The sequence below is a fragment of the Hemitrygon akajei genome, chromosome 11, assembly GCF_048418815.1.
Source record: "Hemitrygon akajei chromosome 11, sHemAka1.3, whole genome shotgun sequence".
Classification (NCBI taxonomy): Eukaryota; Metazoa; Chordata; class Chondrichthyes; order Myliobatiformes; family Dasyatidae; genus Hemitrygon; species Hemitrygon akajei.
This window is the reverse complement of record NC_133134.1, coordinates 88,033,412-88,105,500: the sequence shown is the minus strand read 5'-3', so window position 1 is coordinate 88,105,500 and position 72,089 is coordinate 88,033,412. Positions and strand designations below refer to the sequence as shown.

Below are 72,089 nucleotides of genomic sequence, written 5' to 3'. Positions count from 1 at the left end.
GCGTCTTCGCGTTGTCTCCACAGCCCCCATTCTTTCTGGGCCATGTACCTTATTCACAACGGTTTACATTGGCAGTTGGACTCTGCATAAGGAACCGTTCCAATTCTGATGACAAATTAGAGAGAATTAATTTTCTAGTCTTCCATGTTATTCCATAAGACCATAAGAGATAGGAGCAGAATTAGGCCATTTGGCCCATCCAGCTTGCTCCGCCGATCAAGCATGTCTGATCCTTTCTTCCCCTCCTCACCCCCCAACTCCCAGCCTTCTCCCTGTAACCTTTGATGCCGTGTCCAATCCAGAACCAATTAAACTCAGCCTTAAATACACCCAGCTGTGGTAATGCTGAACAACGAGAAGGTGAACGGAAGGTGAACGATTATTCAAAATTGTTGAGCACCAGGAGCAGTCAAGATTGTTTTCTCTACAGGAGTAAGAGAAGAAATGTAAGAGAAGAGTGGATCAAACCATGTCACAAATAAATATTATTATCACTTTGTTCTGTAGCCTAAGATGATCAAGAAATGTAAACTGCAGCGTTATTAAAGATCTTCACACTCCCTCTCCTTTCTAACACAGAAGGTGAATAACTACTTCAATGGAGTTGAAATATTTGGCACTTGCATATGGGGAGGCGATGGATGCTGGGTAAAGTGATATTATTTTTGAGTACGAACTTATGTTCAGAACATGGTTGAGTTAAAGTGAATAGGATGCAAAGGGCTTGTCACTATTATGACATTAATGGAATGGACGTTACGTAAAGTGAAGGCAAACACCAGCATAAAAACAGCATCTGTGTATTTGATAAGACCGATCGAGAGAGTCTGGCATTTGACGAGGTTACGGAAAATCAGACTGCTTCCCTCAAACCCATACGAAATCACCGCCCCTTTTTGTCAAGAATTCGTCTCTCCGTCTTTGAAACCAAGACTCGTTACCACCATCATTTTTCCCCAGAAGACTTTCACAGCTTTTAGAGAATTTTTTATGTGTTAAGTGAACTAATTGATTATTTCAAACCATGGTCTGACATTCCCGATACTCCACCATCAGGCGACGTCATCGGCCGTACGAATTCTGACCTTGTTTACCATTGAATAAACGAATCCGGACAAAAACACTGACTCTAGTGGGACTCGAACACAAAACCTTTGAATTATTTCATAACACAACATTAGAAGTGCAACACGCTCTCCAATGCACCACATAGGCCACGGCCATCTGCCTTTGGTGCATGTAGATAAACGTTTCTGTACAGGAAATTGATATTGATCAAATTCAAACCATCGTCCACTTTCAATTTTCTTCAACTGAAGAACCGACAAAACCAAACTCAGTGACCCACTATTTAAGTGAGTCAGCATATTCGTATTTCGAGGCTTAGAGTACGGGGACCTGTCATGGGCGGGTCCAGAGTCCTGACATGGCAACGTCCTGGGGTCTGATACGTAGACCGAAGCTCAAAGTGGATCACAAATCCGAAATCAAAACCAGATGGCCAAAGGCCTGTATCTGCTATTTTGCAAGTCCGCTGGGGATGTCGGACGTCTGGTGTCTGTGAGTCCTTAAAACCACTGGAGACTGGAGGCGGCACATGAGGGCAATTCTCATCACACCCTGGTTGTTTTCCTTGCTAAAGCAAACGACGAATTGCACAGCATGTTGTGATGTACGTGTGATAAGTAAATGAAACTGAATTTGAAGGCTACTTACAGCGCCAACGAGCACAGATTCAATTCCTTCGCGCTCTGTATGGAGACTGTACGTTCTCCCTGTGAATGTGTGAGTTTCCTCCGGGTCCTCCGAATTCCTCCCACATTCCAAAGACGCACGGGGGCTGGCGAATAGTAGGTTCATTGGTGAGTCAATGTTTCTTCTAATTGTTTTTACATTGCACGAACCAATGGTGTGGGGGGTGTGGTGCGGGATCGTTGGCCAAAGTTATCTGATACCGTGCTGTACCTCTACAGAACACATTTGCTTCTGCTCAGAGAAACTCGTATGCGTTTCGCATCCGAAAACAAAAGCAGGCTGAAAATCTTCTCCAGAAGCAGCAAAGATCCGCGGAAGAACCGCTGTGGCTGTCCGATTGACAATGACGTGAGCACACTGCCCTTAGATTATTTACCCCTTCCACAAGCATCCGATCCCTCCACCATCAGCGAACAGTTGCAGCGGCGTGTACTAGTTACAAGATGCACTGCAACAACGTAGCGAGGTTCTTAATGCAGTACCATCCAGACCCACAATCTCTACCATCTAGAGGGACGAGAACAGCAGATGCCTGGGAACACCACCACTTGGAAATCCCCCTCCAAGTCACTCACCATCCTGACTTGGAAACATAGTGCTGTTCCTTCATTGTCGCTGAGTCAAAATCATGGAATTCCCTCCCTAACAGCACTGTGGGTGTACCTACACTTAAGGGACTACAGCGGCTCAAGAACTCAGCGCATCACCACCTTCTCAAGGGCAAATAGTTTACCTGGCTTAGCTAGCGATGCCGACATCCCGAAAATGAAAAAAACACCTCCGCCCCCTGCACTTTGACGGCAGAATTCGGGAATCATTTCAAATTCCGTGGGATAATATCCAGAACAGAATTTCATTTGCTGGAGAAACCTCATTTAAGGTCTCTGCATTGAGGTACATCAGGGAATTGTTCATACCAAATGAGATCCCAATGTAACAATCGTCAGTGAAAAGACAATAAATACAGAAAATTTCCCGGGGCGTGGAAAAGCGGTCGATTTTCCGTTAGAGTGAGCCAATGTTCACTCTAATTGTTTTTACAGCTGCGCGGACCAACCATTGATCTGAGGAGTAAATTTTTACACGGCATGAAAACTGCACAGTACTTTAATTGTTTTCGTTTGTAATAAGCAAACTATTCAGTATGAAATTTGAAAAATCACATACTTTTGATTTTATTTATTAATTGAGCGGTAGAAAGAAATACAGTATAACAAAGAAACCCTTTCCTGTTTCGTGAACTTTTCCTCGTCGTCTTTATTATTGTAAATAAACATGTCCAGATTAATTTCACAATCTGAAGCAATACAGAGCTCAGAGCATCGATGTAAGTAAAGCATCAGCGAAACGTCTCGGAACGAAACATTAACTGTGTATTCCCCTGCATATTTAAGACCAGAAGAATTAGGAGAGAATGAAGCCATTCGGACACCGAGCTGGCTCCGCTATTCGATTCTGGATGATTTATTATCTCTCTCAACTCCATTCACCTGCTTCTCCCGTAAACTTTGATGGCCCGACAAAAGCAAAAACCTATGAACTTCCGCTTTAAATATACTCAATGACTTGGACTCCACAGCCGCTTGTGGCAACGAATTCCACAGAATCACAAACTGCTGCCTAAAGAAATTTATCACAATCTCCGTAATAAATGGACGTCTCTCTATTATGTTGCTGTGCGCTCTAGCCCAAGAAACATCCTCCCTACAGCAAAATGATTGCATCAATATTCGATAGGTTTAAATGAGATCCCCTGCCCTCCGCCATTCTGCTAAGCACCAGCGACTACAGGCTCAAAACCATCAAAAGCTCCTCCTCCGTCAACCATCTCACTCCCTGAATAGCCTCGTGAATCTCCACAGACTCTCTCCAATATCAGCATACCCTTTAACCTAAGGGTCTCATAACCGCTCAAAAATGCCGTCTAACTCATGTATTAGAAAGCCTCAACATTACATCCTTGATGCTACCCCTCTCGAAATGAATGCGAACATTACATTTGCCATCCTTATCACTGATTCAACCTGCAGGTTAACCTTCGGGGAATTGTGCACGAGGACTCCCTAGTCCCTTTGCACCTCTGAGTTTTGAATTTAGAAACTACTTTACACCTTTATTTTTCCGACCAAAGTGCGTGGCCATACACTTCTCTACACCTGCCTCTCCTGCGCCCATTCTCCCAATCGGTCTAAGTCTTGCTGTGGACTCCCTGCTTCTTCAAACTACCCCCGCCACCTATTTTTCTATCGTCCGCAAACGTGGTCCCAAAGCCATCAAATCCGTTATCCAAATCATCCAAGTATCCCCAAGCAGCGTCCTGAAAAATGGACTCCAACGTTTTCAGACAAAATGGCCTACAATTTTCTTTCTTTTGCCTCCAGTCCTTCTTAGAGTGGAGTATCGTACAATCTTACAGTCCTCCAGAAGCATTCCAGAATCTAGTGATCCTTGAAAGATCTTTATTAATGCCGCTACAATCTCTTCAGCTACATTTTTCACAGCCCCGGGGCCTAGGTGATCTGATCCAGGTGACTTACCACCTTCAGACCTTTTAGCTACCCAGGCACCTTCTCGTTCTCACTTGTGCACCCGACACACACGAATTTCTGGCATAGTGCTCGTGTCTTCCACAGTGAAGACTGACGCAACATATTTATTAAGTTTGACCGCTATTCCTTTGTCTCCCATTACTGGCATTCCGGTGTCACTTCCCGACTGTCTGATGCACACTATCGCCTCGCTTTTACTCTTTATATATTTGAAATATAAAAAATAAAACTTTTAGTATCCTCTTTTATATTATTGGCTAGTTTATCTTCATGTTTCATCTTTTCTCGAGTGATGGCTATTTTCAGTTGTATTCTGTTGGTTTTAAAATTTCCACTCCTCTAATTTCCCACTGATTTTTGCTATGTTATAAGCTGCTTATTTTCCTCTAATGCTCTTTGATTTCGCTTGGATGGAGGGGGTGGAGATAAGTCTCTACCAAAATGAGGTATAAGGCCCTTCTTCCCTTTGCTAGCCTTCTGGTTACCGTTGGGCAACGTGTGCCACCTGCTTAGTTCACCCCACCCCCACTCACGCCCCACTACCAGGGTCACGTGAAATCATGGGAACAGCTTGTGCATATTGCAAGATTACAAGTCCGGGTTATGAGACCACTGATCCCAGGCAGACAATCCCTGAAGAGTGTTAATAATGGTTGGGTTCACCGTTCTTGTAAAGACTCTGTGCAAGAGAAGAAAATGGCAAAACACTTCTGCAGCAAAGTTTGTCAAGAACAATCGTTGTCATGGGCCATGATCGCCTACACCATTCGAGATGACCATAACGCTGATGATGGTCAACTGTGGTTACCTCAAAACCAAAATCATCATTGGTAGCGTTTTCAATGCTCGCATTTTCAATAGAACAATGCAGCATTTGAGGATCAACAGAAAGTAAATATTCGGCAAGGGAAACGTCGCAGTCAGTTAATGCAAAGGGTCACCAACGCCCAGAGCTCCATGAGCCAAAAACATCAAAACACGAAGGTTTCTACAGCATTTGAAGTTAGGTTTAGTAAGAGATTCTGGGCAGGGAGATTGTCTTCGGCTATCAGGCTTTGTGATTTGTTTAAATCCAACACGTCAGATTGGCTTCAAGGAAGTGAACGTCCTTCGCGATGTTGTTGCTAAGGCTTATGGCTAATCGTCCGAATGAGGCAATACCGCAAGTTATTTCCTTCTCTCTGTTACGTGGACGAGAATATAGATGACCTGGAAAATCCAAACCAGCCTCATAGTGAATTCCTCCAGCATTTTGTGTGCGTTACGACAGAAATTCACTGCCGGAAACCACGAGAAACATGTTGTAACATCGTACCAACTTCTGATTTCCGCCGTAACCGAACGGCTGATGAAATTTCATCTTTCTATCTCCTCCTGAACGTTCAACTAATTTCCATGTTAAATATAAGTAGTCTCTTTTTAGTATTAGTGTTTTTTTGCCGCGTAGTGTTTATCACGCTCGCCTCACACGAATATAACCCCGGTTCTACTCCTGCTCCAGTTTCTCATGGAATTGCTTCTATTGGCCATTTCCAGTTACCATGAGAACGGTCGAAGGTCTTGCTGCAGAAACACGAGGTTTACTCTTGCAGTTTGAAAACATCCAATCAATATTCTATGCTCACCTCCGGCAGGACCAATTCAGTACTGCGCCTCCTGGCGTGAACACAATTGACTCCACTGTATTCTTGCTCAGAATCGGAATCTGAATGACGTTTAATATTTCTGGCATATGTCGAGGAATTTGTTCCTTCGCGACAACATTACACTGCAATACATAAAATACTATAAATTGCAATAATATATAGATATATAGATGGTTAGATATATTATATAAACTAAATACGTAGTGTGAAAAACACAAGTGTAGTGAAGTGGTGTTCATAGGTCGATTCCTTGCCCGTTGACAGAGCGGTAGGTTGAAACAGCTGAACGTGTGTCCTTGGCCTCTGTTCCTCCTCACTGATGACAGAGTAAGACGAAAGCACGTCCTGGGGGTTGGTGTCCTTAATGCTGGATCTCGCCGTTTTGAACCATCGCCTTTTGAAAATGTCCCCGATGCTGGAAAAGCTGGCGCCTTGATGCAGCTGGTTGAGTTGCTAACACCCTGCAGCTTTTTCGGATCTGTGCCCCAGCCCTTCCAGACGACGATGCAACCAGTTAGGATGATCTCTATAGACAATTGCTGGAGTCTTTGGCGACATACCGAATCTCCGCAAACCTCTGATGAAATATAGCCGCTGGCGTGCGCGGTTCGCTCAGCTGCTGACAATCTTCCACATCCAATGTTCCAATTTGTCTGATCCGCAACGGTTGACATTGGCGGTGGGGCGTAGAGTCCGAATCTCTCGTTCTGTCTTTTCCCAACCCTTCTCTTCCTCGTAGGTTTATCATTTCCCCACCTTCCTCAGTAGGTTTTGTTATTGCTCATGTCTGTTTTTGTTCATTTTTAAAATCTGTGCCCAGCCGATTCAAAACAGCGTCACTGTCTCACACACGCAGAAACGAACTCACAGGACTACAGGCGGACTGTGAAATGCTTGGTTAAGTTCAAACACCGGGAGTTGATTCAGCGGGAATCACATTCAGTTCCGGCGGGGTTGCCCTGAACGTTGTTGTCCCCGTAACTGATACGCTTGATTCAAACTGTTATTAATACCGAGCTTGATTATTTTCAGATACTGTAGCTATCAGTCTCTTGTACGGGAACCGAACAAATATCTGGAAGTGTGCATTGTATATATGTCTATTCTGATCTGTTGCTGTGGTACACATAAGAGTACGGCTGTGTTTCTGTAGCGTAGTGGTTATCGCGTTCGCCTCACACGCGAAAGGTCCCTGGTTCGAAACAAGGCAGAAACAATCCGATTCCTTTTTGTTAAAATTAATTTACTGGAAAGGGTCTCAGCCAGACGTTTATTCTCCTTCCGTAACCGACAATATTCACTCATCTCATTCTCGCCTTTTACAGCAGGCATCGTGGCATATCACCGTATCCCACATTATCCGGAATATGAGAACGCATTTCTGTTCGCTCAACCGCTTCCAATCTTCACGGTGTAAGTCCCTGATCCACAACGGTTCACATTGCAGGTTAGACCCTGTACTAGGAAACTTTCCACTTCGCGAGTAAGAATGAATTACTTTTCAGGTGATCCACGTCTTTCGCCTGTCTGATTTGATTCTAGTGGGATATTATCAGAAGAAGAATGTCTGCAAAGATGCTGCTTTCGTTTTGAGATTGCAACATACTCCTTTCGCCACAGCGATTTCCTGAAGCAACGGTCACAGGGCGGTTTTTACAACCCAGCGTTCTATGGCCTACTCACTTTCTGATTTGCTCTTTCACGGATACGCTTTGAAGAGAAAATGCTTCCTGTGCTGCGGCCGTTGCAACACCCACCGGGAATCGCATGATTTATAACTCCATCTTCACTTGTTCACGATTGAACACCCACCCCCCACCCCCCGACCCCGCGGCCTAAACTAAGTTAGACAACAAGACGTTCTCACGGTCACGACCGCGCTATCCGAGAGGTGTGGAGTATCATCCTGAAGACTCAAACTATCCGCATAAGACTTGCTTTCTAATGCAGCCAACATCTTAGTAAATCTTCTCTGCATCCTCTCAAAATCGTCTTTTTTTTCTAAAGGTGTTGAGTGAGCTAGGGTTTCTCTCTTTGTAGCGAAGGAAGATTGAGACATAGAAGATGCTAAGAAGCATAGTCGAAGTGGACATTAAGCGACTTGATCTGAGATTGGCAATGGCTAAGACGACGGAACCGCAACGCATAATTTTCAGATGAATGGAGGAAAGTGTAGAAGTCGAAAGGGTGGGTCAGAGGTGGGTTTCAAGTTCGTGGAATGCAAGGCCAGCGATTGTGGTAGAGGCATATATATTAGGGACATGAAGGAAATTTTTCGTTCGGCACATGTTTGAAAGAAAATGTGGGAAGGATTATGTTGGTGGAAGGAACAGATTGACCTTGGGCCGAATTACCTGTACTGTGCTGTTCTGTTCTGTACTTTACGTCGTATGTTCAAACAGGAGCGGTACTAAATGAGAAAGAGCCTGTAAGAGATAAACTAGAAGTTTCACTAAACAAGGTAGTAGACAGAAGTCGGCCGTTCAGTCACGTGCTGGGGCGCGGGGATGGTCTTTCAACAAGATGTTGGCAACATTACGTCTCAACGCTCTTTCCCTGCCCACCCCAATCCTTCCCAAATTTCGTCGTCAGGTACAAATCCAATCAGTGACTGAGACGGAGAGACTTCGGTGCAGATTTTCTTTATGAGTCGGCTTACTGTAAAACAGCAGTGAATTACAAAAACAGGAACGAACAGGGAGATGTGAACGGAAAGTCAAAGTGTGAAAGAGTTAGACAGAAAAAGGGCGAAAATCCACCGGCATAGCAACAGAATGACGGGAATATCTGGTGAAAATGCCAGCCGGAACGGAGCCGATCCTTCCGACCACCGCGTGGAATGGCACAACATCAGTTGTTTACAAGCTGCAATGTTATTGTTCATGCTTGCAGCAGAAATACTGAAAGTTTCACGGGAACGACCGGAATCGAACTCTGTTCACAGCCCGAAGCCGAAGCTGAAATATTATTCCTGCGCAAGATCGAAGTACGAATCATGTATATGGAAGGAGGGTCTGAAATCTCGACCTTTCAGATACCACGGGAAGATTCACAGGGTGATATCGGCCATGCTTTCACTCCTTTCTGCACCGTTAAGGGGCCTCTGCATATCAATGAATACCACGTCCGCTGACCAAGCAGTAAGCACAATATCTGGCCGTCATCTGGCCCCTTTTCAGTAGGGGAATGTTCTCAGTGGTGTGTAAATAAAGCAAGAATAATGAAAAAAATCAGTCTGTTTTTATGGTGACATCACGTCACCATATCGACTGTTGTTCACACTCTCCTCAATTCTTTTCATTAAGACCACGAAGTCAACAGGCATAGTGATCGCAAAAACAAAATGAAGATAGAATGCTAGGTCACAAAATTCTCAGTCGATGTAGGAACGGCACCAAACAGAAGAAGCATCTTACTCTTCAAAATGCGAATGTATGAGAGCACAGAGCGAGTCAAAGAGTGAGGTTGCAGAACATAACGTTATTGTTGTCTTTACGTCAGGCAACCGCTGTGGTGAAAGGAGAAAGCGTCTTAATCGGGAAATTATTGCAATCTCAACACACCAGCATCTCTAAAAAAAAAATCGGTCGTATGACGAAATCCCACTAAAATCAATTCAGACATGCGATACACATGGAACACGTGAAAACTATTACACTCCAACTTGCGATCGGAAGTGAAGCGGCAATTTGAACGACAACAAATCAGGTATGTACACCGGGAAGAATGGCAACAACAGAGCGAACACAAAGGGATTTTCATATATGACATAAGGTAGATGAGTACAGTGAAAAGGCGTTTGAATTGCACCACTAAGTTAGTGGTTCCAGGGACACCTCGGACAGATTCCAGGGGTCAGTGAACTTGGATGGGAAAAATATTACTTCTCAATTTTCAGTAAACTCTAACTGAAATACAATATCTCCAAAATTATGAATGTAAGCAACAAACCACAGTAGTATTAGTAGTACATATTACTTTGTCACCAAGTAAAATTACAGATGTTTTCATATCACAATACAGTCATGCAAATATCTCACAATATAGTATACTACTTCATCACCGCTTCAAAATTACGGTAGTTATTAGATGCGCCGCTATATCAGACGTGATCGACATCTCCCTGTCAGCTGACGCTCATGCAAGTAGCTGGCCAAATATCAGGCAGCCCTGTGCCTAGTATACGTTAAGCCACCAAACGGTGAAATAGCGTGTTCTCATATTTGTGACCCAGATGTTGCTGTCCACATTCCCGTACTGCAATTTCTTGTTGATCTATATGTAGAAGGAAGTGCGTCGTTTTTTTCTCACTTTTTCTTAAAGTTTTCCAAAACTGGGCAGTTCAAATTAGGATTCCTAACTCTCCGAACAAGAGAAAATCTGCAGATGCTGGAAATCTGAGCAACACACACAAAATGCTGGAGGAGCTCAGCAGTCCAGGCAGCACTTATGCAAAAAGTACAGTCGACGTTTCCGGTCGAAACCCTTCAGCAGGACACTGGGAGATCCGGCTTGTTCTGGCGGATGGAGCGTAATTGCACGGCGAATCGGTCTCCCAATCTACGTCGGGTCTCACCGATGTACAGGAGGCCACGCTGGCAGGACCAAACTCAGTATATAGCCACAATAGACTCGCAGGTGAAGTATTGTCTCCCAGTGGCCACCCATTTTAATTTTACTTCCCAATCCCATTCGGATATGTCTATCCATGGTCTCCTCCATTAACGTGAGAAGGCCACACTTAGGTTGCAGGCACAACACCTTACATTCCGTTTGGGTAGCCTCCAACCTGATGGCATGAATATCAATTTCTCAAACTTCCAGTAATGCCGCCCCACCCCCTTCATCATTTCCCATCCCCCTTTTCCTCTCTCATGTAATCTTCTTGCCCGCTCATCCCTTCCCTCTGGTGATCTTCCTCCTTTTATCCTTCCATAGCCTAATGTCTCTTCCACCAATCATCTTCTTATCTGTTGGCTTCATCCCTCCCCGTATCGCCTGGTGTCTCTATTTACCCTCCCCGCACCTTTTAAATCTACTCCTCAGAGTTTTCTTTTCTCCAATCCTGCCATAGGCTTTCGGACCGAAACGTCACCTGTGCTTTTTTCCATAGATGCTTCCTGGCCTGCGAAGATCGCGGCTATATTTCCTTAGGAGTATGAAAATATTCGGCTGTAACCTGGAGAGCATTCTGACAGGTTGAATCTGTCTCGTCTGCCTGTCTGTTGGGTGGGGGGGGGGGGGGGTCCTGCTACAGTACAGGATTCAGAAACAGCTTCTTCGCCTCTGCCATAGGATTCCTAAATGAACATTGAACCCATGAACACTCCCTCACTTCTTTTAAAAATACATATTATTTCGGTGTTTGCACTTTTTAGTCTATTTTTTACACACACACATATATACATCTACTGAAATTAATTTAGCTATATTTTCTTTCTATGTTACCATGTATCGTATTGTACTGCTGCTGCTATAACACGACATATGTCGGTGATAATAAACCTGATTCTACTAATGATTCAGATTCTGATTCAATCACTGGCGAGCCACAATGACTCAGTCTTTGGCACTGAGTGTGGGTCTTTGGCTTAGAAGTGCTGAGGTAACTGTACTCTTGAGACGAGAGTCCCTACGAGTTACGTCGGGAGATAGAAAATTCATGCTCAAAGGGCAATCTTACAATGGGAGATTTCAATATGCAGGTAGTTTGAGAAAATCAGGTCCGTGTGGGATTCTAGGAGGGACCATTTCTAGAATACCTACGAAATGGCCTTTTAGAACAGCCGTGATTGATTTACTAGGGGATCAGCTATTCTGAATTGGGTGTTGAGCAATAAAGCGAAAATGATTAGAGCACTTAAAGTAAAAGAACACTTCAGGCAAGTGATCGACTTCACCCTGAAACTTGAGAAGGAGAAGTTGAAGTCAGTTGTATAGTAGAGTAAAGAGAATTACTCTTCACTCTACTGTATGAGGCATGAGAGAGGTGAACATTGGTAGGGATGACGGCAGAGCAGCAATGGCTGGAATTTCTGGAAGCAATTCGGAAGGCACAGGCCAACGTAAAATCCAAAGAGAGGGCATAATCTAGCAAACACTAGGGAAAAGTTAGCGGAGTGTGAAGCTTTTAAATACCAGCAGAAGGCAACTAAACAGTAATTAAAAAAAGACAAAGATGGAATGCGAATGTAAGTTAGACAATAATATTAAAGAGGATGCCAAACGTTTCTTCGGATCTATAATGTGTAAAAGACGGGGCGAGAGTAGATATCAGACAGCTAGAAAATGATACTGGAGAGGTAGTAATAGAGTTCGAAAAAATGGAGGACGAATTGAAAAAGTATTTCAAAAGTTTCAAAGGTACATTTAATGTCAGAGAAATGTATACAATATACATCCTGAAATGCATTTTCTTAGCAACCATCCACGAAACAGAGGAGTGCTCCCAAAGAAAGACTGACAGTTAAATCTTAGAACCCCAAAGACGCCCCCAGCTACCCCCTCCCACGCGTAAGCAGCAGCAAAGCTACAATCTCCCCTCCCTCACCAGCAAAAAGAAAGCATCAGCACTCAAGCGTACCGCGAAGCATCAGCAAAGACACACACTTACACTACACCAAAGACTACTCGTTCTCCCGGTAATTCGACATTCCACAGGCTTTCTCTCTCCGTTTCACAACGAGAGGGGACACATAACAAACAACTCGCTGATTTACGATGTTAAAAGTACGTTGCATCGCTTTTTCCCAGGTCTGTGCCCAAAGAACCCGGGTCTCCGGGCAAACAGCCAGAATTCAGCTCGCTGCTTCGATCTTCTATCTCCCGCGACACACCGGATTCCTGCAGAGACACCGCCGGTCTCCAGACCCACGAGATCTCGGAACTCTGAAGGCGAGCTAATCTCTTTGGACGCATCCTTGGTATATCGAATAACGGCCAGTCGTGAAACCCCGAGAGCGGTCCCATTCCGCGAAGAACCAAAGTCAGCGTTTACTTACAGGTCGGAGTTTGCAAAAGACCCCCGAAATGGAAAAAATAGAGATATTAAAGATAGAAATTGAGCAGTTTCCGAAGATGCAAGCAAAGGAATCGCCGTTAGGCGCCATTGTCTCCTCCTAAGCGTCATTCGTCACTGTAGAAGACAATAGCAGTATGGTGGAAGTTCCAAGTGTCAAGGGTCATGAAGTGTGTGAAGTTACTAATACCAGAGAGAAGATTCTTAAGAAACTGAAATGTCTGAAGGTAGATAACTCACCTGGACCAGATGGTTTACACCACAGGGTTCTGAAAGAAGTAGCCGAAGAGATTGTGCATGTATTAGTAAAAATCTTTCAAGAATCTCTAAATTATGCAATGGTTTCGAAGACTGGAGCATTTGAAATCTCACTCTACTCTTCAACAAGGGAACGAGACAAAATAAAGGAAATTGTAGGACAGTTAGTCTGCCCTCAGTGGTCAGGAAGATGTTGGAATAAATGGCTAAGCATGTGGTTTCGGGGAACATGGAGGCCTGTGATAAAATAGGCCGCAGTCAGCATGATTTCCTCAAGGGAAAATCTTGCCTGGCAAATCTGTTGGACTTCTTTGAAGAAATAACAAGCAGGATATAAAAAGAGAATCGGTTAATGTTGTGTACTTGGATTTTCAGAAGGTGCCGCACACGATACTGCTTGACAGGCCACGGGCTCATGGTATTGCAGGCAAGATTCTAGAACCCATAAAGCAGAGGCTGGTTGGCAGGAGACAAAGAATAGAATAGAATAAAGGGAGCCTTTTCTGGTTGTTCCACAGTGGTGTCTGTGTTGAGGTCAATTTTTTTTACATTACATGTGAATGATTTAAATGATGAAATTGAGGGTTTGCTGCAAAGTTTGCAGACGATACGAACATAGGTGGAGGGGTAGGTAGCTTTAAGGAAGTAGGAAGACTACAGAAGGACCTAGACAGATTAGGAGAATTGCAAAGAAATGACAGATTGAATACAGTGTCGGGAAGTGTATGGTCATACACTTTGCTAGAACTTTGGTTGATTTCTAAATGGGAGAAAATACTAAAATATGAGGAGCAAAGGGATTTGGGAGTCCTTGTGCACGATTCCCTAAAGGTTAATTTGCAGGTTGAGTCTGTGATGAGCAAGACAAATGCGATGTTAGCATTCATTTCAAGAGGACTAAAATATAAAAGCAATGTAATATTGAGAATTTATAAAGAACTGGCGAGGACTCATTTGGATTATTCTAAGCAGTTTTGGGCCCCTTATCTTACAAAAGATGTGCTGAAACTGGAGAGGATTCAATGAGGTTCAGAGAAATGATTTCACGATTGAACGGCTTGTCATATGAAGAGTACTTGATGGCTCTGGGCCTGTATTCACTAGAATTCAGGAGAATGACGGGTGAAATAATTGAAACCTTTCAAATGGTGAAAGGTCTTAATAGTGTGAATGTGGAGAGGAAGTTTCCTATGGTAGGAGTGTTTACGACAAGAGGATACAGCTTCAAGTTATAAAGGAGTGTCCTTTTAGAACGGAGATGAGGAGGTATTTCTTTAGCCAGTGAGTGGCGAAGCTATGGAATTTGTTGCCACAGGTAACAGTGAATGCCAAGTCTTTATGCATATTTAAGACAAAGGGTCATAGATTCCTGATTGGTTAAGGCATGAAGAGATACGAGGGGAAAGCAAGGATTGGGGCTGAGCAGAAAATGGATCAGCCATGATGAAATGGCTAAACAGACTCAATAGACCAAATGGCCTAATTCTGTTCCTGTGTCTCATGGTCGCATGGTCTTGTGGTTATTCTGAGGAGGGGTCCATAGGCTTCACCAGAGTGCCAAAGAAATCTAAGGCATATAAAAAAGTTTTAAACCATTACTCAAAGCCGGGTGGATGCGCGGCTGCGCAGTAACCGAAATTCTGTCGCGCAGATAGCCTTTGTGGCCGTACAGCTGGAATTTTCTTTTATATAATATTGAAATTATGTTCATATAATTGTGAAATATTTACACGTTAATGAATAAAATCCATAAAATTCAAAATAATAAATATGCCAAAACGTTTACAATATTTTGAAAATCATTGTTAATAAACGGCCGGCCCGCTAAACGCCGTCGCCATCTAAGTTTGAAGGTTTACGAAACACCAAATATTTTCATGTCGTACTATACTTCATTATGCCCTTCAATTACTAAATGAAATTGAAAGTCTGTGATTTTTCATTTTTCGTTCTAAACATACATTGTATGCACGTTACTAAGAACAATTAAAGTGCGCGGAGTTTATAGGCCACATTAAAAAAAATCTGCTCAGAGAGGTGGAAGGTCTGTAAAAACAAATTAGAGAGAATGTTGTACTCCAGTTTCACAGTTTCAGTGTTAGCATTTCCATTGGAAACACAGGGTTTAAAGAGAAACAGAGAGTAAGCTGGGAGACTGGGAAGTTTCTAGTGAGCGAATGAAAAGAGAAATGTCCCAGCTCCTTGGGCCAAAAACAACAACACATGAATACTTGTAGTTAACAAATGATAATTTCCTGTTGAATAAGTTTAATTTGCATGCACCCAAGTTGCGGAGTGTGGGCTCTGTAGCGCAATGGATAGCGTGTTGGACTTCTAATGACCAAAAATGAAGCAATTCAAAGGTTGTGGGTTCGAATCCCGCCAGAGTCGACGTTTTGTCTGGATTTGCATTTACAACAACAAACAAGGTCAGAACTCCAGTGGCTGATGACGTCACCTGATGGAGGGGAACCTGTAATTCCAGACCATGTTATGAAATAATTAATGAGTTCATTCAGCAAGAAATTTGTAAAAAAAAACCTCTAAAGGTGTATTGGTTCGTTGAATTTCTGCAGAACAATTATCGGCGTACTGAGTTTTCGATTACTTCAGGGACAAGGAGATGTATTCTTGACAATAAAACAAAAGTGCTGGATTAACGACTTCCGCGGGAATATACAGTTAATTAGGTTGCCTGATTACCCACAAATACATTCAATGACAGAGGCTCTTGGTGCTCGTAGGTTCTGTCAAATTACATGGATGTTTGCATGTCGTATATATTTCATGCTATTGGTTATCTTCAGTTTACTTTACTTCTTCTATTCCTTTTATATGGTTCCTGTAACAAGTGCCTGTTCACCAAATTGAACAGAAATCTCAAAGTTTGTCTTCTGTTGATCAAGAATTAACGGCACCTTTTCACCGCAGGAACTATGGTCTCACATCGTGCGCACGTTATTTGGCATTTCAAAACTGCTTAAAACTATTTTTGGAATTGTTAATGCTTAAGTTCAACCTTCAAAGTAACTTATACGACGCTGAGAATATTGAAAGCCCCAGATAGAGTGGATATGGAGACTGTGTTTCCAATAGTGAGGTGTCTAGGACCAAATTATAGACCAATGTGACTTACTTCTTTGGTTGGTAAGTTCTATTGGCTGCAAGAAGACAAAACTGCATTTGCCTTCTTTACCACAGACTCAATCTTTAACTTAAACTTCTGGGAGTCTTGCACGAGGACTCCTAAATTGCTTTGCACTTCTGCTGTTTCAATTTTCTGCCCGATTAGATGATAGTCTGCACTTTTGTTCCATTCACCAAAAAGCATTGTCATACTTTTCCCAACACTGTATTCCATCTGCCACTTTTTTGTCCATTCTTCCAATCTGTATAAGTCGTTCTGCAAACTGATTGCTTCCTCAGCACTACTTATCGCTCAACCTATCTTGGTATCATCTACAAGCTATACCACAAAGCTTTCAATTCCATTACCTAAATCTTTAACAAACAGAAAAGGTGCCCTTTCTTCCCACTCGCTGTCTCCTGCCTGTCAGCCATTCCTCTACTCATGCCAGTACCTTTACTGTAACGCCATAGGAATTTATCTTGTTCAGCAGCTGCACGTGTGGCACCTTATCAAATGCCTTCGGAAAATCCAAGTAAATGACATTCACTGCCTCTCCTTTGTTCACCCTGCTTGTTACATAGAACATAGAACAGTACAGCACATTACAGGCCCTTCGGCCCACAGTGTTGTGCTGACCCTCAAACCCTGCCTCACATATAACCCCCCACCTTAAATTCCTCCATATACCTGTCTAGTAGTATCTTAAACTTCACTAGTGTGTCTGCCTTCACCACTAACTCAGGCAGTGCATTCCACGCACCAACCACTCTCTGAGTGAAATACATTCCTCTAATATCCCCCATTGAACTCCCCACCCCTTACCTTAAAGCCATGTCCTCTTGTACTGAGCAGTGGTGCCCTGGGAAAGAGGTGCTGGCTGTCCACTCTGTCTATTCCTCTTAATATCTTGTAAACCTCTATCATGTCTCCTCTCATCCTCCATCTCTCTAAAGAGTAAAGTCCTAGCTCCGTTAATCTCTGATCATAATCGATACACTCTAAACCAGGCAGCATCCTGGTAAATCTCCTCTGTACCCGTTCCAATGTTTCCACATCCTTCCTATAGTGAGGCGACCAGAAGTGGACACAGTACTCCAAGTGTGGACTAACTAGAGATTTATAGAGCTGCATCATTACAACGCGTCTCTTAAAGTCTATCCCTCGACTTATGAAAGCTAACACCCCATCAGCTTTCTTAACTACCCTATCTAGCTGTGAGGCAACTTTCAGGGATTTGTGGACATGTACCCCCAGATCACTCTGCTCCTCCACACTACCAAGTATCCTGCCATTTACTTTGTACTCTGCCTTGGAGTTTGTCCTTCCAAATTGTACCACCTCACATTTCTTCGGTTGAACTCCATCTACCACTTCTCAGCCCACTTCTGCATCCTATCAATGTCTCACTGAAATCTTCGACAATCCTCTACGCTATCTACAACACCACCAACCTTTGTGTCGTCTGGAAACTTGCCAACCCACCCTTCTACCCCGAAATCCAGGTCGTTAATAAAAATCACGAGAAGTAGAGGTCCCAGAACAGATCCTTGTGGGACACCACTAGTCACAACCCTCCAATCTGAATGTACTCCCTCCACCACAACCCCCTGCCTTCTGCAGGTAAGCCAATTCTGAATCCACCTGGCCAAACTTCCCTGGATCCCATGCCTTCTGACTTTCTGAATAAGCTTACCATGTGGAACCTTGTCAAATGCCTTACTAAAGTCCATGTAGATCACATCCACTGCGCCACCCTCATCTGTATGCCTGGTCACCTCCTCAAAGAACTCTATCAGGCTTGTTAGACACGATCTGTCCTTCACAAAGCCATGCTGACTGTCCCTGATCGGACCATGATTCTCTAAATGCCCATAGATCCTATCTCTAAGAATCTTTTCCAACAGCTTTCCCACCACAGACGTAAGGCTCACTGGTCTAAAATTACCCGGACTATCCCTACTACCTTTTTTGAACAAGGGGACAACATTCTCCTCCCTCCAATCCTCCGGTACCATTCCTGTGGACAACGAGAACATAAAGATCCTAGCCAGAGGCTCAGTAATCTCTTCCCTCGCCTCGTGGAGCAGCCTGGGGAATATTCCGTCATACCCCGGGGACTTATCCGTCCTAATGCATTTTAACAACTCCAAGATCTCCTCTCCCTTAATATCAACATGCTCCAGAACATCAACCTGATTCATATTGTCCTCACCGTCATCAAGTTCCCTCTCATTGGTGAATACCGAAGAGAAGTATTCATTGAGGACCTCGCTCACTTCCTCAGCCTCCAGGCACATCTTCCCACTTTTATCTCTAATCGGTCCTACCTTCACTCCTGTCATCTTTTTATTCTTCACATAATTGAAGAATGCCTTGGGGTTTTCCTTTACCCTACTCGCCAAGGCCTTCTCGTACCCCCTTCTTGCTCTTCACAGCCCCTTTTTAAGCTCCTTTCTTGCTACCTTATATTCCTCAATAGACCCATCTGATCCTTGCTTCCTAAACCTCATGTATGCTGCCTTCTTCCACCTGACTAGATTTTCTACTTCACTTGTCACCCATGGTTCCTTCATCCTACAATTCTTTATCTTCTTCACCGGGACAAATTTATCCCTAACATCCTGCAAAAGTTCCTTAAACATCGACCACATGTCCATAGTACATTTCCCTGCGAAAACATCATCCCAATTCGCAAGTTCTAGCCTTATAGCCTCATAATTTGCCCTTCCCCAATGAAAAATTTTCCTGTCCTCTCTGATTCTATCCTTTTCCATGATAATGCTAAAGGCCAGGGAGCAGTGATCACTGTCCCCCAGATGCTCACCCACTGACAGATCTGTGAGCTGACCTGATTCGTTACCTAATACTAGATCTAGTATGGTATTCCCCCTAGTCGGCCTGTCAACATATTGTAACAGGAATCCATCCTGGACACACTTTTCCTGTTCCTGACTTCTACCCATATTGACTCAGAAGAGGACCTTGCTACATTATCCACCCTTTCTGCAGCTGTAATAGTATCCCTGAGTAGTAATGCCACCCCTCCTCCCCTTTCCCCCCCCCCCCCCTTTCTATCCCTTTTAAAGCACTGAAATCCAGGAATATTGAGAATAATAATCCAGGAATATTTACTTCCTCGGAGAACTCTACTCAGTGGAAATCGATGGAAGAATTGAGAAAACTGGGCGGAATCCGGTTTCTGAAGGACGGTAGTCTGATGTGGGGTCTTTTGTTACGAGGTATGGGGAAGAGCACTAGAGAAGACGCTCAGAGGATCCTACCCGCAGGGCAGACCGAATTGCAAGGAATGCTTTGTGCAGTTAGAATCCAAGGAGCATGTGCCAATACCTCTGAGTTAGCCAGTTTGCTCGCGATGTTGTAAGTTTGAGCTGTGACTGGTAGATGGGCGTCAGCGCCGTGAGTAAAGCAATACACCAAACTGCTACAGAAACAAACTCGAAAGCTCTGTGCACATTTATACTGGTTTAACTGTACTGGATCCTTTTTCTTTTGTTTTTCTGTTAACTGCCTATTAATGTTGAAACATCAGTAACTATACTTCCACTGTAATTTTATTCTGTTATATTGAACCATAGAACCATAAAACACTACAGCACAATACAGGCCCTTCATCCCTCCATGTTGTGCCGACCCATATAATCCTTTAAAAAAGTACTAAACCCACACTGTCCAATAACGCTCCAATTTTTCTTTCATCTATGTGCCTGTCCAAGAGGTTCTTAAATACCCCTAATGATTTAGCCTCCACCACCATCCCTGGCAAGTCATTCCAGGCACTCACAACTCTTTGTGTAAAAACCTTACCCCTGATGTCTCCCCTAAACTTCCCTCCCTTAATTTTGTACATATGACCTTTTGTTTTTGCTATTGGTGCCCTGGGAAACAGGTACTGACTATCCACCCTATCTATGCCTCTCATAATCTTGTAGACCTCTATCAAGTCCCCTCTCATTCTTCTACACTCCAAAGAGAAAAGTCCCAGCTCTGCTAACCTTGCTTCATATGACTTGTTCTCCAAACCAAGCAACATCCTGGTAAATCTCCTCTGCACCCTCTCCATAGCTTCCACATCCTTCCTATAATGAGGTGACCAGAATTGAACACAATACTCTAAGTGCGTTCTCACCAGAAATTTGTAGAGTTGCAACATGACCTCTCTACTCTTGAATTCAATCCCCCTATTAATGAAGCCTAGCATCCCAGAGGCCTTCTTAACTACCCTATCAACCTGTGGGCAGCGACCTTGAGGGATATATGGATTTGAACCCCAAGGTCCCTTTGTTCATCCACACTCTTAAGTAACTGACCATTAATCCTGTACTCAGTCTTCTGGTTTGTCCTTCCAAACTGCATCGCCTCACACTTGTCTGGATTGAACTCCATCTGCAATTTTTCTGCCCAACTCTGCAGCCTGTCTATATCTTCTTGTAACCTTCGACAACCTACAGTTCCATCCACAACTCCTCCATTCTTCGTGTCATCCGCAAACTTACTCAACCATCCTTCCACCTCTGCATCCAGGTCATTTATAAAAATCACAAAGAGCAGGGGTCCCAGGACAGATCCCTGTACCACTCCACTAGTCACCCACATCCAGGCAGAACACTTTGTTTCTACAACTACCTTCCTTTCTTCCTTTAAGCCAATTCTTTATCCAAACAGCCAAGGTTCCACTTATCCCATGCCGCATGACTTTCTGGATGAGTCTCTCGTGAGAGACCTTGTCAAATGCTTTGCTAAAGTCCACGTAGACCATATCCACTGCCCTACCCTCATCAATTTCTTTTGTTACCTCTTCAAAAAACTCAATCAGGCTCGTGAGGCACGATCTTCCTTCACAAAGCCATGTTGACTATCCATGACTAGACTGTACTTTTCCAAATGCTCGTAGATACTATCCTTAAGAATCCTTTCCAATAGTTTGCACCGACGTAAGACTCACCGGTCTATAGTTCCCAGGTTTCTCCCTGTTATGCCTTCCATCCTGCCTCGGTAGAGATAATCTAAGTGCATTGGAGAGTACATAGTGTTTTCTGAAATTTGTGATTTCAGTTCTTTTTTTCTTGTAAATTTTCCACATCGGTTTCGGACCAAAGTATTATGCCAAAGGAATACATAAATAAGGTTACAGCGAAAGTGTTCGTCTGTTTTGTTATATATTTATTGTTCAGTGCTTTTTGGAGATTTCCTTCAACCCTGAAGTAAATTCTATCGAACATTTTCCCTTAATCGCACTATGCTAAATTTTCTTTGCTTGTTGACATTCAAAATACTTATATGTTTCATATTCATCATCGGTTGTGTGGTATAATGCTGCTCTATTTCATATTCTGTTTTGCATCTTTGTTTATGTTTAGTGTTCTGTACTTACCGATTTCAAATATTATCTCGTGCAAGTAATTGGTAAATGCATTATTTATTTATTATTTTTCTAAGCTCAAGCTGGTAAATCCTGAGGGACGGGCATACTCAATTACTAGGAACTTTCGGACAATTCTTGTGTTGTTTGCTATTGTAACTTTCTGGAGATTTACAAAAATATATATCGCTGTGTCGGCTTGATTGTTTAATGCTCTTGTGTAGTGACTTTGGGATGACAAAATTTGTATATATTACTATTGGGACAACGTATACCCTGTTCGTGTCCATTCTCTTTTAATTTCACCTTTTTTATTTTCGATATTACGGGTTGTTCATTCACCAATAATGGATCGATCATACTATGATTTGTAGACTCTAAAACTGGATTAGGCTTGTATTTATTGCGAGATACGGTGTTATTTATGAGTTGTATTTTAAAGCATGATTTTTGTTGGATTTTTGTTGAATTTTTGTTGAATGATGTTTGCTACTTGATTGTGCCTGTATAACTGCTCAGATTGAGTTAAACTGCTGCTAAACTGTGTTTAGGATCCAATGTTCAGTGGCCAGACGGCGACCTTCACCCGATTTCCGAAGGAAGGTAAATAATAACGTAAAGATGAAGGGAATGCAAAATGTGCTGGAAATGTAGCTCCTTCCTTCCATGCGTGTTGACTGAGCTATCGAATGTTTACTGTTTTCCGTGTTTACTTGAGATTCCAGAATCCGCAGGCTTTTCAATAACAGCGTGTTTTGATTTTCGACAGCGCAAAGTAGCGACGTTTCAGTGCTGAGCTCAGACACAGACAAGAAATAACTGCGCCTTTGCCAGTTATTCGCCGAATCTTTGACACCGAAGAGGAAAATTCGCTGAATTTCGGAAGGAACCATTGAGGGAGTATTACAATGAAACAAAATACACAACATTTATGACTTCGACCTGATTCGAACATGCAGCTTTGCGATATGGAGTCAGAAGCGCTACTCTACCGTTGCGCCATGAAGTCCGGTACATGGTTACACGTCATTAAAACATCTGGATGAACTACTGTCGAGGAGAACCTCAAGAGCCAGAGTGCCGTATTTCCGCTCTTTTGCACAGGCGATGCCGCCAGGCGTTTGCCAATCTCTGACTGAGCCATTCCTGGAAGCAGTTAGATCCACACGTAGTAATTACATAGTTTCCTGTCACATTTCAATATCATTTCAATATTTATTTAGATTCAACCTTCCTCTCCTCCGTTCTGTCTTTCACTACTTTGTTCTGCGACACACACAAAATGCTGGAGGAACTCAGCAAATCGGTACCATTTATGGGGTGGGGGTGGTGAATAAGCAGTCGTCGTTTCATGCCAAGACGCTTCGACGGGACTTCATTTGCGCTGATATTGGGAGCTACGCTTTGCAGGGTAGCTATTGAGGTCTGTTTAAGTTGCACAACCTTGGCTGTCGGCTTGCTGTTTTGAAACTGACCCCATTTCGTGCTGAAAAGGTAGTGAGTGTGCCGCTGCTCTGATCGCTCCCTCTTGTCCCCGTCAAAGTCATCGCCTGATTCAATAGCGATCACGTTCAACACATCATGGTCGGGATATTGGGTCTCGGCTCGATACGTTGACATCTTATTCCTCTCTCAAGCTGCTGCACGAACAGTTGAGGTCCTCCGGCATATTGTCTGTGGTGTGACGAAAATTCACAGCCTGAAACCGTGAGGAACGTGTTGAAGCAATGCATCAGCTTCTAGTTTTGTCCAAAAACAGACCATCTGACTGAAATGGATCATACCATTTCCACTTTAACGTTCAGTTAGTTTTCATGTTTCATATAATCTATGGTCTGCGCTGAAAAGCCCATCGGGTTTTGTGGTTTAGTGATTAACAGGTTCGAGTCACATGACAGAGTCCGGAGTTCCATTCTAGATGGGGAAATAATTTTGACGCGCTCCAGCTTTTCAAGAGCGTAGCTTTCCTATAAATGTTGACAACACTTTGGAAGGACGAACCAGGGTAGAACATACAAGGTAAATGGCAGGACACTGAAGAGTGCAGTAGAACCGAAGGATCTGGGAATACAGATACGTAATTTCCTAAAAGTGGCGTCACAGGTAGATAGGGTCATGAAGAGAGCTTTTGGTACATTGGCCTTAAAAAATCAAAGTATTGAGTATAAGAGTTGAAGTGTTACGGTGAGGTTATATAAGACATTAGTGAGGCCGAATTAGGATTGACTTCTCTAACTTCCGTTAATGCCCCTCCTCCCCTTCTTACCCCATCCCTGACATATTTAGTTGTTTGCCTGTTCTCCATCTCCCTCTGGTGCTTCCCGCCCACTTCCTTTCTTTCTCCTGAGGACTCCCGTCCCATGATCCTTTCCCTTCTCCAGCTTTGTATCACTTTCGCCAATCACCTTTCCAGCTCTTAGCTTCATCCCACCCCCTCCGGTCTTCTATCATTTCGCATTTCCCCCTCCCCCCACTACTTTGAAATCTCTTACTATCTTTCCTTTCGATTAGTCCTGACGAAGGGTCTCGGCACGAAACGTCGACAGCGCTTCTCCCTATAGATGCTGCCTAGCCTGCTGTGTTCTACCAGCATTTTGTGTGTGTTGTAGGAGTATTGTGAGCAGTTTTGGTCACCTAATTACAGGAAGGATGTTAATAAGGTTGAATGAGTGCAGAGAAGGTTTTCAAGGATGTTGCCGGGACTTGAGAAACTGAGTAACAGAGAAAGGTTGAATAGGTTAGGACTTTATTCCCTGGAGCGTAGAAGAATGAGAGGAAATTTGATAGAGGTATATAAAAATATGATGGGTATAGGTAAAGTGAATACAAGCAGGCTTTTTCCACTGATGCTAGGGAAGAAAAAAAAAACAGAGGACAGGGTTAAGGGTGAAGGGGGGAAAGTTTAAGGGGAACGTTAGGGAGGGGTCTTCTTCACACAGACAGTGGTGGGAGTGTGGAATGAGCTGCCAGATGAAGTGGTAATTGCGGGCTCACTTTAACATTTGAGAAAAACTTGGACAGGTACATGGATGAGAGTGGTACAGAGGGATATGGTCCAGGTGCAGGTCAGTGGGACTAGGCAGAAAAATGTTTCGACACAGCCAAGAAGCGCCAAACGGCCTGTTTCTGTGCTGTAATGTTCTATGGTTCTCTGGTCGTAACAGCTATCCTGAGGTCTCTTCGGAATTTGCAATTAACTGATCAATCTTAAATGCCCATCTCAGGATGGACGGAGAACAGGATTGGTTCAATGTCGCACACCTGGCATGAACATAATTCCCACACCATGTGCCTCACTGTGTCTCAAATCCCCCTCCGGTTCTTTCTTCCTGTTTCCTCATAGATGTCCTTTGCAATTATTATGATTTTGTTTTTTTTTTACTTTCACTTCCGGATTGAAATCAGGAATCATCTGTGGAGAGAAATAAGCAGTCAGCGTTTCGGCCGAGAACCTTCATCAGAACGGCAAGGGAGAGAAGCCAGAATAGGACGGTGATAGGTAAAGGCAGGTGATGGGGAAGATAGTCGGAGGGGTGGGAGTGGAGTTGCAGTGAATTCAGTGAGACCCTCTCACAACGGTTCTGCTCTGTGGTCTCTGCTTGCCTCGGACAGTTCGATGCCAGGTACGTGATCCTGGAACTGACACATCTAAAGCAAGGGTACTTATGTGAGAATGCTGTTTCTGGGTTGAATTTCGGCATTCAACACATATTGTTCCACAGACTTTGGTGAAAAAATTCATTGTACTCATCACCAACACGATAAGATGGCCTACAGAAAGGAGCCACAGTAGCTCGAGTCCTGGCGCCAGGCAAATAATTTCTTCCTCAATGTCAACAAAACAAAGGATATGATTATCCACTCAGGAGAAATCCAAAATTCCTCTTTACGTCAGCGGCACAACGGTGTAATTTGCGAGTAGTTTCAAACTGCGGGTGCACATCTTACACAAACTATCCTGGTCCAAGAAGACATCTTATGCAATCAGAAAAGCTCACCAGCATCTTTACTTTCCGAGGAGGCTGATGAGAGCCCTGCAATACTCATTTATATTAACTTCCTTCTGTAGATGCGCAGTAAATAGCATCTTATCATGCTGCATCACTGTAAGGTATGGAAGCTGCACTGGGGCAGACAGGAAGGCTCTAAAAAGGGTCATCAAAACGCCCCACACATCACCTGCATCGCCCTACCCGCCATCAAGGACATATATCCAGGAAGATGCCGGAAAAAGTCCATTTACATCAGGAAGGATCTCACCTACCTGCCCATAGACTGTTTATACCACTCTCATCAAGTTGGATGCCAAGTAGCAGCCACGCCAAGACCAGCAGACACTAAAACAGTTATTTCCCGTCACTAAAGCTGATCAACATCTACAGTCACTAACCCACACATCTACAACCCTACCACAACTACTTTGTTACTTCTTGTCAAAGTCATCGTACTTGCAGACACTCCTGTGACTAGTCTCACCTTAAGGACATTCAATCAATGTAGGTATATAAGCTATCTTATGTATTTTTATTTTTTGTGTTTTTCTTATGGTATTCTTTATTCTATTATGCTTTTTGTGCTGAATCGAATCCCGAGTAACAATTATTTCATTCTCCTTTACATTTCTGCACTAGAAATGAGATTAAGTCAATCTTGAATCCTTCCAATTTATCAGTTCATACCCCATCTGCTACCCACGTATCATCGTTAGATGGCGGGAGCTGGACTGTGGTGATGCGAGTGAAGTATTTAGAAAATCGGGCGGCCGTGACACTGCTGGGAATCTGTTCCTGAATAAGGAAGGTGATGCAGCGATCTGAAGCACAGGGAACAATGAATCTGAAGATATGAACAGAATTTTAATTAATTCCTTTGCTATTAGATGATACAGATCAAATTGTCTTTTATACAGCTGTAGGATGGCGCGAAAGCTCTGTGGTTTATATGGTCAAATCGGCTGTCAAGTGAAAACGAGCTGGTGGATTCAGTTCCGAGAGGGATGTTTAATTTATGGAGTGAATTCAGCTTGGTGAAGATGGCTTTCATACAAGCACATCCGTGAATTCCACTAGAATTTCTGGGTCAATGTTCACAAGTTCACGTTTAATGCTCATTTGACCATTCACATGAATACGCCAAACGAAACTGGCCATCCTTCGGGGGCCTATGTGCAAACTTAGTACTATCAGTCACACATAAAACGGAGCCCATTGCAGATATAGTTATAATAGGAGGAATCATACAAAAATTGTAGCTCAATTCCCTGAGTGGCATGCTCTGTAGATTGATGCTGCGTGAAATCTTGTCCTGTAGCCACGTTTCTACAAGAACAAACACGCAGCAGTTACTCATAACGCGGTAGTGCAGACGCAGCCGAATACAATCCAGCTTGTCTACCACCGTGCAAACACTGGAGAACAGTACTGATGCGAGCGTTCAAACCCCGACCCACAATGGATTGCTGCGCGCCTACAGAAGCTTCTACCCTCTCCCTCTGGTGTTTCCTCTCCTGTGCGGTTGCAACAGTCGACGCCGTGGTCGGTCTTACCAATGAACCAGTGAACCGGACTTGTAGTATTGCACATTTCCGATGTGCAACAACGATCTTGCGATCACGATAAAAATGCTCAAGACAGTCATTTACACCTTTTGTTGGACTATTCACCATCAGCGGTACGCGCAAGTCCAGCTCCACCGCTAACCACTCACTAATGGGGTAGAACGGCAGTTCTTGAAGTTCCTAGTATCCATCACTGTCTATTGGCCGTAAAAAAAAACCCCGTAAACGATGTACAATTACACCTCTGGCTAGGCCGGAGGAGGCCCTGCGTCTGTGCATGCCGCAATATTCCCGTAATACTTCCCGTCCACAAAGTAGACAGAAGGAACAATCTGCTCTATTGCCCCATTTATCAGGGGCAAAATCCATTTATCATTGAAGTATCTATCTATAAACCACTCTGAAATTTGTGTTTTTCCCGATAGCCACGAAATAAAGAAAGAACTAGAAAGTCGTTCAGAGAGAACCAACAAATCCAATCTCCACCCCCGTACAAAACAGAATGTCATCTCGATCACCAGCCCCCACTCCCAAACCCCCTCGTCCCCACGCACAAAACGGAATAATAAACATCGACCCCCCCCCCCCACAAATATCAACACTCACACTGACAGAACATACACCCCCGAACAGCATCCCCTCGCACAACAAAACCGAAAAGGAACGATAAAAACACTTAATATAAAAACCATGTCTGGAAAAAGTCCAAAGTCCATAAAGGCAATTGTCCAATCTATGAACGCTGAACCACGATACCATCCCACGACATCACCAACGTTCATCTGTAAAGAGGGACAGAGAGGCCTACCCGCCTTCCACAGCGGACCACACATCGATAATTCGCTCAGAGAATGTTTCTCCGACAGTGATCAAAAGGCAGGCAGGCAGTCAGCGCTGAAACTCTCGCTCGCGTTTTGCATTCGCCTCGATGTCCCAATCTTCCTCGTCAATTTAATTGACACTTTAAACTGAGAGATAGAGTCAAACATCGCTCGGGCCCGGTATCCCAAGTTCCATTGAGGCCGTCCGAGTACGCGCTCGCTCACCGGAATATTCTCGGAGTCAGTAAAGCTCTAGATCACTCAAACGCTATCCAAACTGTAAATCACAGGCTCTAACAGTCTCAGAAACACATTGGTGAAAATAGACGTAAAAGAAGTAAAACAACTATTTTCGGTTGGTTTCTGGAGAAGTCTGCTGAGGGAGCGTTGTACGCTGGCGCCATCTTCACCGGAAGATATACCCTCTATATACTGTACCCTAAAACCCAATATATCCTCGATATACATTATAGCCTTTGGCCTGCACTTCCCATCGTCTCTCACCACATGGTGAGAGACATTCATTTTCCTGAAGTCTATCTAACGTGTTAGTTTTGAACCCTGATGACAACTGATACATGAAGATAATTCCTCTGCCGAATTTCTCCCACGAAACATACTTACAACAGACGAACTTCGTGTGATTTGCTGTATTTGGCCAAGGAATCTCGGACAGATCCGTTATCCTTTACTCACTTTGACCTTAAAACCCTGTGCTTCTTGTGAAAATGTGAAGAATGAAAATGTTGTCAATGTTCTGCGGGTCAGGTGGCGACTTTCGGTGGCTTTTCGAAGGAAAATAAATAATAACGTAAAGATGGAGGAAACCGCAGAATGTGCTCGGAATTTATTTCCTTTCATCCTCAGATGCTGCCTGAGCTGCTGAACATTTGCATAATTTTCTGTTTTATTTATTTTAGAGTTCGCAGGTTATTTTTCCAATGAACAATGATTTTGTACTTCGACGCAGCGCAATGTATTTGCATTTCATTGCTGAGTTTGTGTGAAGATTAATCATAGCTATACATACGTCAGTTGTTTGCCGAGGCCGTTACACAAAAACGCTGATTTCATGTGGAAGCATTTCGCAGACCCGCCCCAAACACTGTGTTCTTCAGGATAATGTAGAATACGGGAACGTCTTATGATGTGTGCAGTGAAACGGGACGGGGGCGGAGGTTTTGAGTGGATGTTGTCGGTTATTTGAGGGACTACTGCTGTATTTAGTCCTGTTGCTTTCCTTTCCGGTTATCTAATTTCAACAAAAGTATTTTGGAATATTTCTGCCTTAATTCGAACTAGGAACCTTTCTCGTGTTAAGCGAACATGATAACAACTACACTATTGAAAGACAACCAATGACCAACGTAGCAGCACATCCGAACGGCTCTATGCACAATGCACAGACAGATTATTGCTCGGTTCTGGCCCACGATTCCGACGGGTAAATTACCTTTAAAAATCATTTTGGTATCAATGAAAAACAATCCAGTGAGCCATTCCGCTGTCATCAACCTTACCGACAATGCCGCCGCAACTGAAATTAGTGCACGCTATATCAAGGCCAGAAGGCAGCAAGATAGAAATCCACAAGGAAGAGAAGAACTGGAAGTGGGCGGGAAGAGAGATTCTGACGCAGTGAGAAGACGTTCTGGTCATCCCCATTCACCTTGACAACATCTGCCCGAAGTTCTTGCTCCAGAAACATAGGAATACTTCTGCAGTCTGAAAGAGTCCGATGAATCTTCTACTCCCACCTTCGGTTAGACAAAGCACCGGACCTGTTCAATGCTGCGCACCTGGCATGAACAAAATTAATAGCCCCCTCCCATGTTTTCATAGTTTCCTTGTCCCCTTTTGCCGAGTAGGTGCCGTTTGGGCTAGTTTCTGGTTTTGTTTAATTTCCTTTACCTTCTGAATTGAAAGCGCCGTCTCGCACACCCAGGAAGGAGCTCACAAGACTACACGCGGATTCTGACTTACGTGGTACATTTCAAACGCATGACCTTGTTTAAGTTATAGATATTACTATTGGGACAATGTATACCCTGTTCATGTCGCATTGTCAGGCAATTTTCTCTTTTAATTCACTATATTTCTATTGTTTTTCATTTATTGATTTTTGTCTATTATGTGCATTTGGAGTGGCGATGCCTACTAAGTAAGTTGTTCATGCTTGTTTACCCTGTAAATGTTATATCCAGACGATTATTATGGATTCTCCCATGTTTAATAATGGATCGGTAGCAATATAATTGTAGGACATTACCTCTGAAACTGGATCAGGCTTGCATTTATAGTAAGGTGCCTTTTATCCGTTTGTGTTTTTCACCGTGATTTTGGTGAATGATACTTGCCACTTGATTGTGCCTGTGTAAATAATCAGATTGAGTTAAACTGCTGTAATGTGTTGAATTGTTCCAGGTTTCTTCTGGCATTTTCTGCATTTATCGTCTTCAATTTGTTATTCTTTTAAGATGTACTTTTGATAATTCATTATGTTAATACCTGGTCTATAACTGGCACCTTCCAAAAGTCACTGCACAATACCATTAAAAATTAGGCCTACATAGCAATATTTATGCAAATCTTCAGAAAGCCGTAATACAAAACACCATTCGAATAATCCAGAAGTTCCTAGCATTTGAGAAATTAGTGTATTTAGTTATGCCCGTAACTCAGGTTTCACCAGGTTGATCTGAGAAAGAAAACTACAATAATAATTACAATAATAACAACAATAATAATGTAAATTATGTATAGAAGAATATTCATACAAGCTATGTAGTTCAAAGGGTTTTACAATGGGATAAAGTGCAAACATGAAAATAAATGACAAAATATATTAGTAAGCACCAAATTTCTTGGTGTTCACCTGGTGGAGAATCTCACCTGGTCCCTCAACACCAGCTCCATAGCAAAGAAAGCCCAACAGCATCTCTACTTTCTGTGAAGGCTAAGGAAAGTCCATCTCCCACACCCCATCCTCATCACATTCTACAGGGGTTGTATTGAGAGCATCCTGAGCAGCTGCATCACTGCCTGGTTCGGAAATTGCACCATCTCGGATCGCAAGACCCTGCAGTGGATAGTGAGGTCAGCTGAGAAGATCATCGGGGTCTCTCTTCCTGCCATCACGGACATTTACACTACACGCTGCATCCGCAAAGGAAGCAGCATTATGAAGGACCCCATGCACCCCTCACACAATCTCTTCTCCCTCCTGCCGTCTGGGAAAAGGCTCCGAAGCATTCGGGCTCTCACTACCAGACTATGTAACAGTTTCTTCCCCCAAGCTATCAGACTCCTCAATACCCAACGCCTGGCCTGACACCTTGCCCTATTGTCCTGTTTATTATTTATTGTAATGCCTGCACTTTTTGTGCACTTTATGCAGTCCAGTGTAGGTCTGTAGTCTAGTGTAATTGTGTGTTTTTTCTTCTCTATGTTGTTGGGTTTTTTATGTAGTTCAGTCTAGTTTTTGTACTGTGGCATGTAACACCATGGTCCTGAAAAACGTTGTCTCATTTTTACTATGTACTGTACCAGCAGTTATGGTCGAAATGACAATAAAAAGTGACTTGTCTTTACTAGCAAGGAAGTTTAAATCAATAGACTTTGATCTGTGTCACCTAAGTCTGCATTGCTTATAATTTTATGTAAAAAATTATACAGTTTAAGAGCATAGTTCAAAACAGCCGACTTGCCGAAATATCTTTTAATCGAAATTGTATAAACTTAAGAGATGGCGGAAGAAGCCTGAGAACTCGTGCAAGATTATAAAACAAAAGTGTTTCTGTGATGTACTCCGGTCCCGGACCACGGAGAGCTTTAAAAGCAAGTAAGAGAACTTTAAAATCATCGCTAAAAACTACAGGAAACCAATTCAGAGTAAATAGGACGGGAGTGACAACTTCCCTAATATTTGTTTTAGTTATAAGTCCAGCAGCCGCGTTCTGAATCAGGTGGAATTTGTCAATAGATTTCTTTGGAATGCCAGTAAAAAGTGCGTTGCAGTAATGTAGCCTATTCGATATAAATGCGTAAATATAAAAGAGAAACTCCATAAAAGCAGGAGAATATGAAATGATTCTGCAATCAGAGTGCTCACGGCAATGTCCATTGAACAGCTCCGAAAATATGCTTGTTCATAATCGGAATCAAAATCAGTTTTAATATCACTGTTATTTGTCGTAAAACCTGCTGTTTTACAGCATCAGTACATTGCAATATATGATAATAAAGACGTGTAAATTACAAGAAGAGCTATATGCGGAAATTAAATTACACATGTAGTCCAAAAAGTGAGCAAAAAGATGCAGTGTACATGGGTTCATTATTCATTCATCAATTTGATGACGTAGGTGAAGAAGCGGTTACGAAATGTTGAGTGTGGGTTTTCAGACTCCTGTACCTCTTCACTGATGGTAGCAATGAGAAGAGGGCTTGTCCTTGGCGATGCGGGTCATTACAGTTGAATGCCGCGGTTTTGAGGCATCGCCTTTGAAATATATCCTCGATGCTAGAGGTTGGCGGCAGGGCCTAGTACCCACGAAGTTTCCAACTTTCTGCAGCTTTCTCCGATTCTGTGCAGTGATATCTCCACGTTGATACATCCAATTAAAATGCTCTCCACGGTACACTTGTCAATATTTGTGAGCGTCTGTGATGACATACCAAGTCTCCCCAACCTCCTACTGCAATATAACCTCTGTTGTGCCTTCTTTGAAATTGCATTAATATGTTGGGCCCAGAACTGTTCTTCAGAGATCTTGACACCCGTCACTTCAAACTGCTCATGTTTTCCACTGCTGATATCTCGATGAGGACAGCCGTGTATTCGCTCGACCTCCCCTTCCTGAAGTGTACAATCAAATCTGGAGCTCACTGATGTTGATTGCAAAGGTGTTGTTGAGACTTTATTCAAGCAGCTCATTATTTTACTCCTGTACGCCTCCTCATTACCATCTGAAATTCTGCCAACAGTAGTAGTGTCATCGGCACATTTATAGAGGGCGTGTAACGTGTGCATAGTTACACAAATGTGGGTGTAAATGTGGAGACTGCTGCAGACTCTCCATGATATCATGTTAATAAACTCTTAAAACGAAACTCAGTCACTCTGGTGTTCTTAGTTAGTGTTTCCCCGACAATGACATAACTGTTGCTGTTGTCCAGGTGATCCCAGGCCGAGCGGAGACCCAGTGTGATTGCATGCGCTGTAGGCCAGTTGTGGTGTTAGCAAATTGCAGCAGCTCCATGCCCTTTCTTAGGCAGGAGCTGATTCTGGCCATGACCAGCCTCTGAATGCATTTCATCCCAGTGGGTAGGAGTGCGACTGGGGATAGTCCTTGAGGAAGTTCACCCTGCTTTTCTTGGACACTGGTATGATTGTCGCCCTTTTGAAGCAGATGGGGACCTTTGACTGCAACAGTGAGACACTAAAGATGTCGTTGATCACTCTCAACAGTTGGTTCGGACAAGTGTCAGTACCCTACCATGTTCACCTTCTGAGACTAAGATCACAGGGTCTAAATGATGCAGGGATTCCCACAGTTGTAATTTTATTCTACCTTTCAAAACACGCATAAAAGATGTAAAGCTCGTCTGGGAGTGGCCCATCACAGCCAGTCATGATGTTACGTTTCTTCTTGTTGGAAGTAATAGCCTGAAAACCCTTTTAGAACTGAGTTACATGCTAGTCGAACTCTAACATGAATCGTAACTGTTTCGTTGTTCTTAAAATCGCCTTCCGTAGTTTTAGATCAAGAGTTTTGAACGGTCTGTCATTCAATGTATTTCTGGACTGCCTATTAACTGCATTTTCCTGCCAAACTCATTAAGCCGGCAGCACATTATTTTGTCAGGAATTCATCTTCCCGACTCTGAAATAATACTCACTGCATCTGTAATTTTTGTGGAAGATTCCACAGGCTACCACGCTTCTAGAGATTTTCTTCGTCGTATTAAGTAAACAAGTTGATTTTTTCAAAGCATGGGCTGTTTTTCCAGATACTCACCATCAGACGCCATCACCGGCCACTCAATTTCTGACCTTGCTTATTTGCAGGAAAAGTAATTCGGACGGAACACCGACTCTGGTACGATGGAAACGTCGAGGCCTTACACCCCCAATTCTGGCTGTCGTGCTAGTGAAAGTGAAGTGTCTGGAAGATAAAACTGAAGACCTTAGAGGAAGATTGAAATGCCAGAAGAATACTGGGGACTGCTCTGTGCTTTGCGTCACTGAAACATGGCTTAACTTCGTCATTTCGGACTCACCACTGCAGCCTAATGACTTCATCATTCTTCGCAAAGACAGGATAGCTCTACCTTTTAAAAGTAGAGGAGGAGGAGGAGTATGTTTTATGATTAACTCATCGTTGGGCACAGACGTAGCGTTTCGTTTCATTCCTGCACATTCGACCTGGAACATGTAGCGTTCAAATATCGTCCATTTTATCTGCCGACGGAGATTTTTGTCATCATCCTGGTAGCGTTGTATATTCCACATCTGGTCAACGTCCACCTTCCTTAATAATGATCAGATTTCACGAAGCAGTGTGTCCTGATGCCGTCCCGATCATTGCGGGAAAATTCATCCAGGTTAGATTTAAGAACTTTCTGGAAAAACTACCGCCAACTTATTAACTGTGTAACCAGAGGAACCAACACATTTGGTACCTGTTATAGCACATCAAGATCATGCCATCTCACCCCCGAACTTTGAAAAGTACGATTATTTGGCTGCATTTCGGGACGGGAGAACCAGTCGTCAGGACATAAATAATTTTGTTAAGGGAGGAGGACGAGCGTGTACAGGACTGCTTTGAGTCGGTGGACTGGACAATCTTCAGTAATTCATCTTCGAATCAGAATGAACATATCGGTCATGCCCAAACGAAAAGCCGTGGATGAACCAGCAGAATCGTGGTCTGCTGAGGGCTAGATCTGTGGCGTAAGATCATCAAGACTTTCATTAAAACGTAAAGGAGCATATGACCAGTATAGGGGACGGAAAACAGTTGAAGCCTTCTGACATATGTAATGTGTACAGGCTGCAATAGAACCTGCAATAGAACTTGTGGGTCCAGGATAGGACTGTGTAATCATCAAAGATCTCACCGTTAAAGGAGTGGACGTCGTCATCGGATTCCGATGGACAACCGGAAAGAAGAGTACAGGCTAAGATGAGTGAATCAGTTAAACTAGAAGATCAAAATAGTATGTGAACATATTCGTGGGTAGGCAAGGTTAAAAAAAAATCCCAGGGCAGCTCTTTATCTATACTAACAATTTGATAATCAGAAAATCAGTACGGCCCTTCAAGACCCGAATGTGAAATTGCTCCATTTCGAAAATGAATTATTATATAGTTGTTTGATATTTGCTGGCCACAAGATGAAATGCCGGATGAAAGCAGTTCAGAAAATGATCAGCCGTTATCAAATAAAAACAGCAGGAAAGATCCAGGCAATTAGAAGCCTTATCTATGTATTTGAAACAGTTGTATTTGAACGGAATATAAATATTCCCGGAATAATCTGCACTTCGCTAATCAAAGCGTATCGAGAGAAATTGAACGGGAAATTCTGTCGACAACAATTCAAATCTCAGAAAGGTCAAAATACTGTTTCAAATGTACGTTAATTTTCGCAAGGGCTTCGGTTGGTGGTTCAGTGGTAGAATTCTCGTCTGCCACGCAGGAGACCCGGGTTCGATTCTCGGCTAATGCATTATAGCTTTTTCTGGTTATGGCACATATTTCACGCAAGGATGAGATTTCCCACTGTCGCCGTGTACTGGTTTGGTAGCACGCTGTGTATAGCACCATCCACCCGGTTCAATTCCACCGCCATCTGAAAGGAGTTTACACCCAGCGACTACGTGGACTCCATTTCCAACGCCGTGCGGTTAGCTAACATATTAATGGGCCACAATGATGTAATTGGGCGGCAGAGGCTCATTGGGCCGGAAGCTGTAGCTCTAAATATTTTTTTTAATAATTTCTCCTCTGAAAGACCCCATACGTTTCTTCTCCGCATGGGAGCCACGTTGAAAATTTTCTCCAGCAGGATGGCATCGAAATGCGTGTACCTCTAATAGGAATCAAGAAACATTCTCTTTCTTTCTTTCTTTTTAAATTTTTTTATTAATTTTAAACAAACATCAATGAAACATGAATACAGAGAGTTTGAGAGTACATAATTAATAGTTTAAAGTATAAATACAAATAGATGATAATCCATATATAATAACCTCCCAAATTCATAGTAATTACGAAAAATTGAGTAATAAGAGGAAAAAACAAAAAAGAGAAAAAAAAACCGAGCCAACATGGGCCAATTGCATTATGTCAAATATACATAGTAGCGTCAATATCTCCGTACCTCCATCCAAATAATTAAGGATAATAAAAGTAAGGTTTAGGAAAAGTCAGTTTAGCTCATATGAAAATGTTGAATAAATGGTCTCCAAGTTTCTTCAAATTTAACTGAAGGTCAAAGACAACACTTCTAATTTTTTCTAAACTCAAACAAGAAATAGTTTGAGAAAACCACTGAAATATAGTTGGAGGATTAATTTCTTTCCAATTCAATAGGATAGATCTTCTAGCCATTAATGTAACAAATACAATCATCCGCCGAGCTGGGGGTGGAGGGGGGGGGATAAACAACTATTATCCACCATTGGTAAACCGAAAATTGCAGTAATAGGATGCGGTTGCAATTTGATATTCAGAACTGTTGAAATAGTGCCGAAAATATCTTTCCAATGATTTTGCAAGCAAGGGCAAGACCAAAACATGTGGGCCAATGAAGCAACTTCAGAATGACATCTGTCACAGGTTGGATTAACATAAGAATAAAATCGAGCATGTTTATCCTTGGACATGTGAGCCCTATGTACAACCTTAAATTGTATTAAGGCATGTTCAGCACAAATAGAAGAAGAATTGACTAATTGTAAAATTTTCTCCCACTGCTCAGTGGGTATAAGACAATTAAGTTCTTTTTCCCATTCCTTCTTAACTTTTTCTGATACTTCTGGCTGTATTTTCATGATCATATTATAAATGATGGCTACTAAACCCTTCTGGCAAGGATTCAGAGCTAAAAAAAAAAAATCCGTAATGTCCATTGGACATAATTTCGGAAAAAACTGTAACGTATTATTCAAGAAATTTCTAACTTGCAAGTATCTAAAAAAATGAGCTTTAAGCAAATTATATTTATTAGATAGCTGTTCAAAAGACATAAAACTGTTATCTAAAAATAGATCACGAAAACATGTTATAACTTTTGTTTTCCATAATACAAAAGCTTGATCCATAAAAGAGGGCCGAAAAAAAAGTTAGATATAATAGGGCTTGATAAGATAAACTTATTCAAGCCAAAGAATTTACGAAATTGAAACCATATTCGTAATGTATTTTTAACTATAGGATTAGTTATTTGTTTATTAAATTTAGATATAGCAAAACGAAGCGAAAATCCTAAAATAGAAAATAATGAAAAGCCTTGTACAGATTTACATTCCAAATTTACCCATTGTGGTCAAGGTGCTATAATCGATCCTTGCGTCCAAAATATTAAATATCGAATATTAACTGCCCAGTAGTAAAATCTCAGGTTTGGCAAAGCCAAACCACTCTCCTTCTTAGGCTTCTGTAAATATTTTTTACTTAATCTAGGATTTTTATTCTGCCACACATACGAGGTTATTTTGGAGTCAATAATATCAAAAAAAAAGATTAAGGAATAAAAATTGGTAATGCTTGAAATAAATATAAAAATTTGGCTAATACTATCATCTTAATAACATTAATTCGACCAACCAATGACAAAGATAATGGAGACCACCTGGTAACAAGTTGCTTGATTTGGTCAATTAAAGGTAAAAAATTAACTTTAAATAAATACTTCTGATTCTTGGTAGTTTTAATACCCAAATAAGTAAAATGGTCTGTGACAACTTTAAATGGTAAATGTTTATAAATTGGAACTTGCATTTTTAATGGAAATAATTCACTCTTATTAAAGTTCAGTTTGTAACCAGAAAAGCTACTAAACTGAGCAAGCAAGGACGAAATAGCAGGAATAGATCTCTCAGGGTCAGATATGTATAGTAACAAATCATCCGCATATAATTATAACTTATAAGTCCCTTACCCACAGGTAATACCAAAAATATTAGGTGATTCACGAAGGGCAATGGCTATAGGTTCCAAAACAATGTCAAATAATAGAGGACTTAAAGGACAGCCTTGCCTCTTACCACGGGATAACTGGAAAAAAAAAAAGAGATCTCTGATTATTGGTAAGAACCGAAGCCAAAGGTCTATAATATATTAATTTAATCCATGATATAAATTTCAGACTAAAATTAAAATTATGCAACGTATTAAATAAATATGGCCATTCAACTCTATCAAACGCTTTTTCAGCATCTAAGGAAATGACACATTCTGGTATTTTAGATGAAGGAGTATAAATTATATTAATTAATTTTCTAATGTTAAAAGATGAATAACGATTTTTAATAAATCCGGTCTGGTCTTCTGAGATAATTTGAAGTAATATATTTTCTAATCTAGTGGCCAAAATTTTAGTAAAAATCTTAGAATCCGTATTCAGCAAGGATATAGGCCGATAGGATGCACATTCAGTGGGGTCTTTATCTTTTTTAAGAATTAGAGAAGTGGAGGCATCATAAAAAGATTGTGGTAATTTACCTACAGTTAACGCATCTTTAAAAATTTTACAAAGCCAAGGAGAGAATATAGAAGAAAAAGATTTTAAAATTTCCACAGTATAACCATCCGGACCAGGGGCTTTACCTGAATTCATTGAAATAATCGCCTCTTTTATTTCGGCTTCCGTAATAGGTGCGCCTAGAAGTACACTATCTTCTGTTGTTAATTTCGGGATATTTAATTTTCTTAAAAATTCATCCATTATGGAAGAATCCTCAACAAATTCTGATTGATATAAAGAGTTATAAAAATCTTGAAAGGCTTTATTTATCTCTTTATGATCAATCGTCGAAGAGTCATCTTGTTTACGAATCTTAGTGATTTGTCATTGAACGAAGCAGTTTTCAATTAATTAGCCAATAATTTGCCAAATTTATTTCCATGTACATAAATTGGGTTCTAGATTTAATTAACTGATTTTCAATCGAAGAGGATAATAACAAACTATGCTCCATTTAAAGTTCAACTCATTCTTTATAAAGTTCTTTACTAGGGGTCACTGAATAAATCTTATCAATTTCTTTAATTTTAACGACCAATGTTAATATTACTCCCGCACTTGGGAAAGTCCAATCATCTGGTTGTACTTCTGCTCCCGGCGTACAGGTAGAGACTGAAGATCGCAGCTTCAGTGCTGAGGACCAAAAAGGTATGGTAAGGGAGGCGGAGGAGCGTTTATTAGAGTGCTTTGAGTCGCTGGACTGGACAATATTCAGGGATTCATCTTTGAATCTGAATGAATATGCCACAGCTATCACCGATTTCATCAAGACCTGTGTGGTTGAGTGCGTGATTTCGAAAAGCACAGTGGGCATACCCAGACCAAAAACCGTGGATAAACCTGGAGTTTCGTGGTCTTTTGAAGCTAGATCTATGGCATTCAAAACCGGTGACCCATTACTATACAGGATAAACACGAGGAAATCTGCAGATGCTGGAAATTCAAACAACAACACACACAAAATGCTGGTAGAGCACAGCAGGCCAGGTAGCATCGATAGGGAGAAGCGCTGTCGACGTTTCGGGCAGAGACCCTTCCTCAGGGCTAACCGAAAGGAAAGATAGTCAGAGATTTGAAAGTAGTGGGGGGAGGGGGAAATGCGAAATGATAGGAGAAGACCGGAGGGGGTGGGATGAAGCTAAGAGCTGGAAAGGTGATTGGCGAAAGTGATACAGAGCTGGAGAAGGGAAAGGATCATGGGACGGGAGGCCTCAGGAGAAAGAAAGGAGGGGGGAGCACCAAAGGGAGATGGAGAACAGGCAAACAACTAAATATGTCAGGTAAGAAGGGGAGGAGGGGCATTAACGGAAGTTAGAGAAGTCAATGTTCATGCCATCAGGTTGGAGGCTACCCAGCCGGTATATAAGGTGTTGTTCCTCCAACCTGAGTTTGGATTCATTTTGACAATAGAGGAGGCCATGGATAGACATATCAGAATGGGAATGGGACGTGGAATTAAAATGTGTGGCCACTGGGAGATTCTGCTTTTTCTGGCGGACCGAGCGTAGGTTTTCAAGGATATACAGAATATCCAGGTATGACATCAGAAGGCTATTTTAAGAACAAAACTGCAATTCTGATTGAAGTTACAAACCAAATTGGATGCACGACAGCTTTGGCAGGGCTTATAAGCCATTAATTCCAGCAAGGCGAAACTTAACATCTCAGACGGCTTTGATACTTCTTTTCGAAATGAGCTCAACACCTTTCATGCAAGCTTTGTAAGAGAGTATAATACTACACCTGTGAGAATCCCCGCTGTATCTGGTGACTCTGTGATTTTAGTTTCAGATGCCGACTTCAGAACATCTGTCAATAGGGTGAACCCTCTCAAGGTGTTTTGCTCTGATGGTGTACCTGGTAGGGCACTGAAACCTTTCCCTACTACTTGGCATGGTGACAAGGACATCTGCAATATCTTAGCTGCAGTCTTAGGTTCACACATGCTTCGAAATGGCGTTAACTATACTAGCCCAGTGCCCAAGAAGACAGGGTGAGCGTGCACAATGATTAACGCCTAGTCGCGTTTACATCTACTCTGATGAAGCGCTTAAAGTGATTGGTCATGACCAGAATAAAACTTCTGTCTAAGTAAGGACCTGGAGCCGGTGCCTTTCGCCTACCTCCACAAGAGGTTTACAGCGGATTCAATCTCACTGATGTCCGTTTGGCTTTGGTTCTCCTGGACAATAGCAATGTCTATGTCAGGCTACTATTTATCCATGAGAGCAGAATGTTCAACCGCTTCAGTCTCTCGTTACTAATTAACAAGCTCCAAAACCTGGGTCTCAGTACCTCCCTTTGCAACTGAATCCCTGAATTCCGCATCGGGAGACCACCACAAGTATGCGTGCTTAGGCCACTGTTGTACACCCACAACTGTGTGGGTAGGCACAGGCCAAACGCCATCGATCAATTTGCCGATGACACAACTATTACCGGTACAGTTTCACATGCTGACGAGAAAGATCGCGTTAAGCTGCGACAGGATCCTGCAATGTGCTGGATTGCTTCTAACTTCCCTTGGCATTTTCTGCATTTATCGTTTGGAGTCTGTTGGTCTTTTATTATGTATTTTGATATATTTTGTGCTAACCCCCTAGTTCTGTATTGCCACGTGGAACCATTCTGTTTCTGGGAAGATGTCACCAACTCTGATCCAGGCGTTCAACGAATCTTTGTCGATATCTAGTCTGCTCAGATTTTGGGAATGTCTTTCATGGTAGGGCATGCCGTTCCATTAGTTAACCATTTTTTCAATAGTGATAATTTCTTATTTTTTTCTCGTTTGTGTTCTCATTTAAGTTTAATGCCATGTACGTCTTACGAGAATTGCATATGCTCACGTGGAGGGCTGTATCTTGTAACCTTGATGAAAATATATCCTCAGAAGATGTATCTGACTTTTGCGTAATTTTTTTAAAACTCTTTTATCTCTCTTCCTCCACTGTCCAAGGTATTGGTAAATCTAGAGCATTTGTGTGTCCATAGCGTTTTCATACATTTGCCACTTTAGTTCTTAAAGAGGATGTAGTGTATGTTGTATATTTGGGGTACAGAAGGCCTTGGACAAGATGCCACAAATGAGGCTGCTTACCACGTTAAGAGCCCATGGTATTACAGGATAGCAAGTTACTAACATGAATAAAGCATTGGCTGATTGGTAGGAAATAAAACGATCCTTGAATGGTCGGCTGCCAGTGACTAGTGGTGTTCCACAGGGGTCGGTGTTGGGAACGTTATTTTATGCTGCATATCAATGATTTAGATGATGGAATTGGTAGATTTGTTGCCAAGTTTGCAGATGATCCGAAGATTGGTGGGTGGGGGCAGGTAGCGTTGAGGAAACATGTAGGCTGCAGAAGGACTTTGACAGATTAGGGGAATGGGCAAGAAAGTGGCAAAGCAAATACAATGTTGGAAAACGCATGGTCATGAACTTTGTTAGTAGAAATAAATGTGCAGACTATTTTCTCAACGGGGAGAAAATCCTAGGAGCTCAGATGCAAAAGGACTTGGGAGTCCTTGTGTAAAACTCCCTGAAAGGTTAACTTGCAGGTTGAGTCGGTGGTGAGGAAAGCAAATGCAATGTTAACATTCATTTCAAGAGGTCTTGAATACAAGAGCTCGGGTGTGCCCCTAAGGTTGTACAAGGCACTGGTGAGGTCGCGTCATGACAATTGTGAACAGTGTTAGGCTCCTCATCTAGGAAAAGATGTGCTGGCTTTGGAGAGAGTTCAAAAGCGGTTCACAAACATGTTTCTGGCAATGAAAAGGTTATGATACGAAGAACGTTTAATGGCTCTGGGTCTGTATTCGCTGGAATTTCGAAGGATGAGGGGAGATCTCATTGAAATCTTCGAATGTTAAAAGGCCTAGACAGAGCAGATGTGGAAAGGGTGTTTCCCATGGTGGAGTAGTCTAAGACAAGAGGGCACAGCCTCAGGATAGAGGGGCGTCCATTTAAAGCAGAGATGCAGAGAAATTCCTTCAGCCTGAGGGTGATGAATTTGTGGAATTTGTTACCACAGGCAGCTTTGAAGGCCAGGTTGTTGGTGTAGTTAAGACAGAGATTGATAGGTTCTTGATTGGAAACGATTTCAAAGGGTACGGGGAGAATGCTGAGAAATGGGGTTGAGGGGGAGAAAAGGGATCAGCCATGACTGAATGGCGGAGCAGACTCGATGGGTAAATGGTCTAATTCTGTTCCTATGTCTTACGGTCTCATGGTCTAAATTCTCTTTGTAAATTGTACAGATCTGTTTCAAAGCAAGATATTATGACAAACGTATATGTTAATATTTAAACATAGAAAACCTGCAACAGAATACAATGCTGTACTGACCATATACTTACTTTATAAATGACCTAGGGTAACCCATAGCCCTCAATTTTATTAAGCTCCATGTACCTATGCAGGAGAGTCTTAAAAGACCCTATCGTGTCCGCCTCCACCACCGTTACTGGCAGCCCATTCAACGCACTCACCACTATCTGTATAAAAGAACTTACCCTTGACATCTCCTCTGTACCTACTTCCAAGCACCTTAAAACTATGGTCTCTCGTGTTAGCCATTTCAGCCCTGGGAAAACGCAACTGACTATCCACACGATCAACGCCTCTCATCACTTTATGCACCTCTATCAGGTCACCTCTCATCCTCCGTCGCTCCAAGGAGAAATATGCAGAATATGGCCCGTCTACAACCACTCTTTGCCTTCTGTGAGCAAGTCAATTCTGGATCCACAAATCAAGGTCTCCTTGGATCCCGTGTCTCTTTACTTTCTCAATACGCCTTGCATGGGGTACCTTATCAAATGTTTTGCTGAAATCCATATACACTATATCTACTGCTCTACCTTCCTCAATGTATTCAGTCACATCCTCGAAAGATTCAATCCAGGCTGGAAAGGCACGACCTGCCTTTGACAAAGCCATGCTGACTATTCCTAATCATATTATGCCTCTCCAAATGTTCATAAATCCTGCCTCTCAGGAGCTTTTCCATCAACTTAACAACCACTGAAGTAAGATTCGCTGGTCTTTCCTGGGCCGTTTCTACTCCCTTTTTGAATAGGGCAACAACATCTGAATCCCTCCAGTCCTCCGGAACTCCTCCCGTCCCCATTGATGATGCAAAGATCATCGCCAGAGGGTCAGCAATCTCTTCCTTCGCCTCTCACAGTAGGCTGGGGTACATCTCATCCGATCCCGGAGACTGATCCAACGAAGCTTTTGCTTAACTGATAAAAGAGCGTATAACTTCAAATCATACACGTATTAGATGCATATCATATTTTTTTTTTACTGAGTTAAGTATTGTATGTAATTAGTTTTGCTACAACAAGTGTATGGGACATTGGAAAAAAAGTTGAATTTCCCCATGGGGATGAATAAAGTATCTATCTATCTATCTATCTATCTATCTATCTATCTATCTATCTAGCAGGTGAATTAAGGTATAACTTATTTCGTTGTTTCTGATTTGTTATCCAATGTTCGTATGATTCAACAAATGAGACAGCGGAATTAAAGCTAGACAGAATTGGACATAAAAGAGTCGCCTTGGAAAATGCATCGGCTTATTTTGATAACGGTGTTTGTTTAATTTTTTTGTTGTTGTTTATAGGGCGATTAAGGTTCGCCAATGCTTCATCAGATGTTGCGGGAGTACTGTGCTCAATTCTGGTCGCCTCACTACAGGAAGGATGTGGAAGCCATAGAAAGGGTGCAGAGGAGATTTACAAAGACGTTGCCCGGATTGGGGAGCATGCCTTATGAGAATAGGTTGAGTGAACTCGGCCTTTTTTCCCTGGAGCGACCGAGGATGAGAAGTGTATAATGATGAAAGGCATCCATCGTGTGGATGGTCAGAGGTTTTTTTTTCCCCAAGGCTGAAATGTCTAACCTGAGAGGGCAAAGTTTTAAGGTGCTTGGAAGTACTGTAGGTAGAAAGGAGATGTCAGGGGTATGTTTTCTACGCAGAGAGTGGTGAGTGCGTGGAATCGGCTGCCGGCGGCAGTGGTGGAGGCTGAAATGACAGGGTATTTTAAGAGACTCCTGGATGGATACATGGAGCTTAGAAAACTGGAGGGCTATGGGTAGGCCTGGGTGGATCTGGGGTGGGGAAATGTACGGCACAGCTTTGCGGGCCGAAGGGCCTGTATTGTGCTGTAGGTTTTCTATGTTTCTATGTTCTATGTTTCTAATTTCACGAGTATTGGGTGTAGTTTATATATATTTAAAACTTCTATTAGCCATGAGTGGAGGACAGAATGAAATTCCTTTGGGTTGTCGGTTTAGGAACATGGAACAGTTCTGCTATTCCGCCGGACTTGATTTAGAGTTACGGAATGTAATTTCAATTGTTCTTTACATCCTTTCATACCTTTACAGCCTGCTTTCTACTCTTCTGAAAGTATATTGTGGTTATCTAAGTGCGTGGTGATTAGTTGCAAGATACATGTTACATTTCTATATAAAGTAATAGGACGATACTTTGCCAGAAACTTATGATTTCCCGTTTAGGATAAAGATATGTTTTACCTTCTGTTAAAAAAATTCAGGCACCTTTTCAGGATTTTTTAAGAAAGTTGTTGATATGCCTTGGTAGATACCGTGAAGGCAAGTATATTTTAATTCCAATAATTATGAATTATATTAATTTCAGTACTTTTCCAAATGTGGTAGTTTTTATATAACCTCTTTGAGCATATCCATTGCAATTTCAGGAATTTGGATTTCTTCAATTTTTTGTGTGCGTTCGTTTTCCTCGCTAATCTAGTCTTTATTGTGCGTCACTCTGATGGCCAGCTTTTCGACCAAAGGTTCATGCTCTCAGTGTTTGTTGGTAATTCCGTGCCTCTCAGTTCTAAAGCGAAAGTGCATTGCGTTTTATACCTACAGTCACATTTTCGTTTCAGCCATGGAGAAGAGACGCTGACAGGAGCACCGCCCAATCTGGGTACAGACGTGTCTGGATTTGTTTCAGGACCGGTGCGGGACGGGGGGCGGGGGAGCGCGGGAAGGAGTTGTCGGACTGTTGCTTGTGGGCGCAGCTGATTTTACACGGATGGATGTCTCCACTCTGCACATGACGTCTCAGATACCAGACCGCCCAGCAGAGATCGAAACCAAGCCCCGGTTCCGCACCTGGCCTTCGGCTGAAAGGTTCACAGTCCGGACTCTGCCTTTTGCTGCCGGAGTCCGGTGTTGTCGTCACGTCTAGTCCACAGTGGTCGTGCTGCTGCGTTATTATTATTCTTTCCCCTCAGCTCAATCTGGTAAAAGCTCAGCTGCGGGCATTCCAAGCATACTGATGTGTCAATTGCGAGGAAATTTCGGACTATTCTAGTGGTGTTTAGCATTCTGGTTTTCTAAAGGTTTGCATATATATTACTGCGTCGCCCTAATAGTTTAATGATAAATTTTAGTACCTTTGGGATGACACCAGTTGTAGATATGACTATCGGGACAATGTATATCTTATTCATGTTCCAAAGTCTTTCAATTTCCTCTTTTAATTCAGCGTGTTTCTGATGTTTTTCGTTTATTGATTTCCGTGAGTTATGTGGGCTTGGAATGGCTGTATCTATTAAATAATTTGTTTTCCTTGATTATCCTTCATTATTATATCCGGATGGATATTAAGGTTTGTCCTATTTGTAGTTACTGATCGGTCAGAATGTAATTGGTGGTATTCTGACTCTAAAACTGGATCAGGCATGTATTTATATTATTACTATTATTATCATTATTTTCTAGTGAAGCTTCAGTAAAGGTCTCTGCATGGAGGCACTTTATGGAATTGTTTACTTCAATTGACATCCCAATGTTACAATTATCCCTTAAGATGGAAAGAACGAAAAACTTCACGAAGCGTAGAGCAACCTTTGATTTTCATTGCCAGTGGTCTGTTATTCCAGACTATTGAGCAGTGATTCAAAGGGAAGAACCTGGAGAAGAAATTCCTGTGACCCCTTTTCGACTGCTTAATCCTTGTCAATCTTTAAAACTTGCGTGTTTCTGGTGAAAATGTGAACATTGAAAATTCAATCAGCTAAATGACGTCTTTTTTCGGCTTTCTGAAGGAGGATAAATAATAATGAAAATATGAAGGGAAGACAGAAGGTCTTGAAAATATAGCTACTTCTTTCCGCGGATGCTGCCTGAACTACTGAATGTTTGCACAGCTTTCTGTGTTTTTATCGGACTCCAGCGCCCGCAAGTTTTCTGATAAAAAAGGGATTTTGTTTTTAGACAACGCAAAATATCAACAATTCCTTGCTCAGCTTAGCTAAACATGAGAAATAGCTGTGCGTCTGTCAGTTGTAGCGAACACTATGCTGACAAAACGCAATACAACGTTAGTGACCCCAACGTGATTCGAACACACAGCCTTCTGATCTGGAGTCAGACGCGCTACCGTTGCGCCACGATGTCCACCAACAGTAAATAGGAGAACGGTGAGTTCCTCCGGCAGTTTTTTCCCCTTATCACCTGATGTGTTATAACTCACTTTTAATTTTAAAAACTTGATTACGTTGTTTGGACTTTATAATCTCAAATGTTATAAACAATATCACATTGACTTACCAAAGTGAATTTCTGTAATTATAACATACAGATCTGTATTACTAAAAGGTTAAAAAAAACTTTATTTCGGGTTTCATAAAGTATGTTTGAAAGTCGAATGGAAGAAAACAAGCCGGGATTAGATGCAGTGAGTATACATTAGTGTGATTGGTTTATCGAATGCAAAAATAGTCTACAGCTTTCAAATTAGATTTATTCTTCCTTATTTTTTCTATACTTTTTAAAAACCGAGTCCTTCCTCACATGTTGTTTCACCTGACATTGACGACCCAACTGAACAGTCAATTTGCCCCAAGTGAGCATTTACAGTCCATTATTTCAACATTGCATTTTACTGCGGGTGGTGCACAGCATATACCATGGCGGGCCAAAGATATTTTAAAGTTTGTGACTCTTTGTAGTTAATAAGTATAATGCTAGGACATGAATTTCTGGTCCTGGTGTACTCTAAATTACCATTTCTCTTGTTTTTCTTTATTATATAAGATACTTTTGTTGAACAATTGCAATGTAGATTTATTTGCTTAATATTATATCCCAGTTTATGACACTCAATTTATTTCTCATTCATTCAAAGTTTGCCTTTTTTAAACTTGAAACCCCACATTGTGATTCTCCTCTATCTTAAAGGTTGATAGGAGTTCTATAGCCTATATTCCTCTGAAGGATCAATCATTAGAGCTGTTTAAAGAGAAGCTAGATGTTCTTTAAAAGATCTAGAAATTATTAAATGTTGGAGAAGGCACAAAGGTCTGCTCCTGCTCCTATTTTTTTTTCTTTCATGGTACAATATTAATAAGGATACATAATCAGGACCATCAATTTGGTGCATACAGAAGCAAATAGGACGAGGATGTCTATACTATCTAGCTGTTACAAGGACGTAAAGTTTGTGGGAAGAGGGCTAAGCAAAATGTAATGTGCAGAAATCCTGCATTGTGCAGTTTTAGGTATATATCCATATCTATACAGATAGATAGGTGTGTGTGTGTGTGTGTGTGTGTGTGTGTGTGTGTGTGTGTGTGTGTGTGTGTGTGTGTGTGTGAGTGTGTATGTATTAATGTATATGTGTATGTGTGTATATATATATTTACACACACACACACACACACACACTCCTAAGACTTTTGCACAGTGTTGTAATTGTAAACGTGGAGCATGATAATTGTTCCATTGGTTGAAGTGTACGATTTGAGAAGGTACTTACAGGCAAAGACCCTAACTGAAGTCTCGCTCGAAAATACAACAAGGAAACTCCGTCACACAGTGGGAGCCCATAGCAACGATGTGTTTTGGATGCTGTTCTGAATTTAATCCTGCGGATTTGAAATTAAAATTCCCGAATTTTACTGTCAGCGCCCAGGCGACACACAGCACAGTCCATCGGACAGCCGCATTGGGTTTCTTCAGGGGGCAGTTCTTGAGAAGCGTTTCACCGCTGCTCCCTCTACAGGAGAAAAAATACAGAGCAGAGCAGAAATTCACGCCGTACGATTCCCTTCAAATGTATTCTATTAATATACAATTTACAAATACAGCACGGTCCTTCAGAGAAAATGAGCGCGCACCACCCAACTACACCATCCGAGCCATTAGCATAATAAAAAACAAGTGCGGTTTTGTACCGAAGCCCAGCAAGGCACGGGGAAAACTTGAAATCTTACAGACCACGGCGGAACTGAATTCGAGTGGAAACACGGTCATGCCACACACAGATGGCCCCTCAAAAGAACAACTGACGACGAGGCTGCGATTTGAATCCAATTTGAAAAGCACAACCGATTAACAGTCTGTCGCCTTAACCATTCGACCAACTCAACTGTCCTTCTAAATGTTCCTGACCAATCCACTGCTGCAATACGATGGGAAGCGATGGACTGGTTTTGTCGGATGAAAGGGAGCAAAAGAGCAAATGCTAAAGGATTTCCCTCCATCTGCCCTGATATATTCATCAGTAGGCTCTGTGGCGCAATGGATAGCGTATTGGACTTCTAGTGATATGGAATGAAGCAATTCAAAGGTTGTGGGTTCGAGTCCCACCAGAGTCGTTATTTTGTCCCGATTCTTTTATAACGACAATCGTTGTAAGAACTCCAGGTACTGATGACGTCCACTAACGACGCAGAAGCTAGAGAAACAGGCCATGGATTTAAATAAACAATTCATTCACTTAAAACGGGAAGAAAGTCTCTAAAAGTGTACTAGTCCGTGGAAATCTTCTGGAAAACTAATGGTGCCACTGAGTCTTTGATTATTTCTGAGACGGGATAATAGTGTCCTGACAAAAACAAAGGCTACCGCTTTGGTGGGAACAAGGATTTAAGTATGATCATCCGGAAGTACAACAAATGACAGATCATCTGGGTACGTTCCGGAAGTAACTATATACTGTACATATAGGTGTATTTTATTGTAATTGGTATTTTTTTCATTATTATGCGTTGCAATGTACTGCTGCCGCAAAACAACAAGTTTCACGACAGTTTCTAACGAAATAGCTTTCGTTGCGGCGCATCTTCAGCTGACTGCACAACAAGCTAAAGCGGATCAACTGTATTAAATAATGAAGCCGTTATAAAATCGGTCTTGGCCAATATTTCCGTTAATGTACCTATCTGCTCGCTCTAATGGAGTAGTTCTATTTTTCTCAGAGAGGATCCAGAACATGTTTTCTGGAATCGTTGGTAGTGTGAGCGATTTCCTTTGCAGGGTTAGGTTGTGGAAGCTGGGACTGCTTCATCTGGAAGTCATATACTGACAAGCCCCTTCATGGTCATCTTCTACATGACCAATATGACAAGATAGAGAGATAGTGAGTTCATATTTTGGATCCACTGGAACGGTATCGGTTACACTTCAATTCAATCTAGAAGCTGCGAATATTGGTGAAAGTTAGCTTCGCGGCAATAATAGCTGGAACATCCAGTTGTTTTACACGATGCGGTCTCACATGACAACCGTTTATCTCTAGTCCATTCGGTCAGCTTTGAAGCATCCAATAAATAGGAAACTCGCATCAAACCTCACAACGATCTGTGGGAGAGTTTCAAAGGTCACACGGATTGGACAACACTTTTAAACTGAATTTATTCAACCAATCAGAGATTCAGCAAACTCTCAAATGCTGGAGGGGCGCGGGGAATCAGTTAATCAGGAGCATATACGGAGAGTAAACTGTGGACACTTCGGGCCAAGAGAAAACATCAGGAAATCATTTATAAGAACGAATTTAGTGTAAAGGTGTTTAATCCCTATAAACATCCGAACTTACATCTGTAAACGCTCCAGACCAGTTTCTTCCTTTTTTTGTAATTTATTTTTTATTGAAGTTCATCATCAAACAAACATTTCCATAAGATGTATTTCAGACATTGTACATATGTATCATATAATCATATATATCACAAATCTGCACAAAGTATTTATCTGAGGTATACACTTATAGAAAAGAGTGGAAAGAAAAAACCAGCAAAAGGAAAAAAACTATGTACAAGTAGGGAGTGATCTTTTTTTTACAACATATTCATTGATTTGTGAGAATAAAATCAGGCCTTTGAGGCATTATGTAGTTAAACCATTTTTCCCAGTATGAATCAAATTGTTCCAGCTTATGATTAACAGATGCTGTTATCTTCTCCATTTTGTAAATGTCCATTGTAATTTCCATCCATGCATTTAAAGTTGGGCTCTCCTGTGATAACCATTTCCTAGTAAGAGTCTTTTTACCAGCCACCAACAGTATATTCATTAAATATTTATCTCTTTTCAACCATTCTTGAGGTATATATCCAAAATATATGGTCTTACTCTCTAAGGGTATTTCACATTTAAAGATGTCTTGTAGGGCATTGTGTATCCCCCTCCAATAGTTTTTGATAACAGGGCAGTCCCAAAAAATATGATAATGATTTGCATTTTGATTTCCACAATTTCTCCAGCAAACAGGGAGGTTACTATCATAATGGGATTTCTGAGAGGGTGTAATAAAATATCTTATCAAGTTTTCCCATCCAAACTCCCTCCATTTCTGTGAACTGGTACACTTCCATTGATACCTCCATATTATTGTCCATTCTTCCTCAGATATAATTATCCAGAGCAGTTTCTTCAAATACACAGTGAATCACCCAGTTTCAGAGTAGAAAATACCTAAGCAGCACCGGCTGATCCATTGACGTAATAAAAAACAAGTGCGATTTTGTATCGAAGCCCAGCAAGGCACGGGGAAAACTTGTAATCTTACAGACCACGGCGGAACTGAACCCGGGTGGAAGCACGATCATGCCACACACAGATAGCCACTCAAAAGAACAATACCGGCTGAAATGATTTGACAGCAGGAGCAGGCAAGTCCACAATAACAGGACCCGTGCGCGGTTTGCAGATGACTGAAACTCTAAACCAATGTAATTTCGCAGAAAGACAATAGACAGTAGGTGCAGGAGTAGGCCATTCGGCCCTTCTAGCCAGCACCGCCATTCACTGTGATCATGGCCGATCATACACAATCAGTATCCCGTTCCTGCCCTCTCCCCATATCCCTTGACCCCGCTATCTATAAGAGCTCTATCTAACTCTCTCTTGAATGCATCCAGAGATTTGGCCTCCACTGCCTTCTGGGGCAGAGCATTCCACATATCCACCACTCTCTGGGTGAATAAGTTTTTCCGCATCTCTGTTCTAAATGGCCTACCCCTTATTCTTAAACTGTGGCCTCTAGTTCTGGACTCACCCATCAGCGGGAACATGCTTCCTGCCTCCAGCGTGTCCAATCCCTTAATAATCTTAATAGTCCAAACCCTTAATAATATAATGTTAATAATAATTAACAAGAATATTGCAAACGATATGATGTGAAACGTCATCAATGTCATCGACCTGAACCGTTCCCGCTGGTTCTCACTATGTAGATACCGCGAGATCTACAGCGGGTTTGAAGACTTCTGTTTGTTTCTTCTTTTCTTTTTTGCGAATTTTGTTTTTTTTATTGAAGGTGCGGTGAATAGCTGCGCTTGCGTAAAACCATCTTCATCAGACGAACGTTCTATCTTCCCAGCCGGAAAGAAAGTCCTTTCGACCTATATACCCCTTCAGCTCCTTCATGTGCTCTTTTATACACCTCGCGCGCTGGAAAAAGACTGGTATATGCACATTTAAAACCGGGATAAAGTACTGAGCCAGGGGGGAAACTACTCTCACTGGCATAACTGGAATAAGGAAACACATACTCATACAAACAGCTACAGAGCCAGTGAGGTGTCATGAATGATAGAGTTCCATGGATAGAAAACCAATTTGAATCATCGAGATAGGAAAACACAAATGCACCGAGCAGCACAGATGGGCAAATAAACGTGAATGTCGTTAACACCGAGAAAGGATGACAATCTCTCACACAAAAGACAGATGCGTCAGATATTGAGATAGAAAGAGACTCCCAATCACATACAGTAAACATAATAGAAGACAGGCCAGCAAAATGTGATTGGGATGCAACTGTGCACATCTCTTTATTTTAATATTTTTTGTTTCTAAATATATAACATGTTTCCGCTTTCCGCCTTATTGAAGGAATAACTTCCAGCCACCCTTCTGTTATGGCTGTTCAGTACCTATGGTGTAATTCGGCCTCCTTTACAGAATGCCTGTTGTTTGTAGATACATCAATCCCTGCCACTCACTTTTATGAGCAAATTTAACAGTGCCCTCACTTTCAGCAATCAATGAAGAGATATTCAAGTAGTTCAGATTTCAAACATGAATGGGACTCGCCGTGGAAGAGTGCCCCGTTGGGGTACTACAGCTGAGAATTGGTGTAGCGGGGTTATCGTTGTGTATCTTAATTGAACGCGGTTTTTTTTTAAATCAGGTAGTCAAGTATTCACTTGCAAAGGCTGTTTCTGAACCAGAGGTCTAACAGTTTGGTTACGAGTGTGCTTGGAATTTTAGTACCGAACGCCAAACTGCAGTTATTAAATAGTGGGTGTGTTATTTTCCAGATGCTCCATGGATGAGCACAGGACGAGGGAGATGGCGTCCATGGTATAACAATTTCGGCGAATTGCCGTTCCTTGAGGTTTTCTGGGACGCTGGATTTGATGTGTGCCATGACCAGTTCTCGGAAGAAAAGATGTGATTGCATTTGTAATTCTGATTTCGTTGGGAATCGCCCCCCGAACCCCTTGAGAATTCTACCACTGAGCCAGCAATGCAAGTCTTTATTGGGAGCTCTGTGAATACCACATCAGTACCAGTTCGAGTTCAAGTTCAGGTTTGGCTGTCATTCAATCATACGTAAATACAAATTAATATAGCCAAATGAAACTGCGTTTCTCCGGGGCCAAGGTGCAAAACATAGTTTTAAAAGTAATACAATTCACAGGGTACCTGTAGCACGTATAAGATAGAAAGCATATATCAGATAGAAAGCGCATATAAGGTAGCAACCGGGTATACGATAGCAAGCACATCTAAGATAGCATTGAAACACAGTCACGGAGAAATCCATGTCCCTGATTTCATAAATGTCGTAGCGTCTGCAGTCCATCACATTACAGCTTGTCTTCTGCCGAGTGAACATCGGGAAGCAGCACCGATTTCGGCAGGGATGCCGCCCTACACCGGCCCCGTCACTAGTGTGGATCACCTACCGCTAGGAAGCTTCAAACAGGCTACTCGGCGGCTGTAGGCCTAGTCATCACTACGATCGAGGACATGCAGCTCTCCGGCCGTCCGCCCCCGGCCTTCGGCAACAAACCAATCAATTTGACTTGCAACATAAGGAAAGCGGTTAAGAGAATAAGCCGCTGTCCAACTGCACAGCTCCTTGAGCACCGATGCCTCTTGTCGCAGGCAGACGCACGATCCGCACTAGATCAGCTCCTTCTGTTTCTCCGCCAACGAGCAACTACCTTATGCGGTAGACATGCAGTACTTTAAGTTCTTACTGTCCAGCAGATTTTTGTTATCGTAAAAAATACGATTAAACGAGACAATTAACAGCTTTGTATCACCCCGTAGGAGACGATGCTTTCATGCACGGAAGTCCAACTACACTTCTCAATCTCAATCTCAATCTCTTCGTTTGATTCTTCAAATATCTAAATTGTTGACAAACAGGACATCCCGTCAAATTTTCTTGAAAGCAGCTTGACAAGCTAATTGCAGAGTATTCCAGCTGCACGGAATTTTCAAAGGCTACCTGACACAGACAAAGGTACACAATTACCTCGATTTCCCCTTAGTCCTTCTTGTATAAAGACTGTTAAATTCTCGAACTCCATTTATCTTGTATCTCCTGTAGACTACAGATCTGAAACAACATATGTCCCCACTTATTCCTTGCCTCTCAAGTCAGCATGGGACACATCTCATTCGATCTTTGCGACACAATCATCTCCATGCTTGCTGAAGCACAAAATGCATGCCCTTTGATTAACGTCAACCTTTCACAGAATATCTTTGTTCCACTTCCTGGAACCTTTAAACACAGCGTTTGTTTCCTCACTGAATACAAACTTAAAATATTCATTTACGACATGACACAATTCTTTGTACATACGCACAGATGTCCTTTTCATTGCCACTAGGATACTACTAGAATATATAAAGTCACCTGGATTTTTCTTTAATCTTGTCTTCTAGGCATATTTCCTCCCACCACTTCGCTGTCCTATTTTAATGATTCACTCCGATTCACCCTTAGAGAATCCATGTGCCAGAAGGACTCTGTCTTCGGACCCCTTCCAGTCGTAGGCTCAATTTATTAGAAATATAGAAAACCTACAGCACAATACAGATCCTTCGACCCGCAAAGCTGTGCCGAACATATCCCTACCTTGGAATTACCTAGGCTTACCCATTGCCCTCCATTTTTCTAAGTTTCATGTATCCATCCAGGAGTCTCTTAAAAGACCTTATCGTTTCCACCACCACCGCCGCCACCGGCAGCCCATTCCACGCACTCACCACTCTCTGCGTACAAAACTTACCGCTGATATCTTCTCTGTACCTACTTCCAAGCGTCTTAAAACTAGGCCATCTCGTGCTAGCCATTTCAGCCCTGGGAAAAAGCCTCTGACTATCCACACGATCAATGCCTCTCATCATCTTATACACCATTATCAGGTCACCTCTCGTCCTCTGCTGCTCCTTGGAGAAAAGGCCGAGTTCACTCAACCTATTCTCATAAGGGTTGCTCCCGAATCCAGGCAACATCCTTGTAAGTCTCCTCTGCACCATTTCTATAGTGTCCACATCCTTCAGGTAGTGTTGTGACCACAACTGAGCACAGTACTCCAAGTGGGGTCCAAGCCACAGGCTTCTATATAGCTGCAACATTACCTCTCGGCTCTTAAACTTAATTCCACGATGGATGAAGGCCAATGTACCGTATGCCTTCTTAACCACAGAGTCAACCTGCGTAGCAGCTTTGAGTGTCCTATAGACTCGAACCCCAAGATCCCTCTGACCATCCATACTGCCATTAATGCTATATTCTGCCATCATATTTGACCTACCCAAATGAACCACCTCACACCTATCTGGGTTGAACTCCATCTGCCACTTCTCAGCCCAGTTTTGGGCTATCCTATCAATGTTCCGTTGTAAACTCTGACAGTCCTTCACACTATCCACAACACCCCAACCTTTGTGTCATCAGCAAATTTACTAACCCATCACTCCACTTCCTCATTCAGGTCATTTATAAAAATCAGAAAGAGTAGAGGTCCCAGAACAGATCTCTGAAGCACACCACTGGTCACCGGCCTCCATGCAGAACATGACCCGTCTACAACCACTCTTTGCCTTCTGTGGGAAAGCCAGTTCTGGATCCACAAAGCAATGTCCCCTTCGATCCCATGACTCCTTACTTCCTCAGTAAGCCTTGCACGGGATACCTTATCAAATGCCTTGCTAAAATCCATATACATTACATCTACGGCTCTACCCTCATCCATGCGTTTAGTCACATCCTCAAAAATTCAATCAGGCTCGTAATGCACGACCTGCCTTTCACAAAGCCATGCTGACTATTCTTAACCATATTATGCCGCTTCAAATGTTCATAAATCCTGCCTCTCATGATCTTCTCCATCAACTTACCAACCACTGAAGTAAGACTCACAGGTCTATAATTTCCTGGGCTATCCCTACTCCCTTTCTTCAATAAGGGAGCAACATCCGCAACCCTCCAATCCTTCGGAACCTCTACCATCCTCATTGATGATGCAAAGATAATCGCCAGAGGCTCAGCAATCTCCTCCCTCGCTTCCCACAGTAGCCTGGGATACATCCCGTCCGGTCCCGGTGATTTACCCAACTTGATGCTTTCCAGCACGCAAATCCTCTTCCTTAATATCTACATGCTCAAGCTTCTCAGTCCGCTGCAATCATCCCTACAATCGACAAGATCCTTTTCCGTACTGAATACTGAAGCACAGTGTTTATTAAGTACCACCGCCATCTCCTCCGGTTCCAACACACTTTTCCGCTATCACACTTGATTGGTCCTATTCTCTCACATCTTATCCTCTTGTTCTTCACATACTTGCAGAATGCCTTGGGAGTTTCCTTAGCCCTGTCTGCCAAGCCTTCTCATGGCCCCTTCTGACTCTCCTAATTTCATTCTTAAACTCCTTCCTGTTAGCATATAATCTTCTAGATCTCTATCATTACCTAGTTTTTTGACGGTTTCGTAAGCTCTTCGTTTCTTCTTGACTAAATTTACAACAGCCATTGTATACCACGGTTCCTGTACCCTACCATCCTTTCCATGTCTCATTGGAACATATCTGCGCAGAACCTCACGCAAATATCTCCTGAACATTTGCCACATTCCTTCTGCACGTTGCCCTGAGAACATCTGTTTCCAATTTATGCTTCCAAGCTCCTGTCTGATAGCCTCATATTCCCCCTTACTCCACTTTCCTAACTTATCTGTTCCCATCCCTTTCCAATGGTATGGTAAAGGAGATAGAATTGTGATCACTATCTCCAAAAATGCTCTCCCACTGAGAGAGCTGTCACCTGTCCAGCTTCATTTCCCAATACCAGATCAAGTACAGGCTCTCCTCTTGTAGGTTTTTCTACGTATTGTGTCAGGAAGCCTTCCTGAATGCACCTTACAAACTCCACGCGATCTAAACCTCTCACTCTAGGGAGATGCCAATCAATGTTTGGGAAATTAAAATCTCCCACCACAGCAACCGTTATTATTACTCCCTTCCAGAATCTGTCTCCCTATATGCTCCTCGATGTTCTTCTTACTATTGGATGGTCTATAACAAACACACAGTAGAGTTATTAACTCATTCCTATTCCTAACTTACACCCACAGAAACTCCGTAGACAACCCCTCCATTACTGCCTCCTTTTCTGCAGCCCTGACCCCATCTCTGATCAACAGTGCCATGCCCCCATCTCTTTTGCCTCCCTCCCTGTCCTTTCTGAAACATCTAAAGCCTGACACTCGAAGTAACCACTCCTGCCCCTGTGCTATCCAAGTCTCTGTAATGGCCACAATATCATAGCTCCAAGTACTGATCCATGCTCTAAGCTCATCCGCTTTGTTCATAATACTCCTTGCATTAAAATAGACTCAACTCAAACTATCAGTCTGAGCACATCCCTTCTTTATCACCTGCCTATCCTCCTTTTCGCACTGTCTCCAAGCTTTCTCTATTTGTGAGCCGACCTCCCTTTCTTCCGTCACTTCAGTTCGGTTCCCACCCCCAACAATTCTAGTTTAAACTCTCACCAATAGCTTTTGCAAAACTCCCCACCAGGATATTGGTCCCCCTCAGATTCAAGTGCAACCTGTCCTTTTTTGTACAGGTCACACCTGCCCCAGAAGAAGTCCCAATGATCCAGAAATCTGAAATCCTGCCCCCTGCTGCAATCCCTCAGCCACGCATTTATCCTCCACCTCATTCTATTCCTATTCTCACTGTCACGTGGGACAGGCAGTAATCCTGAGATTACTACTTTTGAGGTCCTGCTTCTCAGCTTCCTTCCTAACTCCCTATAGTCTGTAATGTTCAAGCTTCCAAGACTTCCTTATGTGTTAGTTCTACAGGGCCAGGTTGTCACAGAACTCCCACTGCTCTCTGTATCGTTAGCTTTCTTGACAACGACTATAGCAGCTGCCCAACAAGAGCAGTTGACTGCTTTGATCACACCTGCTTGTTGCAAGCGATCTAGCTCTTGCTCCACGATTGGTGAGGCTGCTTATGGTCCTGTCTTTTCAGCTCAGAAGACTGCCTTTGCGACTCGACGGAGATGGTGTTCTGCCTGCAGTTTGGTGCAGCAGTCTAAACCTTCTTGAAACATTGTTGCAGAGGGTTGCTGCAGTTGTTGCTGTATGCTCTCAGAAACTGGTATGCTGTCGACTGGCATGATTTGAACGGCCAATGTCGTACAGAATTCAGCCAGAGGGATGCTCCAGAGATCAAGCTTGCCCATCCATTCTACTGCAAGGGCATTCAAATCTGGGTGGTCTGTTAGGTAATACGCATGTTGATTTGATTACTGTTACTGAATTGATTTTCTAAGGAAATACGATTAAAGTTGATCTCAAGTAAATTAGACACTGCTTCGAAGTGAAAGAAGCTTTATTCGCGATATCGTGAGGATTGGAACCTTGAGTCTAATTCTTACAAGGTAAGCAACTGCAAGTATGTATTCTCAAAGTCGACCCTGCTGAAAGCAAGGCCACTCCTACAACAAACTAAGCTGTTAACTGGTTTCCACATTACAAAAGCCAATATTAATCCATTGCTATCAAAATATTTAACTCGCAATATTTTTCTCCTCAGTCCCCTCCTTGTTGATCGCAAGATCAACCATAAATATCAGAGTTGGCATATGGGACCTCATAACACGATGGTGGGGTCTCATTTTATTGTTCCTCTTTATTATACTCCGGGTCATAAGTGCCAGGAGGGAACATAGAAAAGGAGTGATTCGTTAAACGGGGTAGGGCTGCACATCTGAGTCGAGTTGTCAACACACAAACTATTACTATAGCGATAATAATTCCATAATGTACTAGCGTTCTCCACCAACTACCAAAGATGTTCACGAAGGGCCCCCAGCCCCCAGGATGGTTATAGTTATGGAATTCTTCTCCGTACAGAGGAGATGTCGGGGTAAGTTTTTTACTCAGAGAGTGGTTAGTGCGTGGAATGAGCTGCCGACAACGGTGGTGGAGGCGGATACGATAGGGTCTTTTGAATAGGTACATGGAGTTTAGAAAAATAGAAGGCTATCGGTGAGCCTAGTAATTTCTAAGGTAGGGACATGTTCGGCACAACTTCGTGGACCGAAGGGCCTGCATTGTGCTGTAAGTTTTCCATGTTTCTATCTTACGTATCTGTTTTTGTCTCAGTGGGTTAGGTTTTCAGATTCACCAGAATATAGGTACAACATTCCTGTCCTATTTCTCCTTTCTCAGCTAAAATAAAATCTTAAGGCCATCTTGTTTTGCAGGGCCACAGTTCGAGTGGCTACTGCTTCAGCAGTTAAGCCGAAGTGCGTACCTTAAGCACAGTTAAGACTGGACACTAAAGCAATAAGGCAAGTTAGTCCATATTTCGTAAGCCACTTCATCTTCCTTCAGTTGTCCCCTTTTACCAGGGCAATTTCGGACTCCAGAAGACAAGGATCACACAACTTAAACTTGGTTGCGTGCACCCAGTCGGCTTTGCCTTGTATCTTGACCTTCTTACAGTAGTTATGAGCACTTGAAGAGGTCCCGTCCTCCTAGGGGAGAGTGAGAGAGGGAGAGAGTATTTTTCAGATGTTCAATATATCTGTAATCAGTTGGTTTAAATGGAAGTGTCTATTTCCCTCCCCAAATTTGGGTAGGGCTGCGGTCACTTTCCTTGATTTATTCGAATAAATTCACCTACAAAATTTACTATTTCTAGGGTTTTCTCACCAGTCCATATCAGTGCTGTCAGAATGGGTCTAGAACCCGTGGGCATAGGTCTTCTCATCAATAACCATATAACAACTACAGCACGGAAACAGGCCATCTCGGCCCAATACTTCAAAAGGGATCAATTTGGTGGTCCTATGAGCATGACTCCTCAAGGTATACAGAGAAATCGGTAACGCCTCCGACCATTAAAATCTCACCTTTTGGCAAACTTTGGCAGAGTGTGCTTCAGAACTTCATTCATCCTTTCCACTATTCCAGATTATTGTGATTGGTGGGGCACATGCCACTGCCAGGAAAATCCCAGGGCTTGTCCCAATGCTTCAGGTAATTTCACCGTAAAGTGCGATCGTATGTCACTATTAAACTTACAAGGAATCCCAGATCGGGGAATAATCTCCTTCATCAGTAATTTAACCGCTTTCGTAGTGTCATCTTTCCGTTTAGAAAACACATACAATATAACCGACAGATATTTATATCCCCCACTTGCTGGCATCTATACAAAATCTATATAGTCAAAGTGCAGGTTCATAAATGCTGCAGACATTCACAGTTTTACGCTCAGCTAAGATGCAGCTCTAGTGAAAGCAAGTAGCTCAGCTGCTTGCGGTGTTGTTCCTGAAGAGAGATAGCCCACTTCCAATACCTCATGAGGATTCACCACAGCACACCCAGACAGTGCCTCAAAGTCATTAGGTTTACATGATGAACCATCAGTAAAAATTAATTAGAACTGGGTTATTTAAAGGGACAGAACTCACATGTAATGGCTTCTACAGTTAACACACAATCATTTTGCACGGCGTCATCGTGATTGGTGAAAAGGTTGGCCTGAGTAAGGGCGGATGCTCTTAGGCTTTGATAATAGGAAACCCCATTCGCTTTTCTGCTGTGAAGTGTTGTGTAGCCGCTGAATTGAGCAGTAACGTTACTGCGTGAGGAGTCAATACTGTGCAGACCGCCGAATTGTGATTCACATCGAAAAACACCGAACCGCAATTGTCGAGGCCCAAATTACAGGAGAGGTCCATTTCCATTTACACTAAGCCCTCTCCTTTGTTTATCGATCTTTAAGCTCTGGTTGGTTCTGTTGAAAATTTGAACACTGAGAATCCTGCCAACGTTCAGCGAGCCAGGCAGTGGCATTCACCAACTTTCCGAAAGAAGATGGAGAAAACACAGAATGTGCTGGAAATGTAGCTCCTCCCATCCCAGGATGCTGCCCGAGCTACAGAATGTTTGCACAATTTTCTGTTATACGGTCAGACTTTGGTATCTGCATGGCTTTTAAATAAAAGGGTCTTATTTTTAGATTTCAACACATCGTAAAATATCAACATTTCATTGCTGAGATTCACCAAAGTTGAGCGCATTTGCTACTTGAGGGAAATACGGAAGTACAGTACGCTGATTTCGTGAAAGCCCAATCATTGACTGGACCCGCACCAAATACTTATGTTTATAAAATCCGAAGTGACCCCGACGTGATTCGAACACGCAGCCTTCTGATCTGGATTCAGATGCGCCACGAGGTCTGGTGGTAGGTACGTATCATAGAAGGGTCTTCAGTTATCTACCCTAGAGTCTGAGATTCACCGGCTAGGGAGCAGGATTTCTGCTGCCTGATACATGCGCTGGTGACGGACAGTTGCCGTACTTGCGAGATGCTTTCTCTTCATTGACTCAGTCCATCCACTCAATTCATGCCGTTTCCAGAAACAATTTTATCTTTGTTACGTTCACCGAATATAATTCTGCACGCTCAATAATTTATTCAACGACACACATGGAATAACTCAGCAAGTCAAGCTGCAGCTATGGAGGATACTAAACAGTGAATGGTTCTGCCCGCGTCGCTTCATCTCTACTTTATTGACACGAATTCTAGGAGCTCTGGATTGTAGGGTGGAGTTCTATATTTCACCGGATCGACTTGTAGAACTTCAGCTGCCTGGCTGCTTGCGGCGCTCCTGTCACGGTCCGGTCCGCTGCCTGCTTGCTTCTGGTGATTTCCTTTTCCCCGTGTTTTGCCTGTTTCCTTGATTGAGGCACCTGATCCTCATTCGAACCGGCAGCATAAAGACTCCGGCTTACATCTACTCGCTGCTGGTTCGTCACCGTAGTCAGTGCGGCTATGCTCGTCCCAAGGCATCTGAGAATCGTGGACTCTAAGTTGCTTAGGTGCATGTAGCTGCTTAGTGAATTCAGTCGTTTTCGAGTCCAGCTGAATTGCCCACCGTTTTGCCGCTACACCGAGCTAAGATGCGAATTCTGTCGTTTTCGTTTTCGGCTGAGATATTCTGGCCGATTGTCGCCACCCCCGAGCAGCCAAGAAGAAGGGACCGTCTTCATGAGCTTCTCCATGTCTGGATAAAAATGAACTGTCATTGCTTGGTTTCTGTCGTTTCGGTCCCCGCTGAGTAGGTCTGGCTGTTTGCCGCTCCTCCGAGCCAAGAAATGAATCGTCTGATAAAGGAGCGACGCAACGTGCTTCCGCCTGAGTTGATGAGGGCTTACAGTCAAATAGGGAGTGGCCATTATGGTCACTTTTCTTGTGATCGCAAGACCTATTTGGACATTGTTAGTCTGCTACAACGCAAGTTCGATTCGCTGATTTATTGATTAGGAGCCGGGGCGGAAGGCCTGGGGAACTCTCTGATGTCGGTTGTAGCGTGGACTACGCCGGGGGCGGTGCGGCGCGACGGCCAGAACGCAATCCTGGGCTTTGCTCGACAGACGGCTGGTCGACTGCAGACTTTTGGAGGCGCTTAATGGACTCAGACCTCAAGCTGCTTTTCAGCCGCCGGGGTAGAGGCGTCCGAACCCTCATATGCTACCCGGCGCGGCGCTGCGAAGTTGTAGTCGTCTGAAGATTTCACTTGGACAGAGGGGCCTGGACTATAATCCTGAAATATACATCCTGAAGTATTTGTTCGTTGCAGAAAACCAGGAAAACAGAAGAGTGCCCCAAAGATTGAGTGCAGTAAAATCGTTAGAACACCAAAGTCCCCCCTACTCCACCTCAAACTCTACCCCACCAACGAGAGAGAGAAGAAGAGCTATTCCCCGAGTATAGAACCTCAGACAGCTGACCTGATGCTCCCGGTATTCCGTTTTCCCCCGCGACTCCTCAGTCAAAGGCACCTGCATAGAGCCAACCCGTCCACAGTGCCGCGAAGCACTAAAACACCGCGGGCACAATAGTCTTCCAGGGCGTATTCTTGGGATTTGGAAAAGCGGCCCGTCGTGAGCCCCTGGGAGCGGGTCCACCACCGCTAGGAACCGAAGGTTGAGTGTAATTCCGAGTCAGGGCCTTCAACGTCCACCCTGAAAAAGAAAAGAAGACATCGAAGGTGTCTCCGCAGATGAGCTCGACCGAGCCGCTGTGCTCGGCTTGTCACCATATTCATAATAGAGGCCACGTGTCTGAAGAATTAATTGTTCTGATAGGTTTGCTGATAGAAAAATAAACATGGGTGGGTTGGGGGCCTGCACCATATGCACACGTAGTCTGTGTATATGGTGCAGACCAAATACACAGTTTGTGTATATGGTGCAGGCCATATACACAGTCTGTGTATAAGTCTCTCTCTCGCTCTCTCTTAAGTGCAGGACACCGGTACGTCGACTGAGTTGGGGAGGCTGGCGTAGACCAGAACGTAGAACAGCAAACCGGAGGAATCTTGACAAGGAGACGGGATTTACAGCGACTTCCTAGAAACTAGAGCGGAGCTTAGAACCAATAGTTCTAATCGGACAAGGGAACGAAGTCTCACACGAGAATAGACCAACAAAATGGCAACCTGTGATAGAGTCGCCATCGTGTTTATTTCCCAGTCTCTGATGAAAACCAGGTGTACGGCAATTGGGTAAACTAGCAGCAAATGGAGATCAAATGACTGAAATTGAGGCATAATCAGAGAGAAAGAACTGTTAAAAGGGGAAGGGCCAACCGGACCCATGACAGTACCCCCCTCCCCCACACACAATGGGAGCCTCAAGGTGACGCCACAGGCTTGCCTGGATGGTCCCGATGGAAATCCCGGATGAGAGAGGGGCCCAGGATGAAGAAGCGGGGGATCCAGGAACGTTCTTCCAGACCGTACCCCTACTAGTCGACCAGGTACTGGGGACCCCTGCCCCGACGGCGGGCATCCAATAACCGCCGGACGGTGTACGCCGGATGTTAGTCGATGATCCGGGGGGGGGTGGAGGGGGTTCGGTCGGAGGGCACAAGGGGCTGACAGAAACCGTTTTTAACTGGGAGACGTGAAATATAGGATGGATCTGCATTGACGTGGGTAGTTTGAGCCGAACTGCCGTGGGATTGATCATGCTCTCAACCTCGAAGGGTCCCAGGAAGCGGGGGCGAGCTTCTTGGGCTCGTTCTTGACAGGAATGTCTCTGGACGAGAGCCACACCATTTGCGCAGGTCGATACTCGGGAGCAGGGGTACGATGGCGGCCGGCAATTTTTCGGTTACGGTTGACTGAGCGAAGCAGGGCCGAGCGTGTGTCTTCCCAAATCTTCGGCACCTGTGTATATGGGCCTGGACTGTCGGCACCGCTATCTCCTCTTCCTGGGCGGGAAACAGCGGGGGTTGATACTCAAGAGAGCATTCAAACGGAGATTTTCCGGTAGCGGAGCTAACCAGAGAGTTGTGGGTGTACTCTACCCATGCGAAATGGTTGCTCCAGGTAGACGGGTTGTTGGCTGTTATACAACGTAAAGCGGCCTCCAACTCCTGGTTGACCCACTCCGTCTGCCCGTTCGTCTGTGGGTGAAACCCGGACGACAGGCTAACTGAGGCACCAAGGGCTCGAAAAAAGGATCTCCAAACTTGCGAAATGAATTGAGGTCCCCGGTCGGAGACAATATCCGAAGGGATTCCGTGCAGTTGGAAAACGTGGGTGACGAGAAGGTCTGCGGTCTCCTGCGCGGAAGGTAGTTTAGGGAGGGCTACAAAATGTACCGACTTGGAGAAACGATCAACCACAGTGAGTACGGCAGTGTTTCCGTGTGAAAAGGGTAGACCCGTGACGAAATCTAAAGCGATGTGGGGCCAGGGACGCTCAGGGACAGGTAGGGAACGGAGTAATCCCGCAGGTGACCGATGGGAGGCTTTTCCACGGTCGTAGACCGTGCACGGTCATGCAGAGATAGAGGAACGGGTGTCAGCGTCCATGGAGGGACACCAGAAATGCCTCTTCAGGAGGGTCAGGATCCGATCGATTCCGGGATGGCAGGCAAAACGAGAAGTGTGCCCCCACTGTAGAACCTGTGATCGAACAGCATCGGGTACAAAGAGGCGATTGGGAGGTCCGGTGCCTGGGTCGGGTTGAGTTCTTTGGGCCTCTTTGACTTTGGACTCGATCTCCCAGGTGAGGGCAGCCATTACACAGGATGGTGGAAGAATGGTCTCGGGGTTGGGAAGATCCTCCTCGGAAACATATTGGCGGGAGAGGGCATCGGACTATCCGTTCTTGGACCCCGGACTATAGGTGAGGGAGAACCTGAACCAGCCAAAAAATAATGCCCAACGAGCCTGGCGGGAATTCAGGCGTTTGCCGGTTTGGATATATTCAAGGTTCTTGTGGTCTGTCCAGACGACGAACGGGTGTTCCGCCCCCTCCAACCAATGCCTCCACTTCTCCAACGCCAGTTTGACCGCTGGTAGCTCCCGGTTCCCCACGTCGTAGTTTCGTTCAGCAGGAGACAGTCGGCGACAGAAGAAGGCACAGGGATGTAGTTTCTGATCCGGGCCCGAACGTTGGGACAGTACCGCTCCCACCCCGGAGTCAGAGGCGTCATCCTCCACAATGAACTGACAGGAGGGGTCCGGTTGAATCAGCACGGAGGCAGACGTGAAACGCCTCTTCAGTTCAGTGAATGCTGAGTCCGCCTCGGAGTTCCAAAGGAAAGGTGTGGCAGGTGAGGTAAGTCGGGTAAGGGGAGCCGCCACCTGACTGTAGTTTCTGATGAATCGGTGATAGAAGTTCGCAAACGCCAGGAACCATTGGAGTTGCTTGCGGTCCGTGGGTTTGGGCCACTCCGCCACAGCCCGGATCTTCTCGGGATCAGCTCTCACCTGTCCTCTCGATGATACACCCTAGGAAGCTGACCGAGGGGACGTGGAATTCGCATTTCTCAGCCTTTACGAATAACTTAATCTTCCCCAGCCTCTGCAGGATTTGACGGACACGGTGCACGTGTTGCTGGGGACTGCTGGAAAAGATCAGGATGTCCTCCAGGTAGACAAACACAAAGCGTTAATGAAGTCTCATCGTACAATCGTTAATCAAGGTTTGAAAAACTGCGGAGGCACCGGTGTGGCCGAAAGGCATGACTAAGTACTCGAAGTGGACTAAAGGGTTATTGAAAGCCGTCTTCTACTCATCCCCCTCCCTCATCTGAACCAAATGGTAGGCGTTTCGGAGGTCCAACCTCGAGAAGATGGTGGCTCCATGAAGTACGAACGCGAGTGGGTACTTGATCTTAATGGAGATATGATTTAGGCCTCCGTAGTCGATGCAGGGATGGAGAGACCCATCCTTCTTCTCCACAAAAAGAACCCTGCGCCCACCGGGGAGGATGAGCGTCCAATAATGCCCGCCGCGAGAGTTTCACTGGTGTAACCTTCCATTGCTTCCCTCTCTGGCCGGGACAACTTATACAGCCGACTGGTAGGTAGAGGAGCTCCGGGGAGAAGGTCGATGGCACAATCGTGTGGTCGGTGTTGAGGCAGGGAAAGGGCGCGTTGCTTACTAAACACTTGTCCCAGGTCGTGGTACTCCGCTGGACCCCTGGCCAAGTCGGGGAGTTCAACAGCAGACGAGGTCGTGGTTGTTCTTACACGGGAAAGGACCGACTGTAAACAGGTGGCATGACAAAACAGACTCCATCCAGCTGACGATGTTCCCGGTGGACCAATCAGTGCAAGGATTTTGGCAGCTTAACCAAGGGTACCCGAGTACTATCGGAGCTTGAGGAGAGGAAATTAGGTTAAATTGTACCTGCTCCCGATGATTCCCAAAGAGGATCAAAGACAGTGGTGGAGTACGGTGAGTGACTCGAGCCAGAAGTCTTCCGTCCAGTGCCCGGGCTTCCAGAGGGGTAGTCAACGGCTCCGAATTCCGGCCTAGGCAGCTATGTCTTCATCCAACAGATTCCCCTCAGCACCGGAGTCTATCAAGGCAGATAAGGACAGGGACTGTTGGTTGTAGGTTACAGTAGCTTGGATCTGCATCCGGGATTGGGGGGCAGAAGGGAATGTAGTCTGACTCACCAGGGTCTCCCTTCCTACTGGTGAGCCCTCCCTTTTGGCCGAAGGCAGCACGAAAATGGCCAGACTGACCACAATAGAAACAATCCCCGGCTCTGAAACTCTGGAGTCGCTCTGCGGGAGAAAGACGATTCGTCCCAGCTGCATTGGTTCCTCTCCCAGGCTGGTGGAAAGGGGTGCTATTCTAGGAACGGGAGGAGGAGAGAGGTTCGGGCTGGGAGTAGATGGTAAAGAGTGCCGTGGGGTGGCCGGTTCTCTCCCTGTGCCGTTCTCGGATTCGGTTGTCCAGCCTGGTGGCTAGGGAGATCACTGAATCCAGGCTGTTAGTGTCATCCCTAGCCGCTAACTCGCCCTTTACCTTGTCACAGAGGCCTTGCCGGAATACCTCCTGGAGTGCCTCATCATTCCAACCCGAGTTGGCCGCTAGCGTCCGGAACTCCACGGTGTGTTCGGCAACACTGCGTCAGCCTTGACAGAGGGTGAGCAGACGCTTGGCGGCATCCCTACCGCGGACGGGATGGTCAATAATCTTCCTTATCTCTGAAATGAAGGTGGGGAAGGAAGAGCAGGTCTCTGGCTGATTGTCCCAAATCGCGGTGGCCCAAGCTAAGGCATTCCCTCGCAACAACCCCATCATGTAAGCTATCTTTGCTCGGTCAGTGGCGTATGTGGATGGCTGCTGGTCGAACACCAAGGAGCATTGCAGTAGAAAAGCCCGGCACCTCCCCAGATCTCCGGCGTAGGGTTCTGGTTCGGGTACGTGCGGCTCTCTTGACGGACGTGTAGTGGACGCATCGGGCGTCGCCACTATAGGCTGTCTGGGACGGTCAGACAGAGCTCCCGGGGTCGACGGGGTAAAATGGACGGATACTCGGTCGACCTGTTCACTGACCTTCTTTACATCTACTGACCGGGAACGGAGGTTCTCCATGACATCCCGAAGCAGCTGATCGTGCGAGCCGAGTAGGGAGCCCTGGCTGGCGAGGGCTTGTTGCAGGGGATTCGTGTCCGCTGGGTTCATGCTGGCCAGTTTGTTCTGTTGCAAGGGGGTGACGGAGGAGAACCCAAGTGCAGGACACCGGCACGTCGACTGAGTTGGGGAGACTGGACGTAGAACAGGAAACTGGAGGAATCTTGACAAGGAGACGGGATTTACAGGGACTTTCTAGAAACTAGAGCGGAACTTAGAACCAACGGTTCTTAATCGGACAAGGGAACGAAGTCTCACACGAGAATAGACCAACAAACTGGCGACCTGTGATAGAGTCGCCATCGTGTTTATTTCCCAGTCTCTGATGAAAACCAGGTGTACGGTAATTGGGTAAACTAGCAGCAAATGGAGATCAAATGACTGAAATTGGGGAATTATCAGAGAGTAAGAACTGTTAAAGGGGAAAGGCCAGCCGGACCCATGACAGCAGTATGGTGGGGAAGTATTTTCAATGGACGCGCAGAGAGCACAATACTCTGAAGGTTAACTTGCTCAACGGCTCAGTAATGCTGTGTAATAAATGCAAAGCTGTGGTAGTGTGGCCGAGTGGTCTAAGGCGCTGGATTTAGGCTCCAGTCTCCAAGGAGGCGTGGGTTCGAATCCCACCACTGCCATTTGGTGAAGATTAAATTCTTCCGTTCCGCTAATGCAGAGCAACATCTAAAATTTGCAATCGACAATACTTTTGGTGTCAGTCCCTTGAGCAATATTTACAATCCCCACATGCATTCCAGCTTTATGTTTAACCGCCTTTTGACTACACATAGCGAAGTAATCGGTTTTCGAGTCGCAAAGGCATGTGAAACACCATGCGAAATCGACTGGCTGGGAAAACAATTATCAGCCTCACGCTGCAAAACGCAAGAAAAGGGAAAACAATGCATTTGGAAACGTTGACGGCCTCATCTAACTGAACAGTTCGTGTTGCTCCCTGCTCCGCCGAAATTGCTGGATCTGTACTGGTTTTGTAAACATTTTAACGTTCTTTTTTTCTCTCTGCGGCATTTTGTTTCATGATTGCAAGTAAAACCGCCTTCACAACAAAGCAATTCACCACATAAAATAAAGACTCCAATATGTGATGAACCGAGTGCCTCCTGTTTACCAGACAAGAGTTTAAAGCAGCTAAACCACAGAGCCCATACGCCACCCTGCAGCTGCAACATACGATGTAACTTGCTCTGTGTCGTTTGTTGACAAGGGAATTCCGTCACATTCAGCTCATTTCTTCAGATTAACTGTTCCGTCTACTTCCAATCAATGCGTCAGAGCATTCAGGAATTTCTTCTCCACAGTGACAATTCCGCCCTATTTGCCAAACATTTCATTCGCATGGCAGCGAGGAAAGCACGTCTGTGGCTATATTCATTAGGAGTTTGAGGAAATTCAGTATGTCACTAAATCATCCAGCGCATTCACGCTATCTGATCTGGAGGGTTACTACACAGGATCGTAAAAATCTGCAGGGTGTGGGTCACAAACTCAGCCAGCTCCATCATTGGCCCTAGTATATGGGACATCTTCTTCCAAAGGCGATGACTTAAAAGGCGTCAGCTATCATTAAGTATTCCCTACAACAAGGACGTTCTCTCTTCTTATTACTACTATCAGAAGCTTAAGGCACACACCCGACGTTTTAAGAACAGCTCTTATCCCTCCGCCATTGGATTGCTGATCGGGCAGTCAACCATCCCATGAACTGTACTTCATTATCTCTGCTTTTTTTGTAATTTAATATTTATATGCTTTTCTTATTACAAAACTTGATATGTTTTATACATTACATTGCACTGCTGCCGACATTTCACGACATATGTCAGTGGTATTAAAACTGGTTGTGATTCTAATTCTGATTCTGGCGTGTGTCCGATTGGGTATGGTGCGGATTTATTCCGCATTTGGAAGCCGGATATTGTCCCTGAAATTGTTTTTCATTCGGAGTTTTAAGCACCAGGGAGAGGATCATGATGTTCAGGTGCCTTTGCGGCCATATGTGCGCGTGCAAATTTGGATCTATCCTCCAAAAAAATTATCAGATCAGTCTTTTAATTTGTTCTCAAACAAAACAGTTCGTTTCGATCTTAAGCAATTCATGTCGGATTGGTAGGGTGGCTGAATGGTCTCAGGCGCCAGGCATAAGAAGTGAATTTCTACCTGTAGAAAAGCGAGTAGAAAGCAATCAAACAAGTGGTAAGCGGGTCCGATGTTAAACATTTTGTATTCAGTTTTCCTTATGACGTACAGAGAGACCATTTGATCTGTCTTATCTCTGTGGGACCCTAGACCCCACCTTGCATCCCAGGTGGACCCCCCAGGCAGCACGGGTCGTTTGGATTGAACCCACATACCTGGGACTGCGCAAGAACAGCCCCACTCATTAGCAAAAGTGAAGTACAGAGCAAAATTATTGTCTGTTGAACGGTAAACGACCGTTACAAGACTCGAAACTGCAGTCTTCAGATCACTCTGATTGACTTTACAGGAAACAGACTTCTTTTCAATTAGGCCATACGACCAACAGTATCATAAACCTGCAAAACCCAGTCGTCACCACGACCACACTCAGCGCTCATATATCACTTGTCAGATGTGAGATCTCGGTACCGGAACTCCCGCCGCAACGGAACGTAAGAGGATCATCATCAAATATATTGCAGTGGTTCATTAAAATCAACACCTTCTCATTGGCAGAAATCGTGGGCAATAAATGCAGACCTCGAGTCAATGAAGCAAATAGATGATAATCTGGGAAAGTGATTTACACAGAGAATCAGATGAAAGAATATTTTAGGGCGAGAGAGTTAGTAAAATTTGTCAGTAAAATGTGGCCGCGTTAAACAGTTTGGTAGATCAAATGTAAAACAAGAAACAGTTAATAGTGGGGGAGTCTCGGACCTTGGAGCACAGCCTCAGATTATAAGTACGTAATAGTCCAACTAAAATGAGATGGAATTTCTTTAGCCAGAGGAAAGTGAATCTATGGAATTCATTGTCACAGGCGGTTGTGGAGGCCAAACCATTGGACATATTTAAAACAGAGGTTGATAGGTTCTTGATTAATAATGGCGTTAAAGCTTACAGGGGTACGGAAAGAGGATGCGCTTAAGGATAACAAATGGCGCAGCAGACTTGTTGGGTCGAATGGCCTAATTCTGCTCTGTATGTTATGGTCTTAATTGCGGGATCCATAATAGTGTTGAAACATAGAAACATAGAAAAACTACAACACAATTCAGGCCCTTCGGCCCACAATGTTGTCCCGAACATGTCCCTACCTTAGAAATTACTAGGCTTACATATAACCCTCTATTTTTCTCAGCTCCATGTACCTATCCAAAGGTATCTTAAAAGACCCTATCATACCAGCCTCCACCACCGTTGCCGGCAGCCCATTCCACGCACTCAC

General features: G+C 43.6%; 5 non-coding genes across 5 annotated transcripts; 4 read left to right on the top strand and 1 right to left on the bottom strand.

Annotated features, from left to right (window-relative positions):
• The first annotated feature begins 7,093 nt into the window (after positions 1–7,093).
• trnav-cac (transfer RNA valine (anticodon CAC)) lies at positions 7,094–7,166 on the top strand. Its single transcript has one exon. It is a non-coding gene; the product is annotated as a tRNA-Val (tRNA).
• An 8,360-nt stretch (positions 7,167–15,526) lies between these two features.
• On the top strand, positions 15,527–15,617 carry trnar-ucu (transfer RNA arginine (anticodon UCU)). Its single transcript is given in 2 exon segments — positions 15,527–15,563; positions 15,582–15,617. It is a non-coding gene; the product is annotated as a tRNA-Arg (tRNA).
• A 31,625-nt stretch (positions 15,618–47,242) lies between these two features.
• On the bottom strand, positions 47,243–47,314 carry trnaw-cca (transfer RNA tryptophan (anticodon CCA)). Its single transcript has one exon. It is a non-coding gene; the product is annotated as a tRNA-Trp (tRNA).
• Positions 47,315–49,424: 2,110 nt separating this feature from the next.
• trnar-ucu (transfer RNA arginine (anticodon UCU)) lies at positions 49,425–49,515 on the top strand. The gene is given in 2 exon segments: positions 49,425–49,461; positions 49,480–49,515. It is a non-coding gene; the product is annotated as a tRNA-Arg (tRNA).
• A 19,700-nt stretch (positions 49,516–69,215) lies between these two features.
• Positions 69,216–69,297, top strand: trnal-uag (transfer RNA leucine (anticodon UAG)). The gene has a single exon. It is a non-coding gene; the product is annotated as a tRNA-Leu (tRNA).
• The last annotated feature ends 2,792 nt before the right edge of the window (positions 69,298–72,089 follow it).